This window comes from Castor canadensis, chromosome 16 (genome assembly GCF_047511655.1).
Source record: "Castor canadensis chromosome 16, mCasCan1.hap1v2, whole genome shotgun sequence".
In the NCBI taxonomy this organism is placed as follows: domain Eukaryota; kingdom Metazoa; phylum Chordata; class Mammalia; order Rodentia; family Castoridae; genus Castor; species Castor canadensis.
In genome coordinates this window covers 7137134-7191225 of record NC_133401.1, presented here as the reverse complement: position 1 = coordinate 7191225, position 54092 = coordinate 7137134, and the positions used below count along the sequence as shown (strand labels likewise).

The 54092-nt window shown below is 49.2% G+C and overlaps 4 protein-coding genes and 1 long non-coding RNA gene across 11 annotated transcripts; 1 reads left to right on the top strand and 4 right to left on the bottom strand.

Moving 5' to 3' along the window:
- Window positions 1-10034: 10034 nt before the first annotated feature.
- Window positions 10035-19010, bottom strand: Cox6b1 (cytochrome c oxidase subunit 6B1). The gene is made up of 4 exons (XM_020167962.2): window positions 18871-19010; window positions 17225-17341; window positions 15152-15252; window positions 10035-10224 (listed from the first exon to the last, which is right to left on the bottom strand). Exons 2-4 carry the CDS (start codon window positions 17328-17330, stop codon window positions 10171-10173), a joined length of 261 nt encoding a protein of 86 aa, XP_020023551.1. The 5' UTR covers window positions 17331-17341; window positions 18871-19010; the 3' UTR covers window positions 10035-10170.
- Window positions 19011-23043: 4033 nt separating this feature from the next.
- Etv2 (ETS variant transcription factor 2) lies at window positions 23044-25301 on the bottom strand. Its single transcript, XM_020167933.2, has 6 exons — window positions 25232-25301; window positions 25064-25144; window positions 24786-24869; window positions 24104-24574; window positions 23490-23602; window positions 23044-23261 (listed from the first exon to the last, which is right to left on the bottom strand). The coding sequence occupies exons 1-6, from the start codon at window positions 25299-25301 to the stop codon at window positions 23061-23063; spliced, it is 1020 nt and encodes a 339-aa protein (XP_020023522.2). The 3' UTR covers window positions 23044-23060.
- A 3710-nt stretch (window positions 25302-29011) lies between these two features.
- Rbm42 (RNA binding motif protein 42) lies at window positions 29012-36759 on the bottom strand. 3 transcript variants are annotated; one of them, XM_020167915.2, is made up of 10 exons: window positions 36514-36759; window positions 36111-36264; window positions 34871-34955; window positions 34695-34769; window positions 33111-33176; window positions 32857-33032; window positions 31903-32235; window positions 31589-31706; window positions 29320-29514; window positions 29012-29229 (listed from the first exon to the last, which is right to left on the bottom strand). In XM_020167915.2, the coding sequence occupies exons 1-10, from the start codon at window positions 36639-36641 to the stop codon at window positions 29117-29119; spliced, it is 1443 nt and encodes a 480-aa protein (XP_020023504.2). In that variant the 5' UTR covers window positions 36642-36759; the 3' UTR covers window positions 29012-29116. The 3 variants fall into 3 exon arrangements, with proteins under 3 accessions (XP_020023504.2, XP_073914945.1, XP_020023511.2); XM_074058844.1 differs by having other exon boundaries at window positions 32857-33011; XM_020167922.2 differs by lacking the exon at window positions 33111-33176 and having other exon boundaries at window positions 32857-33011.
- Window positions 31692-47039, top strand: LOC141418226 (uncharacterized). The gene is made up of 3 exons (XR_012442913.1): window positions 31692-31788; window positions 46011-46097; window positions 46775-47039. It is a non-coding gene; the product is annotated as an uncharacterized lncRNA (long non-coding RNA).
- On the bottom strand, window positions 41390-50103 carry Haus5 (HAUS augmin like complex subunit 5). Of its 5 annotated transcripts, XM_020167892.2 has the most exons (19): window positions 49927-50102; window positions 49243-49305; window positions 49123-49155; window positions 48966-48990; window positions 48298-48403; window positions 48058-48217; window positions 46965-47034; window positions 46794-46876; window positions 46279-46336; window positions 46024-46148; window positions 45783-45846; window positions 45573-45703; window positions 45100-45262; window positions 44847-44927; window positions 44619-44764; window positions 44272-44383; window positions 44057-44189; window positions 41810-41942; window positions 41390-41692 (listed from the first exon to the last, which is right to left on the bottom strand). In XM_020167892.2, the coding sequence occupies exons 1-19, from the start codon at window positions 50022-50024 to the stop codon at window positions 41575-41577; spliced, it is 1902 nt and encodes a 633-aa protein (XP_020023481.1). In that variant the 5' UTR covers window positions 50025-50102; the 3' UTR covers window positions 41390-41574. The 5 variants fall into 5 exon arrangements, with proteins under 5 accessions (XP_020023481.1, XP_073914944.1, XP_020023492.1 ...); XM_074058843.1 differs by having other exon boundaries at window positions 48298-48465; window positions 48966-49155; window positions 49927-49980; XM_020167903.2 differs by lacking the exon at window positions 49927-50102 and having other exon boundaries at window positions 48298-48465; window positions 49243-49308.
- Window positions 50104-54092: the final 3989 nt, after the last annotated feature.

Genomic DNA, 54092 nt, shown 5'->3' with positions numbered 1-54092 from the left:
GTCCCCACTCCCAGAGCCCCCTCCTCATCTGCCCTGCCCACCTGGCTCTCTGGCCAGCCCCACCCACAGCTGCTCCCTATATATGCGCCTCCCTCACCCCCGGCCAGTATCCAAGAAGGGAGGGGGTGTTCAGAGGAGGGACAAGAGGCCGAGTAGGCAGACCAGAAGGGAGGGCAGATTTCATGGTCACGCAAGTGATTTATAGACCTGAAATTCCACATTGTGTGAATGTCTGGCCACCTGGGCAGGGCAATGTACCATGGCCTCTGGTTCCCAGGCTGCAGTGCTGCAGGAGCGGGGTGGGCCCCGGGGTGTACACCACCTGATGTCCCTCTCCCTAGGACAAGGGACCCATGTGTGGATCCTGGACCTCAGCACTGCCTCCTCCACTCTGTGTGCCCTTAGGCAGGTGGCTCCATCTCTCGGAGGCCAGAGCCCTGGGGAGGCCCAGGTGGGGTCCCTCACAGCAGGGGAGGACAGGGCTGGACAAGGCCGGGGGGGGGGGGAAGGGGTGCTGGTTATAGGGCCATTGGTGGGGGAGAGAATGGCTGTGAGATGATGTGTGAAGGCAAGAGGAGTGTCAAGTAAGGGGAAGGAATGTGCTAGAAAAAGAAGGGGTACACTGAACAAACGGGCTTGGAGAGAAGCAGCCCCTTTCCCTAACACACACATGTACAGGCACAACACACACACAACACACATGCTCACATGCACACAGGCAATGCACACTACACTGTATACACAACACACACCCCACACACGCATACACACAAAACACAACACACAAAACAGATACACAACACGCACATCACACATGTAACACAACTCATCCACAACACACACACACACACACACACACACACTTCCCGACAAGGCCACAGTGTGTCTTCAGACTACAGAATGAGAGAGATCTAAGTTCAAGTCCCAGTGCTGCCTTCTGGGTGTGGCTTGTCCAGCTGCAGCATGGTGGCAGGAACTCAGAGTGGGGACTCTGCAAGGCATGCTTCACTCCCCTCTGATGGCACCCCTAGTGGTGCAGGCTGATCCCGCAAGTGAAATGGTGGCTTGGGACCCCAGAATTTCTTTTTTTTTTTTTTTGGCAGTGCTGCGGTTTGAACTCATGGCCTCACACTTGCTAGACAGGCACTCTTACCACTTGAGCCACTCCACCAGCAGGACCCCAGAATTTCTGAAACCTGAAATTGGGGCATTTATTGTGAATTCTTTCCCACAGGTCGGTCTCCCACATGGTATGCAAAGTGAGGAAGCATGGCACTTAAAAAGCCATTGACGAGGCTGGCGTGGTCATAAGACACAAGAGATGTTTTCCAATCAAAATGGTTCATTTGGTTTTCTGAACCTCACTTTAGATATAAAATTGTACTCTTTGGGGCTGGGGGTGTGGCTCAGTGGTAGAGTGCTTGACTAGCAAGTCTGAGGCCCTGAGTTCAAACCCCAGGACTACAAAAAAGAGGATTTTTTTTTTTTTTACCTTTCCATTAAGGGTTCACAAGAAAATTTAAATAAAGTCAAGGTCACTTGAAACTTTGGCTTAATAATTTGTCAATTTCAATTCATTTGAAATCTTTTTATTTTCAAATAGTTGGCAACTGTTAACATATAAGTTTTATAAAATGTCCATCTACGCCTGTAATCCTAGCTACTTGGGAGACTGAAATCAGGAGGATGGAGATTCGAGGCCAGCCTGGGCAAATAGTTCTTGAGACCCCCATCTCCAAAATAACCAGAGTAAAATGGACTGGAGAGCAGAGCACCTGCTTTGTAAATGTGAACTCCTGAATTCAAATCCCAGACCTGCCAAAAAAAAAATGCCCAATAAAAGCAAAAGGTGTCATCAGTGGGATAGTAACATGCCACCAGTCACAAAAGGGAGCCTTTTTCCCCCCTGTAATATGAGGCATGTGTACTTTGATGTCAAGCTTGAATTTTCACTACTGTTGCTTACTACTGCATGTTAGGGTGAACAAAAGGAAGCCATGTTAGAACTAGCCCCTCCCCCTTGAAGGTGACTTACTGAAAACTCTCCATCCAGCCCTAAAGAAAAATAAACATCCACCTTTAACCATTTACTAGAAACTCCTCACCGGTCCTAGAAGAAATGACCTGCCCTTAAACCATCTGGGAGGGACACTGAGGATTATCCAGCCCAGGGACCTTCCTGGGACTTCTCAGCTCACCTAATGTATCTACCCCTGTGATCAGAAGACTTCCAAATTCTTTGAATCCCACCAGAAAGAATCCATGGCAGGACATATGGGTGTAAATGGAGTTTTTTTAAAAGTTAGGGAAGGAAATACAAAGGGGAACACGATGGGGCCCTGGTAGAAGCTGGAAACCTGCTTTTAAAACTTATGATGACCACTGGGAAGGGGAAGACCAGGTGACTCCCATCGATAATCACTGAGTGGAGGGGGACATGGGCGGTTCCCAGCCAGGTGAGGGCAGTCCCTGATGGCTAATCTAAGGTGTAATATGTTTTTCTGAGTCCCTAATTTAGGCTGCCTCACCCCCAGTCTGTCAGTGGCTGTGTGCTCCAGCTGTCTTGCTGGGGTCCCCCTCCTCAGGACCACTTCTCCACAGTAAACCCTGTGGTGGCGTTTGGGCGTCTCCCCGCCTAGCCATCCTGCGCCTCTTTCAGTCTAACATTGTTAATGCAAACGGTGCTTCCAGAAGACCTTGGTGCTTGCGTTCTGACAAGCAGACCTCGTGGGTATAAATGGGATTTATCGATAGTTAGGGAAGGGAAATACAAAGGGGAGCATGGTGAGGCGCAGGTGGAGAGAGCCTGCTGTTCTTTTTCAGGTGCTTTTAAAACCTGCACTAACCCATGGGGAGGGCAGGCCCAGGAGGTTCCCACCGGATAATGAAGGAGTGCAGAGAGGTGTGGGCGGTTCCCAGCCAGGTGAGGGTGGTCTGGGCTATCCCTGGGCAACCTACACGAACCCCAAACTTTTCCTTCTTTTTTTTGTTTTTCAGTACTGGGGTTTGAACTCCACTAGTGGCTGAATCCTTCCTTTTTTGTGAAGGATTTTTTTGAGATAGGGTCTTGCAAACTATATGCCTGGGCTGACTTCCAACTGCAATCCTCCTGACCTCTGCCTCCCGAATAGCTAGGATTACAGGTGTGAGCCACCAGTGCTGGGCTAACTTTTCCTACTTCTAGCCTGCCTCAACATTACATAAATCAACCTATGAAACAATAAATATTGAAGTGCTGATTACTTGCTTACAAAATTTCAGTGCCATGCTGGCTGGTGGTTCACACTTGTAATCCCAGCTACCAAGGAAGCAGAGATCAGGAGGACCGCAGTTTGAAGCCAGCCCAGGCAAATAGTGCTCAAGACTCTATCTCGAAAAAACCCATTAAAAAAAAAAGGACTGGTGGAGTGAATCAAGGTGTAGACCCTGAGTTCAAATCCCGGTACCACAAAAAGAAAAAAAATGCAATGCCACAGTGGGGAGTGGTGTCCCACGCCTGTAATGCAAGAACTCAGGAGGCTGAGGCAGGAAGGTCCTGAGCTCCAGGCCAGCCTGGGTACATATGAGACCCTGTCTCAAATATCAACAAAAACATTACAATGTCAGTGTCTCCTAAGACTGAACATGTGCCTTCCCTAGGGCCCAGCCATGTGTCCCAGGGAATCCCCCCACTTCTGTCTGCCAACTGGTGAATGTAATTCATAACAGCCCCAAACTGGAAACCACCCAAATGCCCCTCAACAGAAGAATGCATAAGTATATTATGGTGCCAGGTGAGGTGGTACACGCCTGTAATCCCAGCTACTCAGGAGGATCTTGGTCTGAGGCCAGCTCCAGGCAAAAATATGAGACTCCCTGAAAAACAACTGAAGTAAAACAGGGCTGGGGGCACCACTTAAGTTGTAGATCACCTCCCTAGCAAGCATAAGGCCCTGAGTTCAAACCTCAGTACTTCCAAAAACAACAAAAAAAAGGTATGCTATGGTTCCTGCACACAATGGGTAATATTTTGCAGTGTAGGGGAGTGAAGTATTGACGCACACAACTTCAGGGACACTCTCAGCTAAAGAGGGAAAAACCAGTTCTCAAAAGAGTACAGTCGTGTGAGTCTAGATATGAAGTTCCAGAACAGGCTGTGCAGGGTGACAAAACTCAGGCAGCGGTTAGCTCGAGGCAGTGGAGGGGACACTGTGACTGGAAGAGACATCGGGGGCCTCCTTTCCCTTGGTTGTAGCAACTGTACCCATGAACCGAACTTTTTTTTTTTTTAGCGGTACTGGGGTTCGAACTCAGTGCCTCACACTTGCTAGGCAGGTGCTCTACCCCTTGAGCCACTCCACCAGGCTTTTCTGCATTGGTTAGTTTTGAGATAGGGTCTTGCTTTATTCCCAGGCTGTCCTGAAGCCCAGACATGTCCCACTGGGCCCAGCCATTGATTGAGATGATGTCTCAGAATCGGCCTTTCTTTTTTTTTTTTTGGCTGGGGTTGGCCTCAAACCTCGATCTTCTCTATCAATCTCAGTCCCCCAAGTAACTAGGATTATAGGCGTGAGCCACCAGCGCCCGGCTTGGCTCAGGTTTTAATGATTGAGTCTCTCTCTTTGGTGAGACTGGGGTTTGAACACAAGTCTTCACACTTGCAAAGCAGGCGCTCTACACTTGAGCCACACTTCCCGTCCGAGAGTCTCTTTTTTTCTTTTGAGGTGGCATCTCCCTATGCACCTGCACCCGTGAGCCACCACGCCCGGCACCAGCTTTTATTTTTAAAGGAGCTGACATTGGGGGTGCTCTTGAAGGCACCCAATCCCACCCGAGCCTGACCCACCTCCACACTCCTTCCCGTCTTTTTCAGATCTCAGGTGTCACAGGCTGAGTGAACCCACACCGCTAGGGCTCACCACTCCCCACAAGACATTCCCTGTTTTAAATATATTCCCTAACAGCACCACATCCCATTTTCTTCCAGCGCCCCCTGCTGGCCGCAATGCCCCTATCAACAGCAGGGCGTCTATAATCCCAGCTACTTAGGAGGCAGAGATCAGGAGGATCCTGGTTCAAAGTCAGCACAGGCAAATACTTTGGGACACCCTATCTTGGAAATACCCATCACAAAAAAGGGCTGGTGGAGCAGCTCAAGGAGTAGGCCCTGAGTTCAAACCCCAGGACTGCAAAATAAATAAATAAATAAAGTAAGATGGCAGTCCAGGCTGGGCAAAATGTAAGACCTCATCCCCAAAATTACCAAAGCAAAATGAACTGGAGGTGTGGCTCAAGCTGCAGAGTGCCTGCTTCGCAAACCCTGAGTTCAAACCTCAGTACTGCCCCCTCTCCAAAAAACGTGTTGATGAGGTTATGGAGAAACTGGACCCTCGCATGCTGCTGGGGGTGGAAGACAATGCAGCAGCCATGGAAGACAGTGCGGCTCTCCCTCACATGGCTAAAAACAGCCATCATAGGCTCTGGCAGGTCTGCGTATCTGAGAGCATTCACATGTGCGTTCATACAGAGATGTGTATATGAAACTTCATAGCACCATTATTCACAACAGTCCCAGAATCAACTGAAATTTTGATCCACTGATGATTGCCTAAGCAAAATATGGTATATGCACCTGATGGAACATTATTCAGCCATGAAGAGGGATGCAGTACTGACTGATGTTACAACACGGGTGTACTGTGAAAGCATGTCAAGTGCCAGAGGGCGGACACAAAAGGTCATGCACAGTGTGACTGCATTTGTAGGAAATGCCAGGGTAGGTAAGGCCGCAGGGTAGGTAAGTGAGCAGGGCTGGAGGGGGTCAGAAGTGGCTACTCATGGATTCAGGTTTCTTTGCAGGTGACGAGAATATTCTGGAAATAGACAGCAATGGCAGTTGTGTGCCTTTCTGAACATACCAAAAACTGAACTATTTTATATACTTGTGAGTTATAAATTCAACCCAAAAAGATATTACCAAATTGTTTACTAAGATGGGGTATCTCAGGTCTCTCTCTGTGTTACTGCTCTTACTGCCACGCACACTGTAAACTGGCCATTAGAGCTACCCCAGGCCCCTTCCCTGTAGGATCTCCCCAAGTGATGAACACCAGCACCACTTGGGAGCCAGTTGAAAAGCTGAATCTGGGGCCCCAGGGGATCCGCACTTTAACAAGATCCCTGAGCACCTCAAATGTGCCTTCCAACCTGGTTCTGCTGCTCCTTCTGCACCACCACAGAGCTCCTGGGGCATGTTAGCATCCCTACCACTGCCTGTGTCCCACAACTTCCTGGGTTAGGGTCTAAGCTTTAAAATTTGATAAAGTGTCCTGGGTCATCCCCACAAGCAGCCAAATATCAGCGACACTAAGTTAGAAAGATTAGGTTCAGGTTTGATGTTTAAAGAACTTTTTGCAAGAATATTTCATAGGTTAAATTGTCAATTCCAAGTGACATTATTTCAGCAAAGACACACTGTGATATGCAGACTGTTAGTCAGCTTTTGTTACTATAACAAAACACCTGAGAAAATCAGCATAAAAGGTGGGAAAGGTTTACAAGTAATCTTTTTTTACATTACTGAGGTTTGAACCCAGGGACTCATGTTTATTTATTTTATATAAAGTAGGATTTATTAGAGAGAAAGGGAAGGCTACAGCTAGAGCAGTGCAGCAGAGCCTGGAAGCTGGTAACTCCAGGGCCTCATGTATAGGAGGCAGGTGCTCTACCACTTGAGCCACACCCCAGCCCTTTTTGTTTTTGTTATTTTTGAATACTGTATTGCATTTATGCCTGGACCATGATTCTCCTTTTTATGCTTCCTGTGTAGCTGGGATGTATGCTACCACACCCAGCTTATTGGTTGAGATAGGGGCCTCCCCAGCATTTTGCAGGGCTGACCTTATACCGCAATCCTCCCAAATTCTACCTCTTGAGTAGCTGGGATGACAGGTGTGAGCCACTACCCACCACTGAATTTGGCTTTTTCCGATTGCCCCTATGGTACAGTTTAATCAGTTCCCGTTATTTGTAATTCCTGAAAATTAGAAGTTGAATTTAGCCAGGTGCAGCTGGCTCACACCTATAATCCTAATACTCAGGAGGCAGAGATCAGGAGGATCAAAGTTCAAGGTAAATCTGGGCAAATAGTTCTTGAGATCCTATCTCAAAAGTACCCAACACAAAACAGGGCTGGGAGAGTGGCTCAAGTGGTAGAGTGCCTGCCTAGCAAGCTTGAGGCCCTGAGCGCAAACCCCGGTATGATGACTGACTTGTGGACAGAACTGCTTCATAGGCAGTGGTGAGTGTGAGTGCCGTTCCATTCAGACTACCAAAAGAAAACTCCTAACAAAACATCCACCTGTCTTGCCAACAGCAGGACTTCATTTCTTCAGGTTTGAGCCCACGGTGAAGGCACAGGGTCTGGGGAATGCCTGCTTTCTGGCTCACTGTGCTCTGCATCCTCACATGACAGAAGGGGAAAGGGATCTTTGGTTTCTTGTCTAACTAAATGACACCTCTGGTTACATCTGTGAGGGGCTTGCATGACTAGATCCTGAGGGTTCTGTCATAATGAATGGCTTGACCCACTGATGGACTGTCTGGATTCTTTGGGAGGTGGTGGAACTGTGGGAGGAGGGGCCTGGCTGAAGGAAGGGCAGTGTGGTGTTCTCTCCTCTCTGCCATGAGGTGAACAGATGCCACCACCATGATGCCATGTGGTTCTGCCAAGCGCTGGAGCCAGCTAACCATGGACTGCACCCTCTGAAACCATGAGCCAAAATGAGTCTGTCTTCCCTTCTGCTAAGTGGTTTCTGTCAGGTTTTTGGTTGTAGTGATGAGAAAAGTAACCAGTATCCCTTCCAAAGCCCACTTCCCCATGCCACCTGAGGGGGAAGGATTTCAACACGTGAATTCTGAGGAGACACATTCAGACCATAGCAACTGTCTCTCTTCTGGGGATGTCTGCAGCCATTTCTGCCCAACGCCCAGACCCACTTGGGGGTTACAAAATAGAGTTTTGGTTGTTTCTTTTTTTTGCAGTACTGGGGTTTGAACTCAGGGGCCTACACCTTGAGCCACTCCACAGCCCTTTTTGTGATGGGAATTTTTGAGACAAGGTCTCTTGAACTATTTTCCCTGGCTGGCTTCAAACTGAGACCTTCCTGATCTCTGACTACTGAGTAGCTAGGATTACAGGTGTGAGCCACCAGCACCTGGTTGAGGATATTCTAATTCTCTTTCCTTCTCTATTTATTAGCTGGAATGCCAGGTATTTAAAAATAATTTAAAACTCTACCACAGAGCTATATCCAAACCTATAAAATGTGGGGTCATGTTGAATTGAATATAATGAAATGAGGGTGTGAGGGAAGCCAATTACATCTGCTAGATCTTGAGGGTTCTGTCATATTACATTCATATCATTACAGGGTTTTATCACACCAAATTCCTCACACTAAAGCCCCTTCTGCTTAACATACCTTGGGCGGTTTGTTTCCTGCCCTGAACACTCCTACAGACACACTCCAAAGGCTGCTTGACCTGGGAGCAGGGGGTGGAAGCCTGTTTCCTCTTGTACAAAGGGTCAATATGCTGCTCAATGAGGGGCTGGAAGGCTTGGGGTGTGCTCAGCAGGTAGTTTTAGAGCCTGCACTACATCTGCAGGGTAAACAGGGTGGAAAGTCCTGTGTTCTGGTGGAGTGGTTCAAGTGGTACGGAACCTGCCTAGCATAAAGGCCCTGAGTTCAAACGTCGGTGCTGAAAAAAAAAAAAAAAGTCCTGGGTTCATCTGAACTCTGAAATAAGACAGAATTGAGAAATAGGCTTGATGTCACTGCAGAAGTGGGTAAAAGTGCCTCATGCCACTCCAGAGGAGTCTGCCTGCTTACCTTGTGGCAGGAGTAATCACCAGGCATTCTGCAAAGGTTCAGGTCGGACCACTGTTAAGACACATCTTATGTGCAAGGTTGTGGGGTGCTGTGGAGGGGCCGTTCCCCATGGCACCCCACTACAGCGTGTTCTCCATAGCCAGGTCTTTCTAGAGATGACTGCTGGCTCTACTTTCCCAGGGATTCCACATGGCCATCCTTACCAGCGGCAGCCTGACATCAGGTGTTTCCTGGTGGGAACACTAAGGAGGATGTGGATTAAAATACTTATCCTGGATCTAATCAAGCTCCAGTTTCTAAGATGGTGGAGGAAGATAAACGACACCATGAGGAAACCGGGTTTGGAGCCAACCTGGTGTTTAGTCTCATTTCCTGTATAGTTCCTGCACACCAAGAAGGCCAGTGTTGGAGGACATGGAAGGGCCATATGAGTCATGAAATCAAAGACCTGCATTTATGAGTGCTTCCAGGTGTGGGATCATCTTTGGAGGAAAGCTGAAGGATCTGAGTGGTGGCCGTCCCTGGCAGAGCCCTGGTGGTTGGGATCTGAGCCCTAACCTGACTCTCCACTGGACATCCTACTGTCTCATTTGAAATTTTCCTTGTGTTTGCAAGTTCTTTGCTGTTGCCAAGGCATGCCATAGAAGTTCCTCAAGGTCCCTACACATGCACTACTTGGGGAGGCTGAGATTGCGAGGATTGAAGTTTGAGGACAGCCCGGGCAAAAGTTCATGAGACCCCATCTCCAAAATAACCAGACCAAAATGGACCAGAGTGGCTCAAGCAGTAGAGTGTCTGTTTTGCAAGCGTGAAGCCCTGAGTTCAATCCCCAATCCCACAAAAAAAAAAAAGGGCTGGTGTGGTGGTCCACACCTGTAATTCCAGCTACTAATTCAAGGCGGAAGGAATCACAAGTTCAAGAATAGCCTGGGAAACTTGGCAAGACCCTGTCTCAGGGCTGGCTAAGCGCCTTAGCAAGCATGAAGCCCTGAGTTCAAACCCCGGTACCACCAAAAAAAAAAAGAGCAATCTACACAGAAAAAGGCAGACAGGTCAGTTTCAGTAGATGAGGGACTAGGAGTTGGTCAGAGTTCAATGGCCACTGGAAGGCCTCTTACAGCCAGTGTTTTGAATCACTCGGCTGTCCAACTCTCACACACGGGCTAACACCTTCTCAGTGAATTTTTATTATGAGTAAAGTCATGATCCAGAGTCCCAGGGTTGGGACCATCACGTTCCCAGGGTCCCCCTTCACTACCCTGAGAAGGACAAAGGACAGGAGAGGTGGGCTGGAGCCGGCTCAGATCTTCCCTGGAAATGTGCCTTCTGCCAGGCGGTCGTCCCAGGCTGAGACCTGCGGAAAGACGGCAGTGTTGTTACTCACCACTTTGTAATCTGTACATCTGGTCAACAAGAAACCACTGATGCCTGATCTGGGCCAACCACTGTTCCAGGAGCCAAGGAATCAAATGACCCCAAAAAGACAAAAATCCTATCTTAAGAGAGCTAACACGCTGGGGGTTAACAGCAGAAAAACCCAGGCTCACAGCAGGCAAGTTGCTAGGGGAATCTTTTACTGTTGAGAACTTCAATAGTGGGGCTGTGGTCTGCTCCAGGAATCCTAGAGCCAATACTATGCTGTTTGTCAGAAAAGAGGGAAGATGGAATACTAGGCAGCTGTGAAAAGGATGAGGCTGAGCTGATGTTCTGGCATGAATGGATCTGCAAGGTCTGTAGTCAAGTGCAAAAAGGTACCAAACAGAGAACACAGGGAGATCCCACTGCTCATCACAGATGTATGCACGCCATAATAAATGACAAGAAAGTCCATATCAAAGTGTTCACCTTCCCAAGTTCATCCTGCTTTGTGGCCCTTCCTGAGCACAATTGATTAGCACAATCGATTTTAGACACATACCCGCACAGTTACTTTAGAAGCAGTGGATAAAACTGTAGACAGTGGACACTGGACACTGAATGTGAATCTCCCGCCATCACTTCATGGCTATGTGACCATGGCAAGGGACTCAACCTATCTGGGCCTCAGTTTCCAAATCTGTGGAATGAGGATATGGTAATAGTATCTGCCTCAAACAGCTGTTTTAGCACTTTGTGACACAAGGTGCTTACAACATAGTTGTCCTATTGTAAGTGCTTATTTTATGTATACACATTTCCATAAATACTCCCGATTTTTTGAGAAGTACCTCAACTGGAGCTGGGTACTAGTGGCTCATGCCTGTAATCCTAGCTACTCAACAGGCAGAGATCAGCAGGATCAAGGTTCAAAGCCAACCCAGGCAAATAGTTTGCGAGACCCTATTTTGAAAAACCCCATCACAAAAAAAAGGGCTGGTGGAGTGGCTCAAGGCATAGGCCCTGAGTTCAAGCCCCAGTTATATAGCTGTCCTTGCTTTCCTATGTCTGCCACATAGCTCAACATGTCCTCCATAAAGTCTAGAGACAAATGTACTATCACAGCCAGACAGTGGCGGCTCACGCCTGTCATCCTAGCTACTCAAGAGGCAGAGATCAAGAGGATCACAGTTCAAAGCCAACCCAGGCAAATAGTTTGAGAGACCCTATCTTGAAAAAACCCAACACAAAAAAAGGGCTGATGGAGTGGCTCAATGTGTAGACTCTGAGTTCAAGCCCCAGTACTGCAAAAACAAAAACAAAAAAACCAAATGTACTATCTGGTCATTTCCGATTGCTCCCTATCACAACCAACTCTGCAGTGAGCATTCTTATACATGAAGATTTTGTAGCACGTGGCATTGCCAATTCAAAGGTGGGTAATTTTTTTCATTTTTGAAGGTTCTCTCAATGTGACCTCAAAAATGCCTAGGCCAGTTTCTATGGCCCACAGCAACCTGTGAACCAACCTATCCTGCTGACACTTGCCAATATTAACCTTTGTAATTTTTGTGCCACACTGCAAGATTACCACAAAACCTCTGCTATTTTAAGCTGTTTCCCCGTGACTTGAGTGGGGGGTGAACACCTTCAGGGCCAATGGACTTCTAGTGTCCGCAGATGTCTCTGAATCTGTCTCTGGGCCTACCTTTCTTAAGCTGTGTGAACTGGTACTGAAAATATCCACTGCCATGAATGATGGGCTGGACTGAAGCTTCAGCACTTCACTCTTTGCCCTGCCCATCCCACATCGTAGAAAGGAAAGTAAGGAAATCATCCAACACACGAAAACCTTTGCCTGTGCACACTGAAGCATATTTAAAATAGTGGGAAAAGGCTGCATGCAGTTAAAAGATCAGGGAATGTTTTAAGCCATTAGAGCTGATGGACACCAAATGGCTGCGTGAGTATGCTGGCATGAAAACAGGTGTACGACGCATGGCGAGTGCAAAACCGCACGCAGAGAATGATCCATAACTACAAAGGAAGTGAACACACACCCACACACAGCCACACAGACAAGGAGCGGAAGATTTACATCAACCACTAGCGGCTTAGATAGGGGTGCTTGGGAGGCCTTCACTTTCTACACTATATAAATCTCTGTCTTTAAAGACTACAGAATTAATATCATTTTTATAGGAAAACCAAAGATATTTTTAAAGTGGAAAATAAAGAAGGCTCCTATTAAATGAAAAATACTGAACCCCACCCTGACCTTTGCCCCCACAAATACACAAACTAAGATTAGAGACCAGTTATTTTTAAATTTTATTTATTTTTTTTTTTTGCAGTACTGGGGCTTGAACTCAGACCCTACCCCTTGAGTCACTCCACCAGCCCTTTTTTGTGATTTTTTTTCCAAGACAGGGTCTCGTGGAACTATTTGCCAGGGCTGGGTTTGAACCTCGATCCTGCTGATCTCTGCCTCCTGAGTAGCTAGGATTACAGGTGTGAGCCTCTGGCACCCAGCCAAGACCAGTTATTTTTAATCAGAAAAATCTTAGAAGATGCTATATTATCATCAGCGAGGACAGAAAAACTTCCTGCCTCTTCCCCTAGCTTTTAAGATTCTGTGAAACAGTTATGTATTTTTTTTCATAAAAAACAAAAAACAAGCATGTATTTTCAGTTACGCCAAGTTTTTGAATAAAGAAGCCAGGGTTGCTGGGTATAAAGGGGCAGGTGCAGCCCTGACCCAGAAGAAAGAGTGGATGCCTGAGTGGAAGAACAACAAAAGCTGATGCTCCCATGTAAGGGCCACCCAGGTCCTGTAGGCTGGGGTGGGGGAGTACAGGACCACAGATACTTCCTGGCACTCTGGCCAGCATGTACCCAGTGCAGCCCTGATACTGGATGAGGGCTGTTGTGGGATCACATTTTGTTACCCTCCATCACCCAGGCAGAAATCCTGGGGGTCTGGGGGACCCAAAGATACTTGAGACAGAATGGTCAGAGGGGTGAGAGGAAAGCCAAGTGAACAGAGGAAGAGTGCCCTGAAGGCATTTTGTACCCGAGAAAGGAGCCCAAAAGCAGCCCAGAAAGTGTAAAATCTGAAAACCTGCAACATAATATCCATCAAAGGGAGACCAGATGCTGGGCACAGTGGCTCACGCCTGTAATCCCAGCTACTCAGGAGGCAGAGATCAGGAGGATCGCTGTTTGAAGCCAGCCCAGGCAAATAGTTTGTGAGAACATATATTGAAATATCCAACACGGGAAGGGGGGAGAAATGACCCAAACATTGTATGCACGTAAGAATAAAAGAAATAAAAAAAAAAAAAAAAAAGAAGAAAAAAAGAAAATACCCAATACAAAAAAGGGCTGGTGGAATGGCTCAAGGTGTAGGCCCTGGTACAACAAACAAACAAAAAGGGGACCGGTTAAATGAAAGCACTTGTAAGTTACTAAAACAAGTAAGTCTGATCTATGTGCACTGTCAAAAAAAGGCTTCAAAGGCATACTATGTCAAAGCAAGTCACAGAACAGAATATGCAATATGAAACAGTCATATACACAAAGCTCATCCAATTATGAACTTATTATTACAGGCTTATTATATAAGGTAACTTTATACTGAGAAAAGTGGGATCAGCTAATAGCAGCCCCTCAAGGAAGGAGACAGTGAATCACAGAAGGTTTCTGTTCTTTCTTTTACCTCCTGCTCACTTTTGTTGTTTGGAGATGAGCACTCTTACTTTCAGAATAGTATCACATTTTCATTTCAAGACACATCTCTGAAACTAGTATGATTATTATAATCATTTTCATCAACTTTTAAAAAGATTTGAACATCTCTCAGTGTGTCTTACAGTCGAAGAGGTCGTCAGATTTGATGAGAGAGGGCAATGCTGAGTATAAATTCTTTATAAAAACAGGGCAGGGCTCAGGATGTATAGCTCAGGAGGCGACCACGTGCCAACTATGCACAATGCCCTGGGTTTCATCCCCAGGACCAGGGGAAAAAAGAAGGAAAAAGAAAAAAGATGACTAGCAGAGAGTATTAAACATTGATAAGTCTTGCAGATGAGGGCTAAAAAGATTGCCTTACTGTGTCCTTACTTGTGGAGCTGTATACTGAAGCAGGTAGGGGTGAAATGACATGTCTGAGATTTACTCTAGAATATGTCAGCAAAGGAAAGAAAAAGAAAAGAAATACATGAAAAAAATGGGGGAAGTGGGTGCCAGTGGCTCATGCCTGTAATCCTAGATACTTGGGAGGCCAAGATAGGGAAGATGGTGATTTGAGGCCAGCCTTGGCAGAGGTGTCATCACTCCCTCTCCAAAATAGCCAGAGCAAAATGGACTGGGGGTGTAGTTCAAGTGGTACAACAGCCGCTTTGCAAGCATCTGGCCCTGAGTTCAAACTTGTCTCACCAAAAAAAAAAAAAAGGAAAAATGTGGGTGATAGATAAGTTTAGGGTCACTAGATTACTACTTCTATGTATAATGTAAAAATGCTAATAATTAAAAATAAAAAGATTAGTTCAGTGGTAGAGCACCTGCCTAGTGTTTTTCAGGATATGGGTTTCATCCCCAGCAACACAAGTAAGCAAGTAGTAAACAAATAAGGAGGAAGAGGAAGAAAAGGAGAAGACTGCACAGGTTCTATCTGCAAAGTACAAGAGTGGGCTAGGTCTATCGAGGTGACCCTAGCTGCCATGCCTGACACCTAGGCATGGCTCAAGCCCCACTGAAAGCTAGAAGGGAAGTAACTCTAGGAGGAAAGGCAAGAGTCACATAGCCAGTGATGCCTTGTCCTCTCCAAGCCCCGAGGAGATGAGCTCCCACTGTCACCAAACCCCATCCATCCCCTGCTAAAGTCCCCAACCCAGCACCCAAGGGCCCCACTGGAAGGCACATACCCAAGATAGAGGGCAAAGAGATTTGTACACACGCCGGTACCACTGGCACACAGAGACATCACCTCCTTTTTCAGTCATTGCCTTCTCGCAGCGGTGGAAGTCTGTGGAGAGACAGGTTGAGGGTCAGCCCAGACCAAGGGCTCAGTGAGAAATACTTTAATGCTATGATCAGTTACACACACACACACACACACACACACACACACACACAGAAAGGTTTACAAGTGTACTAAAAGGCTAAACAGACCTCACTAAATTGGTTCAGCAACCCTAGAGAACTGTTGCTCAATCTGAAAATTTTGGGAGTCAGGAGTGCCAGGGTCCTGAGGGACATATGTCCAGGACAAGGGCAAAGTGAAAGTGGTTTTGGTGCTAAGAGGCTAGACCTGGCGAGGAAGGCAGGCAGGTGATAATCTAGTTTTAAGAGTTAGGCAGCTGCCGGAGTGGCTCAAGTAGTAGAGTGCCCACCCAGCAAGCATGAGGCCCTGAGTTCAACCCCTAGTGCTGCCCCCACCTCCCAAAAGAAGCAGACAATTGGGCTGCTGGAGGTTTGGCTCAAGTGGCACTTGCTTTTCAAGTGCAAAGCCCAATCCCACCAAAAAATAAATAAATAAATAAAAAGGAATTAGTAGGCAATTAATTCAAAAAAGCATTTGTTCCAGGCATTCCACTCCTGGGCACATCCCCTGGAGAGAAAGGCACACATACAGACATCTAGTTACATTTGTAAGAATGCTTAAGCTGGGGGACTGGCAGAGTGGCTCAAGTGGTAGAACCCCTACCTAGCAAGTGTGAGGCCCTGAGTACCACAAAAACAAAAAAACCCAAAAAGCAGTGCTTAAGCTGCCATAGTGGTACATGTCTATAATTTCAGCATTCAGGATCTCAAGTTCAAAGCCAGCCTGGGCTACACTGCCAACCTTGTCTCAAAAAAACAAAAAGAGAATGTTTTCAACAATAACATTCACCGGGTGCCAGTGGCTCACACCTGTAATCCTAGCTACTCAGGAGGCAGAGATGAGGAGGATTGAGGTTTGAAGTCAGCCTGGGGAAATAGTCTGAGACACCCTATCTCAAAAAAACCCAACACAAAACAGGGCTGGTGGAGTGGCTCAAGGTGTAGGCCTTGAGTTCAAACCCCAGCAGTGGAAAAAACAAAACAAAAAACCCCCCAAAAAACAGTAACATTCATAAGAGCTCCAAAATGGAAGTCCTCCTACATGTGTCCATGTACAGTGTAAGTTGTAGAAAGTTCCATATGCCACAGCTGAATGAATAAATCCAAACATAGAAGAATACGTATAGTATTTTTAAAGCTCACAAAGAGGCAGATGATGCAATGACCTTAAGTTGGTGGGGTCACATCTCTGGTGGAAAGTAAATGTTGTGCACAAAGCAGGCAGAGATCAGAGTGCTAGCAATATCTATTTTTCTATGTGGGGTATCATCACACACGGGGCTCATTTTAGAATTATTCATTTGGCTATACAAGTTTTATTTACTCTGTTAGGTGATGTACACACACAAATACCAATCCCTTTAAAAAAATCATTGTAAGAGCTGCCATGGTGGCATATGCCTGTAATCTCAACTATTCCAGAGGCAGGAGGATCATGAGTTTGAGGCCAGCCCAGGCAAAGTTGCAAAGCAGGAGCTCTACTTCATGAGCCATACCTCCAGTCCATTTAGCTCTGGTTATTTTGAAGATGGAGGTCTCACGAACTATTTGCCCAGTCTGGCCTTGAACCATTTTCCTCCCAATCTCAGCCTCCCAAGAAGCTAGGATTATAGGCATAAGTCACCAGTGTCCTGCTATGACTGTTTCAAAAACAAAATAAAAAGGGCTGGGGGCATGGCTCAAGTGGTAGAACGCCATGCCTAGTAAGCATGAAGCTGTGGGTTTGATCCCCAGTACTGCCAAAAAAAAAAAAAAGAAAAAAAAAATCATTGTAGGAATCAAAGTTTGTGACCCTGGCCCACGCCTTGAGCACAGCTGCTGATAATGGGCATGTGCCCTCCGGTGACAGGATGCCCAGGATGAAAGCCTGCACCCCACCCTCATGCTCTGCTTACCTAGGTAGTTCTGCCAGCAGTTCCTGGTTTGGTTCTGGTTAGGGAAGCGACTGTCAAAAGGAGCAGTTTTGTAGTTCTTGATTTTGCTCTTGATCTCTTCAGCCATGGTGCTGGCTCCTGGAGGCAAAAGGACTGGGTGTTGGCAGCTGTTTTTCGGGCCTGAGCTTGGGAATGTCAACCCAACCAGGCCCAATGAGAGCGGCCCAGACTCAGAAGAATCAGTTTGGTGTGAACAAGCTATTACTTCCTCCTTCTCAATAGACACAGTGGTGAAAGGTAGGACAAATTCACAGAGCTGAGTGTGGAAGTCATAGCAAGCTGGAGACAACTGCTTAGCAAATCAGGCCTGGTCCCCAAATAATGCGTGGCCACACTCACTGTGTGCTCACTATATGCCAGGAGCTGTCCACAGACATCACTCCTGTAACACTCTAAAAAGCCGTAACTATTACTATTCCTGTTGCCTAGACAAAGGGGAGGGGTGTCCTCCAAGGTCATACGGCACACATACAGTGGGACTGCCTCAATCATCCAGATAACTCACATTGCAAAGTTTCATTTTTTTTTCTCTTCTTATTTTAGTCTTTTTGCAAAGGTTCTTAATCTTTTTGGTACCACAAAGGATCTGATGAACCCCATAAACCTCTTTCTCTGAATATGTTTAAATGCATTTAGTGTGGAAAAAAAAAATCAGGTTTCCGTAGGTAAGAATTTACTAAGTACAATTTTGAAGTAATCATGAGTGAAAATGGTTTCTCATGACATAGCAACTATAATGTGACATAAGAATATCTGGTTTTGACTGCTGACATCGTTACAGATGCTGCTACATCTACTCGAGTTGTAGCCTCCATTCCTAACTGAAGGAACATCACATTTCAATTGGAGGTTAGTAAAACGACAGCTGTTACCCCCTCAACCCATTCAAGTACTAGTAACTCCTTGAATTCTGTCTGACTTGAGGACCCAAGGTTAAAAACCTTTGGTGTCTCTTTAGAGCTGACACACCGCTTTCAACAGGAAATCAGAGAAAAACTTCCTGGATTCCAGAGCATCTGAGGAGCCAAGAGCTACAAAGAAGTGCACAAGCCAATGTCAAATTCAACAACACCAACGCGGTGGTGGGCACCGTAGGGGCACTAGGAAATATGGGTTTGGGGGGCCCCGGGGGAATTAGGGGGTGGGAGCTATGCACCAAACACCAGCCGCTGGGACAGACCCAGTCGTGCAAGATCTCGACCTTACATTCGGACGGTGGACTCAAGAGGATGCTGAGGCCCTCAACATCCAAAAGGGAGCCAGGCCACCGTCCGGACCAGCGGCGGAGGCCACTGGAGTTACTGGGTCCAAATCCCGGTCGCTGAAAGCCTGAGCTTCAGTTTCCTCGTTATCAAAGGGACAAATCACAGCCCTGACCTCACAGGGCTGCAGGGACACTTAAATGAGTTCATATAAATTGCTTGGAATGCTGCTTGACATTCAGGAAGAACTAGGTGATGGTCAGCTATCACTATTAGAACAACAGGGGCCCGGAGCCGGCGGCCGCCACCGCTGGCCGGAAGCCCCATCACGTCCTCAGGAAAGATGGAGTCCTGCTCCTCCGTCCTCTGGGATGGGGTCCCAGGCTCCCGACCCTCCACACTCACCTAAAGACGCCCCTGATACAGCGCGCAGCTCAATGTGACCCTCAGCAAAGATGCCGATGTCAGACAGGAAGCGGAATTAAGGTCGGCCGGAAGCTGGAAGAGGCGAGTCTTCCCGGGAGCTAGAGCGGCCCTCGGGAGGCGCTCAGGCCACGCCCACTCAAGAGAACTCTGACCTACCATTGGGCTAAATGCCTACTCATCATCACCGCCGGCCCAATGGGGAGCTTGCGCTGCACTTCAAAAGGCGGGGGTGTGGGGGCTGTACCAGGAGCTAGTGGCTCGGTCTGTAATCCTAGCTACTTGGGAGGCTGAGATCAGGAGGATTATGATTTGAAACCAGCCCAGGCAAATAGTTCTCGGGACCCTATCTCGAAGAACCCTATCACAAAAAAGGGCTGGTGGAGTGGCTCAAGGTTCAAGGTGTAGGCCCTGAGTTCTGTGTGTGTGTGTGTGTGTGTGTGTGTGTGTGTGGTGTGTGTGTGTGTGTGTGCCAGACATTAGGTTACAAGTTCTCATCACCTACTGTCTTTACCAGGTGAAAGGGGTTCTATGACTCAGGCTGACTGGAGAGTGGATGAAGGGAAAATGTCCCAGAAAACGCACTTTTTTTTTTGGTGGTACTGGAACTTGAACTCAAGGCCTTGCTCGTTAGGCAGGCGCGTTACACTTGAGCCAACCTCCAGGTCTTTTTGCTCCAGTTATTTTGGAGCTAGGGTCTCGCTCTTTACCAGGTTGGCCTGGACCGCGATCTATTTTAGGTTTGCTGCTGTAGCTGGGATGACAGGCGGGTACCATCATGCCCAGCTTTTTCCCCATTGAGGGGCTGGCCTGGAATCGCGGTCCTCCCGATCTCAGCCTCCTGCATAACTTGGGATGACAGGCGTACACCATCACACCCAGCGGTTGGTTGAGGTAGGGTGTCACAAACTTTTTGCCTGTGCTGGCCTGGAATTTGTGATCCTCCCGATTTCAACTAGCCAAGTAGGTAGGATTACAGGTGTGAGCCACTGGTGCCCGGCTGAAAGTACTTTTGTATGCAAAAAAAAAAAAAAAAGTTATTGAACGTTTATCCTGTGTCAAACTCTTCTATAAGGGTTGCAAAAGCATTGCTGAAGAAAACACAAACATCTCTACCTTCATTATTACGGAATAATAGAGGACTGAAAATGAGCCAGTTTCCTGGTGTCACGGTATGAGCAATGCCCAGATGTCACCTTCCTGCTCATTACCATTTTTCCTTAAACCGCAGAAGGCACAACTCCACAAAGATTTGGTGGCTGAGGACTTAAAATTCAAAGTCCTGCATCACAGGTTAGGAGTTAAAGATTGGGCTTGTGAAGGATCTGAAAGACATAGTTCCATCTGGGAAAATGGCACTCCTATCGTTCTTACTACAGAGTTGTCCTTGTCTCCTGTCTTTGTTTCACACTCTGATATTCACAAAATCCTGTTGCTTCTGGCTCATCTTAAAAACATACTCAGAGTCTTCCTATGAGCCAGGCGCCAGGTGGCTCACACCTCTAATCTAGCTACTCAGGAGGCAGAGATCAGGAGGATTGTGGGTCAAAGCCAGCCTAGGCAAATAGTTCGTGAGACCCAATCTTGAAAAAACCCATCACACACACAACACACACAAAAGGGAGGGGGGCTGGTGTTGTGGCTCAAGGTTCAAGCCCCAGTACTGCAAAAATAAAAAAGAATCATCCTCTGCCACATGTAGTCCAAGCCACCATCTCCTTCAGCCTGGACCACTGCAGTAGCTCACAGGCTTCCTCTTCAGAGCCTTTGCCTTGGGATTCCTTCCCTTTGCTTGGAATGCTCTTTCTGTACATAGCACCCTTTCTCACTTAAAGGTCTGCTCTATATTTGCTCAATGAGTGCACTTCTTGTGTAAATGAGGAGTCACTTGGGGACTAGGAGAGGACGCTGTGAAAGGGGCTGGTTCCCTCCCTCCCCTCAGTCTGGCTCCAATGCTTCCTGCATATTGTCTGTGAGGCAGCACACGCCTAAATTGGTCAGGGCCTCTTACATATCCTGTGTCCATCGGCATTGTAATTATTTGTGAAATTACTGATCTACCCAATGTGTCCATCTTCTTCAGTGATGTCTTCCTAAAACCAAATCCCTCCCCTGCTGAAACCCTTCCATGGCTTCCCAGTGCTCTGGGAAAAGTTCAGATTCCTCACCATGGTTCACAGATCTTTTGTGAACTGATTCATGTTCCCCTCTCTAGCCATACAAATATTTGGCTCAAAAATCAAAGCATTGTGAACAGTATTTAATCTTGCCGTTTTCTTCTGCATGAAACGTCTTTTGCGTACCTGACCTAAATCAGCTGTCACTTCCTCAAGGAAGTCTCTCTGATTCTTCTTCCCAGACTAGGTCAGGTCCTTCCTTTTAGTCCCTCTTATTCCTGGGCAGGGGCTGGGGGCGGGTCCTGATAACCCTGGGCTCTCCCTGTTTGGTGGTGGTGGGTCTGCCAGGATCTGTTTTCCCCTATTGCACTGTGAGTTCCCTGAGGTCTGGGTTCATGACTGTCGTGGTCACTGGTGTATCCCAACATCACCCACAGGAGGACCACACAATAGGCTCTATTTAGGACTCAGGGGTTCCAAGAATGAGGCAGGCTCTCAGGTAGACTCACCTTAGTTAGACTCTGAGTTATAAATCCTCCAGCTTCAATTAGGGAAACAGAGTAGGTGTGTAGGGGGTGGAGGGGGACAAGCACTAAGTCTGATCACTTGATAACCCCTAGCACTCAGAGGATACTCAGTAAGTCAGCTTTTCATTACTATAATGAAATCTCTGAAGCAGGCTACTTTAAAAAGAAAAGAGGTTTATTTTGGCTCATGGTTCTGGAGGAGCAAGGTCTAATAGCATAGCTTAGGCTCTTGCCAGGGCCTCCCATAGGCTATGCCAAATCATGGTGAATGCTGACAGAGTCTTGAGGTGGCCCAGGGCATGACACAGCAAGACATGGGGAGCACCCCTGTCTGTGTCTTTTCTGTTTTATACAGCCAAAGAATTCAATCATGAGGGTTCCACTCTAATGACTAATCATTTCCCAAATGCCCCACCTCTCAGCGCAGTAGTCAGATTAAGTTCCACGCTGGGTACTGGAATTGAACCGAGGGTCTCACACATGCAAGTGCTCTACCACTTGAGTCATACCCCCAACCCTCCATGCTTGTAATACAATCAACACAAGATTAAACACTTGCATAAGTTTGGAGGGGACAAACTATATGCAACCCATAGCAGTTTTTAGAAAACTGTAGGGTGTTAGAGAAACCTCTACACAGGGGAGGGTGTGGTGGCCCAGAAAAGTAGAGACAGAAAGATTGTGAATGCGAGGCCAGCCTGCACATAGCGAGACCCTGTCTCAAATAGCCAAGGAAAAGCTGGGCGCTGGTGGCTGACGCCTGTAATCCTAGCTACTCAGGAGACAGAGATCAGGAGGACAACAGTTGGAAGCCAGGCAGGGCAAATAGTTCTTGAGACCCCATCTTCAAAATAACCAGAGCAAAATGAACTGGAAGTGTGGTTCAAGTGGTAGAGCGCCTGCTTTGCAAGTGTGAAGCCCCGTGTTCAAACCCCAGTCCCTCCCTCCCCCCAAAAAAAGAAGAGACAGAAAAGACAAGAAAAAAAGAGTTCCTACACAGAGCAGGCATGCAGTTGGCATTACAGTCAAGGGGTTTGATTCCTTTTCATGCTCCATCTCGTGGTGGGCACACAGCAGACTCCCTAAGGGTCTGAGTCTCTATGAACACAGTTGTGCCTCGGGGTGATACAGTACAGGAAAGTGGGCGATTCCGTACCCCAAACTAATCACTGCAAGAAGGCTGAAGAGCAAGCGAAGAAGGTGGAGCAGGGAGGCGGGGCCTAGGCACCTAAGCCGGAGGGACCCGGCAAAGTGGCAGCGAGAGCTGGCGATGGGAGGGGCGGGTGGTCCACACTCCTTGGTCCTCTGAGTGGGGTGAACGAGTGACTGGTACTCTTCTAGGGACCAAGGACGTGAGTCCCTAGGCTCGTGAAAGGAAAAGTGGTAGGAGTTTCTTTGCCTGAGTCTCGCTGATGGGGAGGCCGAACTGCTAAATTTGGGGGTGCACACTTGATTCCCTGGCGGGTCCGCCAGTGGAAGTGGGAAGGATGCAGTTAAGCACGCGCGACGAGTTTCGACAGGACATGTTTTATTGGGTGTTTGCTCCCTGCGGGTCCCCCGCAACGTCGGGACAGGCGAGGCCGGGCACTCGGCCCCCGAAGCGGTATGTGTACTTGCGCCCACCGCTTTTGCGCACGATGTCGCGGCGGTAATAGTAGCGCAGACCTCGGCTCAGCTTCTCGTAATTCATGCCGGGCTTCCTCTTGCGCTCACCCCACAGCCGCGCCACCTGGGGTGGAGGCAGGGCTTAGTGGGAAGGGGCGGGGCTTAGTCTTGATGGGCGGGGCCCGGGGTGCCCGCACGTGGGTACTCCGCTAGAGCCAGCCCGGGAGCGGGCGGGGCTGGGGGCGGAGCCAAGGACCAGGCACCGCGAATGGACTAGGTTGAACCGGAGCCGAGGGGTTGGGGGGTTGGGGGAGAGGGAAGAAAGCCTGGAGGGGCAGAGGAGCTGTCCCACCTCTTTGGGGTTGCACAGCTGGAACTCGCGGCTGTTGCCTGTCCAGCGGATGCAGCTGCTACGCGCCTTGTCTTGGAGCAGCTCCAGGAGGAACTGCCACAGCTGAATGGGACCTGCAGGGTGGAGGCAGGTAACACTCAGGATTCCCAGCCCCAGATCACGTCGCTTCAATGTCCTAGGAGGCGGTGATCTCTCCCCCCCTCGAGGATCCATGAGCTCGGATCTCTCCATATAAGAGATTCCTCGGATACTCAGGCGTCTAGGGCCCCTGCTAGATTTAGGAGTTTGGCCTCCCCACCTCAGAGACCCAGGCATCCAAATTCTCCTTTCTTTCCTCCCACATAATTCAGGAGCCTGGATCCTCGTCCCCTTGGTCCCTAGAAGACCATTAGTGTCTTACTCCCCTCGCCTCTCCCCTGTCCAGCTTCAAGTACCTAAGCTCCGTCTCTCTCTGTCAGTTTCCTGGATCCCAACTCCTTGGTTATACGGGAACCTATGTTCTTGGTTAAGAACATAGGCCCCGCCTCTTAGCACATAGGCCCGCCCCCTTCGGTACCTAGGCCCCGCCTCATTACTTCTCGGTTTGCTCCCTGGACGGTCTTCGCGGACCTCACCTCTGTGGTTAGCTTTGGGGTAGCGAATCAAGATGGCACGGTCCGACTGCTGGCTAGGTTCGGAGGGAGTGGTAAGAGCTGAATTCTGGTACCCGGTTGAAGAGACGCTGCAATCCGCATGCAGCCCCGGACTCCATGAGGTGGTACAGTCCGAAAGTTCAGGCCCGCCCCAGGAAATGGTATAGTCCGCGCGCTGTTCCCCGCCGAGGCCATTGCCCCAGTAGGTGGCGCCGTTGAGGCCGACAGAACAGTCCCAGCTGGTGGCGCTCCTGGGCGCCTGAGCTTGCGACCACGAGGCCGTCTCTCCCGCCGAAGGGATACGGTTCTGGCCGGCCACGCCTTCGGAACCAGGGAAGGGGGCGGGGCCAAGGGCGGGGCCCAAGGCCGGGGAGGCGCGGCTCCACGGGTCCCAGGCGGCACAGGCCAGGTCCGCCCAGTCTCCGGACCACCGACGGGCTTGAGTGGCGGGCTCTGTGAGGAGGGCGAGCCCCGAGTGAGGAGAGCCCAGGTTTCCTGGTCCCCGGCGCCCTCCCGAGGTCGAGGGGTCTTAGCCCATGGCCTTTGAGGACGCGGGTGTCCCCAGTACTATCCCCGCTCCTTCCAAAGATCGGGGCTCTAAACTCCAGCCCCGGAGCCCCAGAACCCCTGTCCCCGCCTCCAGTGCCTTTCCGCACACACTCACCAGCCCCCCAAGGAGCTTCTGGGTGCGCTAGGGCGGGGCTCCTGTCCAGCTCTGGGAATCCTGCTGAGTTTGGGAGAGTGCGAGCTATGACTTAAGAGACCTCAACCATCTATCCAGGGTGGACCCCGGGCCTCCTTAACCTCGGAAGCTCAAACACGTGGTCCCTCTCCCCTTAGCCTCAGAAGTCCAGGCACGCTCCCCCCCCCTCCCCCCCCCGCCTTAGACCCGGGAGCCCAGCCTCGCCACTGTCCCCCAGCGCCCAGGAGGTCCAGCCCGGCAGTCACCTTTCCAGGATGTCTCAGCTGTCGGTGTGTCCCTTTGCAGCTCCAGCTCAGGGAAATGAAAGCCAAATTCGGCTCCTGCAAGGTAATAAGGACGTTAAGGCCGAGTTGGTAGTCGCAGAGAGCCCTCCGCTCATTCCTACACGCATCGTCCCGGCAGCCTACCCAGCTTTGACAGGTTGCTCCCTGGAGGCACTTCCTGTGGCGATGCTTCGTCCCAGCTCCACAAGTCCATGGATGCTCCTTCTGAATGGTCTGGGTAGAAAAAAATCGAAGGACAATGAATGAGTGAGTTGATGACACTTAGGGACTGATGAGTCTGGGTCTCAGCTCTTGTTTCCCTTAGACCCGAGTCCCAGGCTTTTACTCTTTTCCCCAGAAACCTGGAATCTTGGCCGCTATCCTCCTTTTTCTTAGTTCAGGAGTGAGAGACCTTAGCTCTCTGACCCAGGAGTCCAGGCCCCCAGCGTCTTCGGAGTCTGGACTTTCAGGTCCTTCTTAACTCAGACACTCAAGCATCCATCCGGTCCCCAGTTCATGGCTTACCTCTGGCGGGTTCCTCTGCCCCTAGCCGGGGGTCTCAGCCCCATTTCATACCATGCACCCCCTCCCTAGGGGCCTGAGGAGGGGGGAATTTTCCGAGACGTCAGAGCAGGGGGTCGCAGCCTGGGTCAAGTTGCAGGGACGGGGGCAGGGCCGAGCCGCGCTCTCCTCCAAGCTGTCCTGTTGCAGGGGTGGCCTGGGGTTGGGGAACAGCGGACAGAACAAGGCGTGTGTGGGGGTCCATGGGGTTTGAGGGGCATTTACCGAGTGGGGGGGTGGCAGGGAGCTTGGTGGACCGGTTCTCCATCTTGGGGATTTGATCCTGCGACATGGGAGGTGGTGGGGGAGGAGGGTCTGGGGTCAGCTGGGCTGCGCTGAGCTTATCTGCAACAGGAAGAGGGATTTCCGGCCAGATACCCCGTCCCCAGCTACGTCACAATCTGCAGGGAGACCGCGGGATGGAGTGGGTGGAGGGAAGTCGGCTTGCCACGAGTGTCAATAATAAAATAACAACATCAACATGGACGATAATAGCAGCTAACATATATGAAGGTTCCTGCAGGTCAGCCAGCCACGTGGAGCGGGCCTTCACTTAATCCTGTGAAGTTCAGATTATTTTTATCTCTATTTTAGGATGGGGGAAATTGAGGCACACATCCCCCCTCTTCTCTTTCTGTCCAGAGCCCATGTCTTTCAGTGCTGTAATAGTTTGAGACAGTTGGGAAATTTTGAGTATCAATTGAAAATGAGGTATCATATCCAATAATTAATTTATTTTTGATGGTACAGGGGTTTGAACTCAGGGTCTTGCACTTGCTAGGCAGGTGCTCTACTACTTGAGCCCCTCCATCGGAAGAACTAGTAATTTTCTTTGGTGTGATAAATGGCATGATATGAAAGATGTCTCTACTAGAAATGAAACAGATTTAGGAATGAATTGGTCTGGGGCGTGGCTTAAGTAGTAGAGCGCCTCCCTAGCAAGTGTGAAGCCCTGAGTTCAAACCCCAGTTCCGGGAAAAAAAAAACAAAGGGAATGAATTGTTATGTTTGTAATGTTTCAACAAAATGCAAAATACATCCCCTAGCAAATCTGAGGTAACCTGGCTTTAGACCCTATTTTTGTGCTCATTTTTCTAGATGAATAAGCAAATTTTACTATTAAAAATAATCTTTAAAACCCCAGTACTGCCAAAACAAAAAAAAAAAAAAAAAGAAAAGAAAAAAAATCTTTAATATAGGCAGTTCCCAGTATTCACCCAGATTCTTCATGGTTAACTGGTTACTATTTTGGAGGGTGAGGGCATTACTGTTCTGTCGGTTGTACAGAAGGGATACTAGACTGCAAGGAGGAGAGCCACTTGGGGCTGGAATCGGACCCAGTGTTCATCCAGTTACTGAACTCTGGGACATCTAGACTCCATCCACCCACCAGGACCCTGGCCACCCTGCCCCACCAGATCCCAGGCCTTTTCCTGTCTGTCATCCAATGCTGGCCTCCCCTGGGTTGGTGTCCCCAGCTCTGGGTCCCTGTTGCACCAGGCCTGATTCTGGTGAGCCTTGTCATCATCTCTCCTGACAAGTCTCAGTCCTTCCCTTTTCTTAGTATTCCTGTTCCTCCAACTCTTTCTAGGTCTTCTCCCCACCTTCCTTCTTACTGTTCTGATCTGCTGCCACTCTGCCTGAGCCTTCTTCTCCCTCCCTCCTTCTCCTTCTCTGCCGCTCCTCCTCCCTCTCTGTGCATCTGTCTCTCCCTGCCCTCAGGAAGACTACTGTGCACACTTGGAGAACACTCATTTCTGGAATCATCTTCTCATCTTCTCCCTTACTTTTATGGTTGCAGTGAGCACATGAGGGCTGGGGTAGGAATGGCTAGTGGTGGGGGAAGGGCACTGAGGGTCCTGGGGCTGTAGCAGAGCCCAGGTGGCAGGGAGCTGAAGGGCATTTCCTCCTAGGGAGGAAGACCCTCACCCCTGAGACCAGAGTGGAAAATGTGACGTCAGAGAGGGGCTGTAAAGGGGGAAGACAGGAACAGGGGAAATTTGACACCTCTTTTGAGTAACCTTCCGAGAGATCTCTGTATTGACCTCCCATCCACAAATTTGCTCCCTAATCCAGGTTCTGATGACCAGCCCCCCACCACACCCTCCAATCCTGCATCTTCCTCCTTTGGCCTGGACCTGCCCCAGTGTTGGTCTCAGGGCCTTTTTTGATAGTATTTGGGTTTTAACTCAGGGAGCCACTGTACCAACCCCCACCCCCATTTTTTGGTGGACTGGGATTTGAACTCAGGGCTTTGTGCTTACAAAGCAGGCACTCTACCTCTTGAGCCACACCTCCAGCCCGTTTTGCTTTGATTATTTTTTGGAGATGGAGTTTTGAGAACTATTTGTCCTGGGCTGTCCTCACACCATAATCCACCCAATGTCCTTCCCAAATAGCTAAAATGTGAGCCACAGGCTCCTGGCTCTTTGAGACAGGGTCTTGCTACCTAGCCCAGGCTGGCCTCAAATTCACAGCCCTCCTGCCTCTTCTGGAGTGCAGGGATTACAGACATGCACGACTACATTTGACTCAGAGCTTTTTCTAAAGTGCACATCTGTATTGCCAGCCCCCTGCTTGCTCCTGGGCTGCCTTAGCATCTCTGGCTTGCTGTTGCCTTCAGGGTATAGCCTAAGCTCTAGGCCTGGCATGCCAGGTCCTGCATGGACACTTTCCAGACAGGCAGAGACAAGCTTGGAGCTTGCCCCACAGTTGCAGAGAGCGCAGAGACTGAGACAGACAGACTCTGGGAGTCCAGAAAGGGGCACGCAGACACTCAAGAGACTCACACGAGACGTGGGCCGGGGCTTGGTAGAGTGGGGAAGGAGTCTGAGAGAGCCAGAGGGTGAGAACAACAGGAAGTGGTCTCACAGTTGAGAGGGCTTCCCAAAGGAAAGCTCTCCTGACCCACAAGTCAGCACCAGGCTTCCCAACCCACATCCTGACCACTCTGGGCTGTCTGGCCCAGGGTCTGTCCTCTGACGGGATCATGAGCTGAGGAAAATTGACCCAGGACTACTCCAGGCACCACTGAACCTCCACATTGTCCAGACCCGCAGTGAAGTTTGTGGGATAGATGGAAACCTGCAACGCTGTATGCTCTGAACAGCAGCAGGAAGACAACCCTGTTCCCCAGTGCTGAGAACACAGGCTGGAGTCAGGACCCAATCTGAGCCTTGGCTTGGCCCTGACCTTGCCAAAAGCCCCCTCCAGAATGGGCTCACTCAACTGGCACTTAAGAGGTTGTAAGAGGTAATGGATGTCTCGATGTCTGCTTGGGCCAACTTTCAAGGCCCCCCGTCTTCTCAGAAGTGGGGCAGGGGGCAAGCCCTGACCCCAGAACACTTCCAAGCCAGCCAGGGATGGAAATGACTTAAATTTATTGAAAGTGGTTTTGGGGTGGATGGGTGGACAGTTGGGGTTTTCCAAAGCCAAGTGTGGGGAGGAGCTAGCACCCAGCCACAGACCCTATCTCAGGCCCAATTTCTTCTTTTCCTTCTGTTTCTTGCGGACCACGTCCAGGTTTCGGTCCTTCCACATGCTCTTGCGAAGCTTGATAGGGCGCGAGCCCACATACTTTCCTGTGGGAAGGGAGGGTCCAGGTCAGGCTTGGGGTCGTGCTTAGACCAGATGTCTGCCATACCCACTGTCCCCAGGGAGGCCTCACCCACCATTCATCTCACGCATGGCGCGCACATAGTCACTGGGGTCCTTGAAGCTGACAAAGCCATAGCCCTTGGTCTTGCCCGTGCGCTTGTCACGGATCACCTTGGCCTTGAGGAAGGATGGGAAGCGGCTGAAGGCGCGAGCCAGGATGTCATCGTTCACCTCATTCCCCAGATCTCCGCAGAAGATCCGGAAGTCGTCTGGGGTTGGGAGAGAAGTCAGAGGATGCCGATGCTGCCAGTTCAGTGTTGGCCCTATCTGAATGTCCCACTTTCTCTAGAAGTTTCCCGCCCTCCTCCTTCCCTCCCTGCTAAGCACCTGGTGATACGGGGGGGAAGGGGGTGTTACACACCTAGTGCTCCCAACAGCCCTTTCCCACTGAGGCACTTACACACCAGGAGGCAGAGCTGGGACAAAAGCTAAGGCATCTGGGTCCAAAGTCTTCTATTTGTCCCTTTTTTTTTTTGGTGGGACTGGGGTTTGAACTCAGCACTTTGTACTTGCAAAGTGGGCACTCTACCAATTGAGCCACAGTTTTGCTCTGGTTATTTTGGAGATGGGGATCTCACAAACTATTTGCCTGGGCTGGCCTCAAACTGAATCTAGGACCTTCCCCACTCCCTGCTATACCCTCCGTGCCTACCAGGTCCTGCATGAATAAGCTTTAATTTCTACCCGGTTTAGGACTTGGTCAAGTGGGGATCTAACTGTGCTCTCTTAGCCAGCTTATTATTATCATTTTTTATTTATTTGTTTTGCAGTGCTTGGGATTGAACTGCATGCTAGGCCAGCATTCTTCAACTGAGCTGCCTTTTCAGTCCCCTTAGCCCAGTTAAACCATAACAAAGAAAAAAGTAGATACTGGGTAAGGTGGTGAAAACCTGCAACCCTAGCACTTGGGTGGCTGAGACCACCCTGTCTCAAAACAAAAAAAAAAAAGTGGGGGGGCCTGGGGGTAGCTAAAGTGGTAGAGCATTTGCCTAGCATGCACAAGGTTCAATCCCACTATCACAAAAAAGTAGAAAATAAAAAATAAAATGTAGTATATAAAACTACATGCATCTTTTTTTCTTTGCGTGGGACTAGGGTTTGAACTAAGGGCTTCACGCTTGCAAAGCAGGTGCTCTACCCCTTGAGCCTTATCTCCAGTTCATTTTGCTTTGGTTATTTTGGAGATGGGATCTCACAAACCATTTGCTGGCCTTGAACCTCCACCGTCCCAATCTCAGCCTCCCAAGTAGCTAGGATTACAGGTGTGAGCCACTGGTACCCAGCTAAACTACATACATCCTTGTTTGGGGAAAAAAATAGCCATAAGGGAGTTTGGGAGCAACTGGAGATATATGAATATAAATTGAATATGAGATGCCACAGAATTATTGTCAACTTTCTTAGCAGTGATAATCATATTAAGATATGAAAGAAAACATCTTTCTTAGGAGATGAACACTGAGGTATTTATCACTTGCATCAAATATGATAAGCTGAGTGATAGAGTGCTTCCCTAATATGTACAAGGCCCTGGGTTCCATCCCCAGTCCTGCAAAAACAACAAAACTTATACATACACAGAGGAAAAAGGTGAACATAGCGAAATATTAACTGGAAGCTTAGTGGATAGGCTGTTTACTGTGTCAGTCTGGGCTTAAATTTTTTTTCATAAAATGTTGGGGGAGGAACAGGTGCAGTGGTGTACACCTGTATTCCCAACTATTTGAGAGGTGCATAGGAGGATCATGGTTTGAGACCAGCACAGGCAAAAAGTTAGTGAGACCCTATCTCAAGTTGGGTGTGTGGCTCATGTCTATAATCACAGCTAACACAGCAGGTGAAGGGAGGATGAGAGTCATCTGAGGCAGGTCTGGGCAAAAGTGCACAATCCTATCTGAAAAAAAAAAACCCTAAAGAAAAAAGGGCTGGAGCATGGCCCAAGTGGTACAGTACTTGCCTAGCACGTTTGAGGCCCTGAGTTCAATCACAGAACCACCAAAAAAAGAAAAAGAAAAAGTCGGAGGATAAAGGAGTGTTGACCTCACGAGTAAAGCAGTGGTCAGAGAGTCCAAGGTCCCACTCACCTCCACCAAGTTCTAACCTGTGGCTGGGGAATGGCCCTGCCCCACAGGGCTGCAGTCTCCTCCCTGAGGTGATTAGTCGCAGGTGCCGTACAGAGCTATGGAGTGGCTACGGGCTCCCCTTCCCGGTCTGATGCCCCTGTGAGGCAGTGTGGCTTGCTCATGGATGAGCAGTGCCGGACCTCACACTTCAGCCACTTACCTGCATCCCACTCCAGCAGGCTAGGGTCTTCCCAGCTGCTCCCAGCTGCCGTGCGGATGCAGCGTTTCAATTTCTCTGGCTTTCCCTTCTTCTTGTCTTCACCCAGAGGCTCTGGGACCTGTGGAGAAGAGGGAACGGGTGTACGGGGCTTGGTGTTCGAGTCTCCTGCTCTTCCTTCCCCTCGGCCTTGCTGCATCAAGGTAAAGGACTGGGTGTGCTTCCAGGTGTACGCACCCTCCCACTCCCTGGACAGAGAACCGGGTGTGTATGCTCATGGGCTCCCGCCTGCCCCCAAGCCAGTGTTCCCTGCTTACCTCAAGAGCCATGAGACCAGGGGGTGGCTCAGGCCGAGGGGGCCGGGGTCGTGGACGTAAGGATAGGAGCTCAGGAATGCGCAGCGGGGGCAGCAGGCCGCGCACTACCTCCAGCGGGAGAGGCAGGGGCTCAGGCTCAGGCAATGGCATGGCCAGGGCCAGTGGTAGGCTAGGCCCAATGACTGCAGGGCCAGCTGGGGCACCTCCTGTCCCCACAGCCACAGCTGCACTAGCCTCCTCCAGCCCAGCCGCTGCTGCCACCACTGCTTCCTCCTTTTCTTTCAGGCCCAACCCCAGGCCTAGGCCCAGTTCTCGGGGTGCCGCTGGCTCTTCCTGTGGGCAAAAGAAGGACATGAGGGGGGCCATATCACAGGCTCAGACCTTACCTCCATCTCCATCTGATACACCAAAGCAAGGACCTGGGAGCCAGAGAGCAGCTAAGAAGCACAGCTAGCCAGAAACAGAGACACAGGCAGAGAGGGACAAACAGACAGACACAGGTACAGACACTGAAGGAGAGGGATAATCAAAGGAAAATGGACAGAGAGAAATACACCCACAGCATGTGTTTCTGTCTATACTTTTCTTAAAAAGAACAAAAGCTGATGTGGTGGTGCACACCTGTAATCCCAGCACTCAGGAGGCTAAAGTAGGATAATGAGTTCCAGGCTAGCCCATGCTACATAGGGAGACCCTGTCCAAGAAGGAAAAAAAGGAAAGAAAGGAAGGAAGGAAGGAAGAAAGGGAGGGAGGGAAAGAGGGAAGGAAGGAAAGAAGAAAAGGAAGAAAGACAAAAGATTTGGCTATAGAAAGAAACAGAGAAAGACAAAGGCAGAAAGGATATAGAGAAAGCAGCCAAGGAAAAGCAGACTTAGACACAGCCTGTAGGGCCAGGACTAAGGGTCTCCCCTTCCATAACATCCCCTTTGATGTTAGTTGCCTGTCCACACTCACCAGGGGAGGCCTTAGAGCAGTCATGGAGCTCAGGGGGGGGCCTGGGGCCCGAGCCATTGGTGGTAGCATCATGGGTGGTCCAGGGGGCCCAGGCAGAGGGGGTCCTACGAGGGCCTGGTGAGGGGGCCGCAGGGCCATCGGGCGGGGACCACCTGCTACAGAAGAGAGAGCAGAATCTGTCAGGGTGTTAGCAGAGGAGTTGCAGGGCTTGGGGAGGGAGGTGCGTGGCAGGGATGATGGCCCTGGCCCCTCACCTGCTCTCTGTAGCACGTGGGGGACGAAGGCCGGACGCAGGATAGGGGCCCTCTGAGGGGCCACAGCTGTGGGAGAGAGAGATGGGGGTGTGTGTCATGGCGGACAGGGAGACTGGGGGCAAGGTGTGTGGGGGCACTCAGCATCCAAGAAAATCCTGTAGAAGAGTCTGGGGACTCTTCTGGGAGATGTGGGAGTCTTTTGTGTGCAAAAGTTTACCATGAGGATCTCTGTGGGCCCAGCCTGATGGTGGACAATGTTAGGGACCCACCAATAGACTGAGGTTCTTGGGGAGCACCTGGTCCTGAATAGGAGCAAGCAGACACATCACCAGAGTGACTGGGCTTAGAATGAGGGAAGCCCAAGTGGAGAGATCCAGGCTAGGAAGGGAAAGCCAGGGAGCTTAAGAGCCCACAGGAGCCCTGTGAGAGGATTCCTGAGAAAGGAACCCAAAGAGCTGAGACCCGAAGGATAATGAAGTTAGTCAGGCAGATGGAGCGTGAGTGGCGATGTTGCTGGCAGGGAGAACACCTTACAGGTGTTCAGTCTAGTGGACTGTCACAGAGGAATAGAGGGCTGGAGAGCATCAGAAGGGCTGACAAGTTGGCAGGCATCTAAGCACAGTTTTCTCGCCTGGGCTATGGATGTCCTTTGGAAAGTGCTGGGAAAACACTGCAGGGATGGGAGCTGAGCAGGGTGACCAGGTGGAATTTGTGTTTTGATCAAAACTATACTAAAGAGAAGAAATGCTATCACTTCTTAGATGTCTGGATTAAAAAGTGTAACAGGATTTAGATAACATAATTAACAATTATGCAAGAATTAATTATTTTTTTGATGGAGGTACTGGGGTTTGAGCTCAGGGTCTTACACTTACTAGGCAGGTGCTACCAGTTGAGCCATGCCCCCAGCCTCAGGTTTTTACATCCAGTTGAGAACACACATCCTTTTCATACATATACAGAAGTAATGTCGCAAAAACTAATAGTATGTGTAAGTTACTTGAAACAACAAAAGACAGAGAATGGCCTGTGGACAGGAAAGATTGGAAGGTTATGGCTGAGTGAGAAGGAGCAGCAGAGAGAGGGCTCCTCAGTAAATGCGTTGCTTGCACATCTCAACATCTGGGGATCCTGGGGGGCTGTAAAGATCTCCCTCTGTAAGGAACCAGGTCACATGGATCTGGACCACTAGGTGAGGATCCTGGCACTTATCCTGATGGCTTATTCATCTCATTAGTAGTATGTCATGCTTACTATGTTGCAGAAATCAGGAGTTCTGCCCTTCACAAAGCTTTTATTTTAGAGGAAGCAAAAGAGTTATATGGCTTGTTTTATAGTGTGAAGTACTGGTTAGCACTTAGTAAAGGTTTGGGATGAGGACTGACAGGTTTGCAATGGCCTGGTTAAGACCAGATTGACTTGAGATAATAGGGACATATAGGATCAGGTTTGTACTTTGGAAAGATGGTAACATCAGAGGGTGATGGATGGAGAGGGTGATTTAAAGCACGGATGCAGGCAGGACGCAGAAGTTCCCTAAGCAAATATGCTTGGCTAAAGATGGGGTCCCGGTACCCGACCTACCTGCTCGCCTCAGGAACATGGCTTCTCGAGCCTCTGGACTGTCCAGGTGACTCCGATCAGCTGGGCCAAAGCCAACTGTTGGAAGAGGAAGGACAAAGACGGTGGGAGGCAAGTCCTGGGCATCACTTTTACTACCCTCTCTGATCCTGACCTCCTCACCTTGCCACTCTACTTACCTGGGCCCACAAAAGGAGGGCCACCCACCATGGGAGGAACTACAGTGGCTGCAGCAGCTGCCCGGGCCTCCAGAGTCTGTTGGACCTGTTGGGGAGAAGGATGGGATGACGGGCCTGACTCAGACAGACTTTCAAACTTTGTGCTCTGTTTGGGCTGGCTCTCTGTCAGGTCTCAGTTAATATGTCACTTGTGAGAGAGGTTTTGGGACCACAGTAGCTAAAGCTGTCCTTAGCCTCTCCCAGTGGAGTTTCTCTCACCCACCCTGTTTCATCTTCCCCACAGCACTATCTGGTTATGTGCAATCTGTCCTCTCCATCTCCCATGTACCACCTGGCTCAAGCCACATCACCTCTTGCCTAGATTACTATACCAACCTCTTCTTCAGTCTCCTTGAGCCACCCTGTTAACCTCTAATCCTTCTGCTTAAAATCCTCCAACAGCTTCCCATCTCAGAGTAAAAGTCAAGATCCTTATGGTGGCTCACAGAGCCCGGTAAGATCTGACCCTCTTTCACCTGTTTATCTCCTCCACTTTCCTCTCTGCTTCCACTCTGGCCACTGATCTCCTTGCAGTTCCTTGAATGGTGACAGTTAGGTACCTGCCTCAGGGCCTTTGCACTGCCAGTTTTCTGTTGGGAATGATTTTATCCTATATGTCTGCATAGTTCCCTCCATCATCTCCTTTCTATCTTTGTTTAAGTATTTCCTTCTTAGAAAGACCTTTCTTGACTGTGCTGATAAAACTCCACCCTTCTTACCACACCTTACCCATCTCTCCCTAGTAATGTATAAACTCCAAAATGACAGTGATAGGCTTTCTGTTTTGTTCTCTGCTAATGCTTACTACACTATTGTAGAAGGCACCCGATATTGTCGACAGAATGAATGAGTTTCATTTACTTATGTTTATTTAAATAGTTCCTTCCTTCCTCTTTCTTACTGAGTTATATGTAGCTGGCTATCAAGCACTTGAAATTTTACCAACTAGACTGAGGGACTACTTAAGTGCCAATTTTAAATAGGTAGGGCGTGCCTGTCATTGCAGAAAGTTCCACTGGACAATATGCTCAGAATATAAACTCCTAAAGGGAAGAAATCTCTGTCCAAGTGCTTATTGGACTCTCAGTGCCTGGCACATGACATATTTGTCAAGCTAGTCAACCAATAATCGGAAACGACAAACACCTGTTGTGGTCAAAGCGGCGTGTTCTCTGACTGTTGTTCCTCAGTTCGGCCTTACCTGCTGGTATGTGTTGGTCGCGATAATTGGGCGGATCACAGGAGCTGCTGGGACTTGCATCGCTTCTACCGTGGGAACCGTGGGAACGGTGGGCACCGCAGGTACAGCAGTTGGGATTCCGGTTACTGGAGCCCCCAGAACTTCCTGCTCAAACCTAAGGGAGCAGGACAGATACCACAGGTCAGGTCCTCGCATCAATTCTGGGATGCTGGGGACATCGCCACAGCGCCTTCATCCCTGCAGCGTCTCTCCTTACCCCTGGTACCTCCCGCCCCGTGCCCTCATCCTGTGGGTCCCGCTTCCCCCTGACAGCCGTATCTCGGGTCGATCGCAACCCGGAGTCTCCAGGGTTCAGTAGCTCTACTCTAGGACGGTTTTTATCACTCCCTCTCACGGGCCTTACAGGGCCATCTCCGCCTCCATTTCCTTCAAGCGTTCCTCGCCGCTCTTGCCCGGGATGCCGGCACCAGGGCCCGGGACCACGGATCCTCCTGCAACCGGGAGTCCCGGAGCTGGCCCCGCCCCGGCCATTGCTGCTGCTGTGGCTGTCGCCGCTACTACTGTCTCGGTTCAGCTGCCGCCACCGCCAGTTCGCCTGTCTACTCTCTGCCTTCGTCAGGGTGGGCGCCCGTGAATGACGTAGCAGGAAGACAGACGGACGCGGTGCGTGACGCCCTACGTCCAAGAGCAAAAGCCAATGAGGCCTGGCCACACCCCCCTGGAGAAATGTAAGCCAATCAGAGTGCCGGAAAGACGAACTGACGGAAGACCCTGGTTCAATCCGAGCTCAGGCGGCCCCGCCTTCTTGGAGGTAGAGTTGGCTAATGAGATCCAAGCAAAGTCAGTTGGTCCCGCCCCCGAGGTAGAACCTGGACCTTAGAGAACGCTGGAAAGTTCAGAGGCTCCTCCCCATCCCCGCGAGTTCCGTTCCAGAAGTTTATAAAGAAGCTGCAGTGAGCGTCTACGGCCGACCTGGCGGGGCGGGGTACAGGCGCTGCTGGTGGCCCCGGGGAGGACCAGCGACATCCTGGAGGAAGCTCAAAGGAGGGACCCGACTCAGGCTTCCTGGAGGAGGTGGCATCTGATGACACTTGCTAGAAAAAAAAACAGGGAGAGGCGTTCGATAGAAGGAGCAGCGCGCCTGTGGGATTGGGCGCTGCGTCCTCTTTTGGGACACTGCTGACACCCCCCTTTTCCCCCCTGTAGTCTTCAAAGCGTTTTAATATAAGTACTTTCAAACGTACATGTTAGAGGGAATAGTACAGCGAGCCTCCCATCTAGTTCTGCCAATGTTCTACACTTCAGGCTTAATCTATTCTCTTATTTATTCATTTTTGCTGGAGTATGTTAAAAGCAAACTACAGGCATCTGTCGACTCACTCATGAATGCATCAGTATTATCTCTAATAGATAAGAAATATTTCTTTAAAATTTCATTAATTATGCTATTAATACTATCAAATTAATTTCTTAGTATTCTCTGCCCGAAAAATATCTTTATACAAAAGCATTGTAAAATCAGGATCCAAATAAGGTCCATACTTTGCATTTGTGTGGTCTTTTTTTCTTCTCAAAATTTAATTTTATTGGTTACAGTGGCTGAATAAGCCAAATAAATGTTCTGTTAAAAGACTGGTTTTTAGCTGGGTATGGTGGTCACTCCTGTAATCCCAGATACGGGGAGGTGTAGGTAGAAGAATCAAAGTCCAGACAGCCCCCAGGCAAAAGATTGGCCTTGCCAGCAGAAAAGGACTGGGGTGGGGGCTGTTGATTAAGTGGTGGTGCCTATCAAGAGGGAGGCCCTGAGTTCAAACCCCAGGGCTGTGAAAAAGAAAATACTTTTTTTTGTTTGCTTCTGTGCTAGAGATGTGACCAGAGAAAGGAAGCTTTTTACTTTTTACATTTGAATTAACTAAACTCCACACGTTACTCAGCTTTCCTACTATCTTCCTAATTTTCATTCTATTGGGGCATCTCACCCAGAGTACCACATTAATGTACTTGTCCTGTGTCCCTGGGCTCCTCTTGCTGCCTCAGTTTCTCATATTTCCTTGTTATTGATGATCCTGACAGTTTAGAGGAGTACTGGTTAGGTATTTTATAGAGTGTTCCTCATTTGGGGTTTGTCTGATATTTTTCTTATCATTTGGGGTTATGGTCTTTTAGGGAAAGGCCACAGATGTAAAGTGCATTCCTCATATATCAAGAAAACACTCTGTCACTACAGTGTCACTGTGGATGTAATTTTGATTACCTGGCTGAGGTCGGGTTTGTCAGTCATCTTCACTGTAGTTCCTTAAAAAATACCTTTCTGTTCTTTGTTTTGTTTTGATAGGGTCTTGCTGTGTAGCCCATACTGCACCTTTGATTCTCCTGCCTCAGCTTCTTGAGTAGATGAGATTACAGCTGTGACTCACCATGCCTGACCCACTTTCCATGGTGTTTTTTTTTTTTTTTGGTGAAACTGGGTTTTGAACTCAGGGCTTTGCACTTGAAAAGCAGGCACTCTACTGTGTAAGCCACACTTCCAGTCCATTTTGTCCTGGTCATTTTGGAGATGAGGGTCTCTTGAACTGTTTCCCTGGACTGGCCTCAAAACTCAATCCTCCTGATCTCACCCTCGAAGGTAGCTAGGATTACAGTCCCGAGCCACAGGCATCTGGCCATGCTCTTTAGAAGAAAGTCACCACATGCACACCTAAGGAGAGGGGCGTTATATACCACCTCCTTGAGAATAGAATATCTACATAAATTATTTGAAATCTTTCTGTGTGGGAAATTTGTTGTCATTTATTTCTTCAATCATTTGTCAGTATGGATTTGTGGAGATTTTATAATTTGAGTTAAAATCCTGTACTACTTAATCTAATTGTTCAAATTGTCCCAGGTAATCTATACATTTACCTCTTCCTGCCTTTTTCCTTCCTTCTCTCCTTTTTCCCCTTCCCTACTTTGCTTTCTCTTGTTGAAGAAACTGAATCATTTTTTCCTACAGAACGTTCCACAATTACACCTAATTTTCACTTGCTCCTCACGGCCCCTTCCCCTTTCCCATATACTCGTGGTGACAGCTAGAGGCTTAACTAGATTTAGGTTTAATATTGGAGGCATCAAGTGAAAATGCCACGTTTCAACATCACTTAAAAATATATATGTATCTGTGTATATATTTATATTTATGGAGGCATGGGGTTTGAATTCAGAGCTTCACACTTGCTAGGCAGGTGCTTTACCACTTGAGCCACTCTGTCAGCCCCCAACTTTTTTTTCTTTTGCAGTACTGGGGTTTGAACTCAGGGCCTACACCTTGAGCCACTCCACCGCCCTATTTTTGTGAAGGGCTTTTTGAGATAGGGTCTCCCAAACTATTGCCTGATCTGGCTTTGATCTCTGCCTCCTGAGTAGCCAGGATTACAGGTGTGAGCCACTGCTGCCAGGCCCAATTTCTTGTTTATAAAATAATTTACCTTTATAGGGCTTCACACTCTATTTGAGGGAGACAAAAGATAAAGTAAAGCACATTGTATCTTTAGAGGATGTGTTATGGGAAAAAATTAATCAGGGATTGTGGCTAAGGACCCCACATTTAGAGTTCATAGGGATGTGGGAGGTGGGACTGTGACGAGGAGGGTGGGGCAGAACCCACGGTGAGATTGAGAACATTAAGGATTACGTAGGAAATCAAATCAAATGTGTAAAGACTGGGAAACAGTAGCCAGGGACGGGAGGAAAGCTGGGAGAGAGGCACTGGGGGTCATGAGGACAGAGGTGGATAGCAGAGTTCAAGATTACAAGGATGTCAAATCTGCAGACTGTAAATTTATTGAAGTACAATAGGGCCACCATCTGTGTTTGTTTTTCTTATGGAGCTAGGCAGGTTAAGTATAGTTTCATTTGGGAGAAAAAAAATACCAACAAGAGATGGAAACCCTGAAGAAGAAAAGCAGAGGGCAGGGCAACCACTGGTTCAGATATTACAGTGTATTGAAAGCTTTTGTAACTGAAACACTGTGGCAGTGGCACATGGAGAATTAGGTACACAACAGAACCCAGATACAGACCAACTGAACATGGAAATTTGGTGATTAAAAAGTTGGTATCTCAAACCAGTGGGTAGCTGGTTGAGTGGCTCAAGTGGTAGAGCTTCTGCCTTGTACATGTTAAGTCCTGAGTTCAAACACCAGGACCACTAAAAGCAAAAAAAAAAAAAAAATGAAAAAAAAAATCAAACCAGTAGGTAAGTTTTACCTCTCTCTCTCTTTTTTTTTTTTTTTGGCATTACTGGAGCTTGAACTCAGGGCTTACTACTTGAGCCCTTTTCTCATGATGGGATTTTTTTCAATATAGGATCTCTCAAACTATTTGCCCGGGCTGGATTTGAACCACTATCCTGATCTCTGCTTCCTGAATTGTTAGCATTACAGGTGTGAGCTGCCAAGTTTTACTTTCTAAGTGGCAGAATAATTGACGCAAGTGAAATGTACAGGCCTTAAGAATACTTGATGAATTCTGACAAGCCCCCTTGCACTTAGTGTGAAATATACTCCCATCACCTTAGCAGGTTCCATCTCCTTCTTTTAATAAGTGCTATAAGGGTATATGTAGGATAAGATAGTATTGGTTCTGTTTGCTAGGATGAATTCCAGATGGCCGAGTTTTGAGTGTGCAAATAAGACGTGTAAAACTAGACGACAGTCTCCACCTCTCAATCCTGCCTCCTCCCCACACTGGTTATTTTGCTTTTGGTGGGACTGGGGTTTGAAGTCAGGGCGTCGCACTTGTAAAGCAGCCTCCACGTGAGTCACACCTGCAGCCCACTTTGCTCTGGTTGTTTTTGGAGATACGGTCTCTAGAACTACTTGTCCAGGCTGGCTTTGAGCCATGATCTTCCCCATCTCAACCTCCCAGGTAGGTAGGATTGCCAGCATGAGCACCAGTGCCTGGTGTATATTATTTTCTGCACAGCAATTTTCTTCCACCATGCCATGTATTTATCTTGCCAGTTGTTTCTCGCTGCATTAGGCCGTCAAGTCCCTGAAGGCAGGGGCTCCGGTCCATTTTGTTCAGTGCTGTATCTCCAGGGTCTATAGGAGGTGCTCAAATACACTTGCCAAGGGTGAAAGTGATGCAGGGACTTTAAGGGGTGACCAGGGTGTGACCCAGAGTACCCCATCCTCTTGGCTTTGGTGGGATGAAAGGGCAGGGAGCAAAGAATTAAGAGGAACAGCAGAGCGGAACTGCTGTGTGGGTATAGACAATGGACCGACAAATCCTGGCGATGCTCTTTCAAATATTTTATTAGGGTAGGTGAGGTATTGGGGTGAACAAATGGGATTTCTTTTTTTTTTTTGGCCGTACTGGGGTTTGAACTCAGGGCCTCCTGCTTGCTAGATAGGCGCTCTACCACTTGAGCAATGCCTCCAATCCACAAATGTGAAATTCTTGACTGTTTTGAACTCTTTCTTCATCTGCACAGCTGCTGCAGAGCCCCCTGGGCCTGGACCCAGCGCAGCTGCCACTGGGACAGGGACAGGCCCTGGCAGAGCTCCTCAGAGAGGGCGGCTTGGCCTGGCTGCTCCCACCTGGGGAAGGGCATGTGTCAGAGGGAAGGCCCAGCCCTCTAGTCTTCCACCACTGCCACAGCCTAAGTCCTGACTTTTCACCCAGCTCCCTTCCGCACCCCTCATATCCCCTCTCACCAGTCCCCCACAACTCCCTGTAGTTCAGGGGTTCGCTCCAGTGCCTGCTTCAGCAAGGTCTCCAGCCTCTTCAGAGCCTGCCCCAGGTTTTCCTTCTGGTCTTTTTCCTGGGATGCCTGCATCTGCAGCAGCTCTGGAGGTGAGAAATCAGGGGGCAGCTTTGAGTCTTCTGGCTCTCTGGAACCTTGCAGCCAATGGGTCATCAAGTCTCCAGTCACTTGGTGTTGACCTTAGCATCTCTTCCAAAACTGTCCCCCCTCCTGGGTCCTCATCTCAAGGACATGCCATCCTCCCAGCCTCATCCTATATGCCCCACTCCCTACCATCAGCCCACTGATCTGATGTCCCACCCCTCAGCCTGAATTTTTTCCTTCTGCCTCCCGTTCTTCCTATCAGCCTCTCTGTCAGACTACAGGCTTCAGTCTTCCACTCTGGCCACCCTCCACATGGCAGCCAGCGTGGTCTTCCTGAAGTTTAAACCTGACCATCTCCCTCCCCTGCTTAGAACCCTCTATGGCTCCCCAATGCCTCTAAAGCAGAATCCAGGCTCCAAGTTCCTCAGCCTAGTAACAGAGTTTACGTTATGTGGCCTCTGCTCACCTATCCTGGAGAAAACCTGACCTAACCCCAGCTTGAGTGAGACAGCATTTTTCCTTTGGGAAGCCCTTCCCAGTGCCCCTCATCCCAGGGCTTTCTCCTCTGTCTGCTCCAGCCCCTCATTCCACCAGTTTCTCCCCAGTACTGTGACTGGGCTTAGTCTCTCTCCATGTGCCCAGAGAAGGGCGAGCTCAGACCAAGTACAGATTAGCAGCCTGGTCAGCTCTCTTAGGCATGAATCCCCACTCCATCCTACCCCTTCCCTGTGACCTTGATCATGACTCTTGTCCTTTCTTTAGATACATCTGCTGACAGGTGGACTTCTCTGAGTCAGGCTAGTGGAGCAAAGGGTAGGGCAGACTGGAGAACTCTAGATGGGACTGACAGGACATGTTGACAGGCTGTGTGTTTGGGGGTGGGAGCAGGGACTAGGGAGCCGAGAGGAATTACAGCTGTAGCACCTGGGTGAGGAAAGTTGGAAAATTTACTGAGGGGAGGAAACCAGGAAGAAGAGGAACAGAACTCTCTGGAGTAAGGGAGCCAAGTGTTCCACTACAAATGGTAGAGTTCAAGATGCCCATGAGGTAGGGGAGATGCTATGATGTATCTTGTTCCTGTACACTGTTCCTTGTCTCGTGAAATGGAGAGGTGGAAGATAGGGAGCCCCAAACTCAGAGGCCTGAAAATGGTCTCTTCCAGCTTGGCTCATGGCACCCCCAATTTGTTTATTTCTTTTTTTGGGGGAGTACCTGGTGTTTGAACTCAGAACCTCATACTTGCTATGCAGGCACTCTACCACTTGAGCCACTCCACCAGCCCCCCATTCATTTCTAAATTCATTCAACTCATCATTCAATTCATCTCTCTCATCTACTTATCCTTTGATTTCTTGTTCTTTGCTTCTATTACGGGGGGTGGAGAGCTCTGTCTCTTCACTTCCCATCAGGCTCTTTGGGCTTCTTCAAATTTCAGTCTCCTCATCTGTAAACTGCAGATCTTAATAATCCTCTCTCTCATAATAAGCACTCAGAGAGGCTGCATGTGTATGCAGACAGTTATTGTAATTACAGCAGAGACACAAAGTGCTCCCTGTATGCAAGACATCGTGCATGCCCTGTTTTGTTCACCTGACCAAATCTTCTGAGCAACTCAGTAAGATAGTGGTATTATGATTACTCCACTAGGAAGGAAACCTAGGCACAGGGAAATCACACAGCTAGGAAGAGAAAGTGCTGGGAAGAGGAGTGGTATTTTAATTTCACAGCCTTTAAGCACTCAAGAACACAGTCTGATGGTGAAAAGTGAGGACTTGGTAAATGGATGGGCCATGGAACCTCATGGTTGAGAGCACTGATCCACGTCTAACTGCCTGGGTTCCAATCCCAGCTCTGCCATGTGGGTGAGCTACTAAGCCCTTTGCCTCTCAGCTCTCTCTCTGTAAAATAGGGAGAGCAGCAGCCCTTATCACATGGGCCTGCTGTGCAGATAAAATAAGTGAATGTGTTTCAAGCACACGTAAGCCTGTGTAAGTGTGTGTGTGTGTGTGTGTGTGTGTGTGTGTGTGTGTGTGTATGTGAGTTATTACTCCAGGAGGCTGACAGTGCTGGGAATGGGCAGGGCCTCAGGAAACTAGAAGCAGAGCGGGCCTACCCTGGGTGGACAGTCCTGGCAGCAGACTGGTCTTAATGTGGAGAAGATCCCCACGGCGGAGACTCTGCTGGTCCTGGAGGAACAGAAGGTCCTGGTGAAGAGAGGCAGCCTGTAGGAGGAGCAGCTCTGGTGCCTGGAGGGAGAGGGCAGGGCAGTCACCTGGGGTGGAAGTGGTGATAGGGGTGGGCAGGTAAGTCAAAGGGGACAGCACTCACCTTCCCTGAGGGCAGGCCCAGCATGTGGCTCAGCGCTATGAGACTGGAGCCCCTTGGGGATGCGGGGTGCAGCTGGTAGATGGAAGGTAGGATCGTAGGCAGTGGCTTCGACCTGGAGGGGAAGACCAGGTTGGATGGAACACTGAAAGGAAGGCTTGGGTTCTAGAAGCTCTGAGGGTCTGGGATCTTGGAGGTAAGCCTGGGGACAAGATGTGAGACTGGGGCTTGTGATCTGGGAGCAAGGTCTGGCAGCCTGAAGACCTCGTGGTTACTTTTCTGGGGTGGGTTCAGGGAGTGACAGTCGCCCATGGTGGGGGAGATGGAGATGGGGCTGGTCCTAGTCTCACCCTTCAGGGCTGTGCCTCAGTAAGGAGCCCAGCAGAATGTGTGGCAGTTGCCGGGTTGCCTCCTCCAGGCCGCGGAGAAGCTCCTGGCTCTGTGGTGCCACGGCCTCAGAGGTGGGGACCACTTTCCGCTGAACCAGAGATAGTACCTAAGGCGGGAGAGAGGGCGGGCAGGCAGGGTGGTCTGTGTTCATCCAACTGCCCCCAGCCCTCGCCCCACACCTGTCTCACCTCTGTGGGGCCCCGGCCCAGGCGAGTCTTGCTGGCTGAGTTTCCCTTGATGAGCAGGCGAATCTGTTCCTGGGTCTCCTCCTGGGGAACCAGGAGGCCACTGAGACCAGCTGCTTGTTCTTCCCACTCCTTTGATTCCCCCCCAGCAAAGGAGTCTCGCCTGAGTCCCCTCCCTCCAGAAGGCCCACTTTTTGATGGCAAGGCTTCAAGCCTCTGTTCTGGCTCTCTTGCAGGACCATGGCTGGTCTCTCACCACCAGCCTGCGCCAGCGCAGGATCCGCTGCTGCTTGGCCTGTAGCTCCCTCAGCAGTAGCTGCCGATGCCCAGCTGCATCCTCCAGCTCCTGGCTCTGGGCGCGCAGGGCCTTGAGCTCTGCCCGCAGACCACAGCGCCGAAGCCCCAGCATCAGCGCCTTCCTGGGGAACAAGCAGAAGAGGAAGGGGGCTGAGGTCACTGGGGAGGGAGGTGATCTGCAGGGGTGCATGAGGAACCAGCCTGGGCAAATCGTTCACAAGACCCTACCTTGAAAAAAAACCATCACAACAAAGGGCTGGTAGAGTGGTTCAAGGTGTAGGCCCTGAGTTCAAACCCCAAACAAAAACAAATACAGGGAGACAAACCACCAGGAAGAGAATGCAGCGTGGGAGTCACAGGGGCAGGAAAATCCTGTGTCCCCAGGCTCCAGGGAGAGATGGCCTGGAAACCTCCGCTGAGGGAGCTCCTCACCTCTTGCTGGAATGCTGGACACATTTCTCCATCTCCTCCACCAAGCCCTGGAGGCAGCCAGTCAGGACTTGATGCTCTTTCAGGAGGGCACCCCGCTGGGTAACCAGTGCACCTACGGTCTGCCAGCCTTCCTGAGGGTAGAGTCTGTGTGGGCATGGCCCATGGGAATGAGGGGACTCAGTAGGTTTTGGGAGAGGGCCTGGGGGTTACCTGGATGAGATGCACCATGGATGGCAGGGCCTGGCAAGAGTCGAACTGGTCCTGTGCCTGGGGTCTGGGGTGGGAACAGGGCCACTGAGGGAATTGCCTGTGTCTTTGCTTCAGTGCTTGGGGGTAGCCAGTATCAGCCTGTCTATTGCATTGGGCTCTCAGCTCTACCCTATTTGCTTGGTCCTGGCCGTCCCAGCTCATCCATCCACCTGCCTGCTCTTACTGTAGGAACACTGCACACCTGGATAATGCCACCTTTCTGAGACCATCTCCACTGCACCGGGACTGGATCTCTGCCTCCCGCTCTGCTGCCAGGTACTCCAAAGCAGCCAGGACGTGGCCTGGGGGGTGATTTGTCAGCAAAGTCTAGCAGAGGAAAGGGAAGTCAGGGTAGGACACAGGGGAAGAATGCACAGAAGGAGAGTAGGTACTGGTACCCAGAGGTTTGGTAATGGGCTGGAGGGTGTAGCCTTTCCTGGGAGCTCCGCCCTCTCACCTCCACTGTGCTAAGCCACTGCTGGTAGGAAGTTCCAAAGTAGTCATCACGAGAGCTTCTGTGTGGTTGGGTAAGGGGACAGAGAATGTAATGACACATCAATTATCCCTCTAAGTATCACTACCACCCTAAAAGGCCTGGGCTGTCATTGTCCCCATTTTACAGATGAGGAAATTGAGTCCATCTGTACCTGCTAGACTTGAGTTCCCCAATTATACCAACTTTTGGGCTTTTCTATGTGCTATTTACTGGGACACCTTTTCGACCCTTCACCCTTCTCCTCACCAGGTCCCTCCCCTCCCTGTCTTCTCAGCTAGATAAGGACCTCCTCTGGGTCCCCAGAGCCTCTTCCCCTGGTCACCTGGCTGTGGCTGTCTATGACGAGTCTGTCTTCTCCTCACTCCAGCCTGGGAAACCCGACAAAGCCCAGAAGCTCAGTGTCTGAGGAGTTAATAAACCAGTGACCTCTCACCCCTAAAAACCAGGTTTTTTGCAGGGTTCCTGGGGTCACTCACGGGACACAGCCTCCTCTGGATGGGGGAATCAGGAGGTTCTGCAGGAACTGGGCCCGGAGAATGCAAGCTGCTCGGACATCACGCTAGGAAGCAGGGGGAGGAATGGAGGGCATTCAGGTACCTGCCTGACCTGGCATCCTTGCTCCTTCCTCCACAGCCCAGGACTCTCACCAAGACTATAGGCTCCAGGGCCATGGCTGCTGACATCAGGGGTCCAAAGGTCACATCCACCTTGGCATTCCTGGAGGGAGGGGTGCAATTGGGGCTGGGGTCCTGGGGAGAACAGGTGTCTGTGCCCATCCTTTCCCACTGCCAGCAATAGCTAGTCCAGAGACCCCTGAGCCTGGGTCCCATGGGCCACCTCCAAGATTAAACCACTGTCATCTCCTGGAGGGACTCCTGTATTGGCCTCCTTATGGGTCTCCCTGCCCTTACCCCCTTAGTGTGTCTCTTTCCCGTGGTCAACAATCCTGTTAAAACCTAGGGAATATCATGTCACTGCTAAAAACCCTTCACAGAAATGTGATGTTTTCCCACTGCATTCAGAGTTTACTCTTCTGAGCACTTTACACAACTTAGTTCACCTAATTATCAGAAAAAGTTGGTATGAATACTGGCCCCATCCCATAGATCTTAGAAACTGATCTAACTTCTCTGTGTTAAAAGTTTAATATTTTGCCCAAGATCATACACTCCCATGTGATCAAGCCAGGACATAAACTCTGTCTCAGAGTAAAACACCAATGCCTCCATGGCAATGTCTGCCTCTCCAACCTCACTGCTTCGTGTTGTCTCCCTGGCCTACAAAACCTAAGTTGCACCAGCCTCCTGGCTGTTCTTCCCCAAGGCCTAGCACAGCCTTTCTTCTGCTCTTGTTATTCTCTCTCTGTGGAAACTCCTCCTTCAACTCAAATGCTACCTCCTCAGAGTCCTGCCCTGAGCACTCCAGCTAAAGCAGCATCCCTCTCTCCACCTGAAATTACAGGATCTGTTTTCTATCTTAAGATCTGCCTTCTCCACATCAGAGCATAGCTCCAGGAGGGCAGGAACTTGTCCTGGGCCTATTGTTTCCCCAGAGCTGGTGTTCTAGATATTCAGTTGGTTCCATTCTTGGCACTGGAAATACAGGTGCATGAGATGACTAAACTCCTTGGCCTAATGGATCTCAAGTCTATTAGTGTTCAGAGTCCTGGAATCCAGAAGGGATCAGGGCCGAGCATGGTGTCTCTAAGGAGCATGTGTGGCCACTGGGTCAGAAGCCCACCTCTCCATGTCCTGCAGGCGTCTAAGCTGATTCTGCAGCCGCTGCACAGGCTCTTGCAGCCCTCGCTGCTGTCTTCGAACAGCCCCAGCTTGTGCCCGGAGGAGAAGAGCTCGATGCTGGGTGTCTCGCATGCTCTGCAGGGCCTGCTCTGTGGTCATGTCTGTGGGAGGAAAAGGGGTGGCCATTAGTGCCTGCCCCACCCTGCATTTCACTGACCATCTTCCTGGCCCCATGGGTTACCCTGAGCCTCGGTCTCTCGTTCCATCAGGTCCAGACTCTGGTCTAACTCTTGGATCTCTGCCTGTAGGCGGGCTACAGTGGCTTCCAGCTCCAACTTCCGACGGACCTGGTGAGATCAGCTTCAGGGTCAGATGCTTGGTGGATTGGGGCTTAGCCAAGCTGGATCACCTTTTGTGGATACCAGACTTCTCAATTGCTGGGAATGTGGCATACAGTGTTTTCTAAGCAGCTTCTGTGTCTGACTCAGAAGTACTAAGGTTCTATCTGACTCCAGGAAGAAACTTAGGATCCTCACCCACACTCCCACCCTGTATTCTGCCTGTGTTGGTGACACTTGCACCTCTAACCTAGTAGATCTCTTCCCTGATTCCTACATTTAGAGCCTCCAGAAAACCTCCCCCTACATATCTTCTGGGATCCTTATACACATTGGGTCCCACAGTGGCCTTAGCATCTCTCCCAAACCTATCCCTTCCCCCATTTCCTCTTACCAGCTTTGATGCTCCATATCCATGTGCCCTCCCACCCCAGCTCATGTCCAGCTCCCCCTGGACTATAATCCCTGAGAGGGATCAGGGCTGTTTTGTGACACAGACACAGTAAACCTGGCAAAATATCTACAAGTTCTGTTTTGGATGGAAAAGGACCTTGTAGCAAATGTTTCTCACCTCTGGACTGTCTTGGTAGCCGTACCTGAGTAAATGAGACTGGAGTTAGGAGACAATTGAGTGTTAAGAGGGAGGGCAGAAGTGTGAGGCTGTGGATGGGTGGGGACAAGGCTAGATGGGACTGGGGAAGATAGGGACAGTCTTGAGAAGTTGTTACCACAGTAGGTTTCCCCGGATCTTCTTGACACTCCTACAGTGGAGAGATGGAGGAAGGGAAGTTGTTGTAGGACTTGCCTAAGCCCCTCCCTTGCCCTTCACCTGCAGTGGCTTGGCTCACCTCTGACTGTGCACATGCTGCAAGACGTAGGCCCAGATGTCAGCCCCCTGGCCCAGACACAGCCTGTGGGAGCAGTGTGTCAACATGTACCTGAGGCCTCACACAGGTGGAGGGCCCCTCCTTCCCTGGGGAACGATGGTGAGAAAGTCTATCCTAGGAGTTCTCACTTCTCAGGGAGAGAAGGCCTGGGTTTTGTGGGTTGGAGGGGGGTCACTGAGAAGGTGGCTGAGAAGTGTGGGGTACCCTCATTCCATCTCCAAGGACAGGGTTAGTTCCAGTCACTTCCAGAGGCCAGGTGAGAGGTGCACCGCCAGGAAGTCCTCTCAGGGCCAGGTAGGGGTCATCAGCCCCAGTGGGGTGGTCACTGCTAACTCTTCAGTGTCCGCCCTGCCTAAGGAGGTGGCGGTGGTGAGGTGCTGCAGGGACAGTGCTACTCTGGAGATCCGATTTCCACTCGGGCAGGAGTCTCCATTAACTTATGGACGATCCTCACTGGTGCCAGGAACCCCACTCTGCGCGGCATTCCAGGTGGGAGTGCAGGGGTCACCACCAGGATCCTCTTCCTGAACACACTACTCCTAGGGTGGGCAGCCCTCAGTAACTCGGGGGCGGGGTCTCGTCCTGCATGAGTGTGTGTGTGGGTCTCACTCCCGGGGACTGTCTTCGGGAAGGAAAAGTCCTCACCTGCGCAGCGTCGACTCCGGGGCTCGGGCGGCCACGGGGACCCCCATCTCTTCTGCCGCCCAGCGTCCCAGTTCCCGCGCTTGCTGCACCAGCTCCATGACAGCGCCCACCGGGTCAACGCCTCCCGCTCCCTCTTCAAGTGTGGCGCCTATCTCTGACGTCACGCGTGCGCCAGCGATGACGTCCTCTGTTGCCAGGCAGACTGAGGGCCCGGGTTTGTGGGTCTGGACGCTCTCACTCCTTTGGTGTAGGACCGTTGATTGAAATAGTTGCATGTGGGAGACCCTCTGCAGACCCCTGGAGCTCTCTCCCTGCCTTTTTCTTTCCTCTCCAATATTCGTCCCTGTGAACTCTGGCTGCTTTGGCTCCTGTGCGCTCCTAGCAGTAGCAGAGAGATCTCTGCACTCACAATTCAGTGGGCGTTTGGGTAAGGTCTTGCCTCAGTAGCAGGGAAAGATTAACCCTACCCTATACACTTCTCTGATACTGACTAAAAAAGATTAAAAAACGACACTTGGAATTAATCAAGCTATTACAGAAAAAAATTCAAGACTATTCATAGAAATACAAAAAAAAAAATCTATCCAACAATGCAAAATCACCAATGTCTGACATCAATAAAAAATCATGAGTTAACTTTTAAACTAAAAAGTTAAAGGGTCATGAAATACAAGAAAAAAAAGATCCAAATTGAACTCTTTTTTAAAGATGAAAACTCATTCTGAGGTGAAAAATACACAGGATAAGGATAACAGCAGATTATTGCAGAAGAAAAGATTAGTGAACTTGAAGACATAGTCTTATGTCAGGTAGACATAAGACTACTACCTGAATTGCACTGAGAGGAAAAGATTGAAAAAAAATGCACTAAGTGTCAGTGAACTGTGGGACAACTTCGACCCAAAAGATGGGGAGCACAGAAAAATAGTTGAAGAAATACCGGCTGAAAATATTCCAAATATGATGAAAATTATGACACCTCCAGGTCCAAGTGTCCCAATGAACCCCAGGTACAAGAGACTTGAAGAGGGCTGGGGATCTGGCTCAGTGGTAGAGCAGGTACCCAGCACATGGAAGGTCCTGGGTTCAATCCCCAGTATCACCAAAAAGATAAAAAATAAAGTCTACAGCAAGAGACTTGAAGAAAACTACACCATGCATATTATAATCAAATTCCCAGAATCAGAGATGATAGGAAAATCTCCAAAGCAGCCAGAGAAAAAAGACACTTTACTGCAGAGGATGACAGAAAACTTTTAGCTGGAAGTGAGGAAAAGAACACCACAGTCAAGCATCATCTTTAAATCACTGAAAGAACTAAAAAGTCGACTTGGCAAAAGTATCTTTCAAAAACAAGACAAAAATAAAGACATTAACAGACATACAAAAGCTGAATGAACTCATCACCAGATCTGCATTACAAAAAAAGTGAAAGCAAGCAAGCCTTGCAAGTGAGAAGTAAAGGATGTCAGTTTTGCTTATTTTTTGGTGGCACTGGGGTTTGAACTCAGGGTCTCACACTTGCTAGGCAGACACTCTACCACTTGAGCCACTCTATCAGGCCAGTCTGTCAGTTTTGGATCCACATAAAGAATGAAGGGAGCTGGAGGGCTGGTGGACTAGCTCAAGTGGTAAAAGCGCCTGCCATCAAGATGAGGCCCTGAATTCAAACCCCAGTGCTACCAAAAAAAAAAAAAAACCAAAAAAAAACAAATAAAATAGAACAAGAGAGAGAGAAGCTGGACACTGGTGCTCACACCTGTAATCCTAGCTGCTCAGGAAGCAACGATCAGGAGGATCGTGGTTCAAAGTCAGCCCAGGCAAAGAGTTTGTGAGACCCTATCTTGAAAAAACCCATCACAAAAAAGGGATGGTGGAGTGGCTCAGGTTGTAGGCCCTGAGTTTAAACCTCAGTATGAGAGAGAGAGAGAGAGAGAGAGAGAGAGAGAGAGAGAGAGAGAGAGACAGAGCTGGAATTGGTAACTATGTGGTTAAATAGGTCCAATTTTTAAAATAAATTTCCTTAAAGGGTAACTGAAAGTTTAAAGCAAAGCAAAAATGTAGAATGAGATGAATGTTATACATAAACAAAAAATGTATGAAACAATAGCACAAAGGCTATGTTCTGTAAGGTTCCTAGTCTCTTACAACAGTTTTCTGGGAAGTCTTGGACAAATCCAGTTCTCCCCTTTCTAGCTTGTAGTTTAAGAATAACTATAGAAAAAAAAAGAATAACTATAGAATGTCTTGGAGTGCATCATCCTGAGGAATGGTGGATACAGTCTGAGCTTCCTTCCTTCTAGTAATCCATAGAAGCAGGTTGTTCGTGTTCTTCAGGGCTTTATCTCACAGAGTTCTGTTGCTATCTGGTATAAAGCCTGAGTGAGCCAGGAACCTGTGGCTCATGCCTGTAATCCTACCTACTCAGGAGGCAGAGATCAGGAGGATCGCAGTTTGAAGCCAGCCAGGGGAAAGTTTGAGAGAACTTATATTGAAAATACCAACACAAAAAAGGCTGGCAGAGTGGTAAGGGTGCCTGTGTAACAAGTGTGAGGTCCTGAGTTCAAGCCCCAGTACTGCAAAAATCAATCAATCTTGGAGTGAGCTGCGTTCTGGGGTCCCTCATCTATGGCATAAGTGGGGCACACACAGACAAGACTCCATTCACACAGGATGGATGGAACGTTCATGAGCCCTGGAGACTGGCTCACAGTGAATCCTTGGCTTCTGTTTTCCTTGCTGCCTATCTGCCAGTAAAAAATCCACTTTGCATAGCTTGAATGTGTGTCTGTATCATAACACTCAAGCAAGTTGGTAACTAGTGCTCAGTGATCCTACTTTACAACTGTAGCTACAATATTACTTGCAAGTAAATTGTGGTAAGTTGAAGAGTCTATTATAAATGCTAAAACAATCATTAAATGATGAAATGAAGACTTTCAGTTAATAAACCAACAGAGGAGAAAAATGAAATCATGAAACAATACTCAGCTGGGCATGGTGGTCCATGCCTGTAATCCCAGGTATTTAGAGGATTTGAGTTTTAGGCCAGCCTGGGCAACGTTAGCAAACCCTGTCTAAAAAATAAACAAACAAAACTCAACAATGCTTAATCCAAAAGGAGATAAAGGAAAAAAGAGAACAAAGGACAGACGAAAAAGTAGAAAATAGGAAAACAGTATATTTAAATTGGAGCATACAATTAAATTGCACTAAATATACATGGATTAAACACCCCAATTAAAAGGCAGGGATTTTCAGATGAGATTTCTATAAGACACCTGCTTGGGAGGCTGGAGGTGTGGTTCAAGTGCTAGAGTGCCTGCCTAGCAAGCATGAGGCCCTGAGTTCAAACCCCAGTACCACCAAAAAAAAAAAAAAAGTAAAAAAAAGAAATCCACTTGGGTCCCGTGGTTTGTGCCTATCATCCTAGCTACTTGGGAGGCGGAGATCTGGAGTATTGTGGTTTGAGATCAGCTAGAGAAAAAAGTTTGAGAGACCCCATCTCAACCAATAAAAGCTGGGTATATGGCATGCACCTATCATTCCAGCTATGCAGAAAGTGTAAATGCATGACTCTATTTGAAAAACAACCAAAGCCAAAGGACTGGTGGAGTGGCTCAAGGGGTAGAAGGCCTATCAAGCAAGCTTGAGGCCCTGAGTTCAAACCCCAGTACTGCCAATAATGGGAAAAAACCCCCAAACCCCAGTACTTTAAGCAATAGAGACACAAAGAGGTTAAAAGTAAAAGTTTTTTTTTTCTTTTGGCAGTACTGGAGTTTGAACTCAGGGCCTCATGCTTGCTAGGCAGACAGTCTATCACTTGAGCCATGCCCCCAGCTGGAGGATAGATCAGGGAAATTGAAGCATGGGAAACTGAAGCCAGGAATTTACAAATAAGCATTGTATTAAGGAATAGCTCAATTAAAAACCTACAGATACTGCTTTCTTTGCTTTAAGCCTTACACACCCTCTAATAAGCTGCAGTATATTTAGTAAAAAGAAAAAAAAGGCGAGGGGGGATCAGAGCAGCTCTCTCCCTGATCTTGTCCACTTGCCCTCCAAAATAATTAGTGTGTTCTGAGAACAGAGTAAGATATCTTAAAGGAAGACACTTATCCTGGGAAAATGACTCCTCTGGGCACAAAAAGTGTCTATAAAGAAAA

Coding starts and splice junctions, on each gene's coding strand:
- Etv2 (XM_020167933.2), bottom strand. CDS start 25,301: ATGGACTTGTGGAGCTGGGACGAAGCATCGCCACAGGAAGTGCCTCCA. Junction 24,870..25,063: donor GACATCCTGGAAAGGTGACT/GCCGGGCTGGAC, acceptor CTTAAGTCATAG/CTCGCACTCTCCCAAACTCA. Junction 24,575..24,785: donor AGAAGCTCCTTGGGGGGCTG/GTGAGTGTGTGC, acceptor CCCTCCTCACAG/AGCCCGCCACTCAAGCCCGT.
- Haus5 (XM_020167892.2), bottom strand. CDS start 50,024: ATGGAGCTGGTGCAGCAAGCGCGGGAACTGGGACGCTGGGCGGCAGAA. Junction 49,156..49,242: donor CAGCATGTGCACAGTCAGAG/GTGAGCCAAGCC, acceptor TCTCCACTGTAG/GAGTGTCAAGAAGATCCGGG. Junction 41,693..41,809: donor CAGGGAGTTGTGGGGGACTG/GTGAGAGGGGAT, acceptor GCCCTTCCCCAG/GTGGGAGCAGCCAGGCCAAG.
- Rbm42 (XM_020167915.2), bottom strand. CDS start 36,641: ATGGCCGGGGCGGGGCCAGCTCCGGGACTCCCGGTTGCAGGAGGATCC. Junction 33,177..34,694: donor CATGTTCCTGAGGCGAGCAG/GTAGGTCGGGTA, acceptor TCTCTCCCACAG/CTGTGGCCCCTCAGAGGGCC. Junction 33,033..33,110: donor CCACGTGCTACAGAGAGCAG/GTGAGGGGCCAG, acceptor ACACCCTGACAG/ATTCTGCTCTCTCTTCTGTA.
- Cox6b1 (XM_020167962.2), bottom strand. CDS start 17,330: ATGGCTGAAGAGATCAAGAGCAAAATCAAGAACTACAAAACTGCTCCT. Junction 15,253..17,224: donor CTGCTGGCAGAACTACCTAG/GTAAGCAGAGCA, acceptor GTCTCTCCACAG/ACTTCCACCGCTGCGAGAAG. Junction 10,225..15,151: donor CTCTTTGCCCTCTATCTTGG/GTATGTGCCTTC, acceptor GTCTTTCCGCAG/GTCTCAGCCTGGGACGACCG.